The 68519-nt window shown below is 35.6% G+C and overlaps 2 protein-coding genes across 2 annotated transcripts; both read left to right on the forward strand.

Moving 5' to 3' along the window:
- Positions 1-11483: 11483 nt before the first annotated feature.
- aspr (asperous) lies at positions 11484-52843 on the forward strand. The gene is made up of 10 exons (XM_085950229.1): positions 11484-11615; positions 23606-23672; positions 40332-40520; positions 43561-43652; positions 44522-44603; positions 45196-45287; positions 47776-47940; positions 49337-49559; positions 50443-50576; positions 51931-52843. Exons 2-10 carry the CDS (start codon positions 23606-23608, stop codon positions 52153-52155), a joined length of 1269 nt encoding a protein of 422 aa, XP_085806355.1. The 5' UTR covers positions 11484-11615; the 3' UTR covers positions 52156-52843.
- A 4712-nt stretch (positions 52844-57555) lies between these two features.
- On the forward strand, positions 57556-59826 carry LOC147069345 (uncharacterized). Its single transcript, XM_085950413.1, has 2 exons — positions 57556-58027; positions 58909-59826. Exons 1-2 carry the CDS (start codon positions 57691-57693, stop codon positions 59019-59021), a joined length of 450 nt encoding a protein of 149 aa, XP_085806539.1. The 5' UTR covers positions 57556-57690; the 3' UTR covers positions 59022-59826.
- The last annotated feature ends 8693 nt before the right edge of the window (positions 59827-68519 follow it).

A 68519-nucleotide genomic window follows, 5' to 3' on the forward strand; every position in this document is an offset into this window, starting at 1 on the left:
ATAGTCAAACAATACTCTTCTATCTATAAAATATCCAAAATTATGCAATTTAATTATACATAACTTTGAACATTTTATAGATAGAATAATATGTTTTATCTATTATAGTTAAGTTTAGGCAGGCCTTGATGAATTAAAAAAAATGAGCCAACAATATGTGTACTATGAATTCTTAATCCAACGAAAACAAATAAGTTTGAATAAAAAAGTGTGCACAATTTGATCGCATCGCCCAAAATATACCAAAAGTATTATGGTTTGGTTCAGGCAGGGTTTAATTGATTTTTAAAAACTAACCGATACCATCTGTAAATTTTAGTCTAAGTTCAATAAAAACAAATACGTATGACTAATAAAGTTTAATGTGCACTTTTTATGGCGAACCTTAACAGCCTACCTCCACCCTTCGCTACTGAAGTGAAGTAAGTATCGCGATTATCCATTAAAATAATTATTATCTACATTAGGTATGTCCTGCAGAACAGATTAATAAATAGAATTCAGATAGGCTATACCCCCCAACACACTAAATTTTGAAGCAGGGTTTTGAATGTGTGAGTGTCCTACGAAAATGAACTACAAATTATAGGGTTACATGTAAATTGTACGTATTACATTTCACCGTAGCACAGTTCGCCGTAAGCTTTCTCATCGGAATGAGATGATCGTATACTCTATCTATAGCACCGAGATGAAAAAAATATGCGTTGTTCGTGAAGCACTGCAGACAACAATGTTCCAATTTTACCTAACCTAACCTAACAAATAACCTAGTATATCGGCTATTTTCAAAATTTAATTTTATATATTTACTATACTTTAATATACGACCATATATTTCCGATACAACATTCCACCGTGAAGTGTGATACGACGAACTGCATACATACACGACATTATATACCTGCAATAGTGTGTTGCAAACTTCAAATGCACTAATATTGAATGAGCGTCAGTGCATAAACCGAAAGCAGTTGTCAGAACGAAGGACAAGCATAGAATGACATATTATTGACACGTGTTTAAGCTTATCCCATATTCTTCCACACTCAAGATCGGTTGCCTGTTACTCCACACCCGTTAGGTATTGCAGTTCCCATTAATTCTGTCTTCCCTGGTCTGTCCAACTTCAAGTATCAAAACTGGAAGTGACCTACCACAGTATACCGTTGTCATTCAGGGGCGCGCCAACCTACGGTGTTAGGGTTGCGAGCATTGATATACTACTGGATGAATCATATGCTTATTAAAATGACGCCCGATTTTCAGCGACTCGGCCAGTGTTAAAACTTACTGTTTTAATATCAGCGGACTTAACTCGATATAAGCTCACTTAATATTTGTCTCGAAAATGACCTGACAATAATTATGAGTAACCCCGATCTAGCTTGCATCTTACTCTAACGAATAGTCAGCGCATGACGACTTGCTCTGTCCGCTCAGACATGAATTTTTGGTAGCTTGCAAGCTTTGGGTTGCAGACACCCTTAGGGTCACTATTCCAAGAACGCACATTTAGTTTTACAGCCAGGGCAATACGGGTGAAATTCGGGAATCCATGTTAACGGTCTTAACGCATTATACCTACAAGGAAATATTATAAGACGATATTCGTAATATCTTCTTTTGTGGTACATTTTTAAAATGACATTTGTATGGGCACTCCTCATCTAGTAGTATATCAATGGTTGCGAGACACCCGGGCGACAGGATTTAAATGGCGGCAAAAGTCCTAAGAACCAGTCACCAGAAAATGAACTGAATAATAAAGGTACAATATTTCAGGAAAAAAACAATTTGTCTCATGAGCTTGTTTCACGGACAATAAAAAAGTCGCATGCAGCGCAATTTTCTTCAATATAATTAAAGATTAATTTCTTTTATTGTGCTAACTGTCAATTCATGGTGCGATCTGTCGCATTCACAAGTGGTTATCTAACGGTCATAATTATTAGGATCGTTAGTATCCGTTTGGTCGTCAGCGCTGTCTTGTGTTTAAAACAGAATATTAAAGCAAACATTGCATACCAAAGCTAAAATTGCACCAATTTACAGACAGCCAAATCATCCGGATCATGATGCTCAGTCATGAGTAGGGATTCCAATCCCGGGATCCCGAGCTATTTTCGATACCTATGAATCCCGGGATTGATAAACATAATCCCGAAACTTTCGGGATTGAGTTTTTTACCAATTTTTATGGAAAATAAAATAAAAACAATAATATAACAAAAAAAATACTTTTAATAACAAATAACTACATTATAAATAAACTGAGTTGGAATGAAGTTTGATTTATACCTATGTGTAAGATGCCGATTCATTTTATTTTTTCACATAAATTAATAAAAATGAGAAAGATTGGAAAAACAATGCTTCGCACTATTAACAGAGTAATTCCATCATGATGTCATACGTTTTACGGCAGTTTCATATTTGGCTGACTAATTACATTTATGAAGCGGAAAGGCCATGAGTACACCATGATTTGCTTTACTATTTTAAATCTCGCTGACCCATTCATTAAATCTTTACTATCAGAAACAGCAATCTCATATTAAATTCACATTACTATTTATATTACAATATTATTTACTCCATAAACTTATCTATTTCCAAGATTGAACGTATACAATATTAACAAAAAATATCTTAAATAGTATAAATTATACTAGATTTATTTTTGACCGATGTTATCAATGTTATTTGTAAATATAAAATTTTTATATCAATAATGAAAAAAATACCAATCCCGGGATTGTCAAATTGTAATCCCGAAATCCCGGGATCAGAATTTTGGCTCGGGATTGGATTCCCTAGTCATGAGGTCCTGACAAATAAAAATACGATGCCAATAGTTATACGGGTTCAAATCCCGCCGCGTTTCGTATTTTCTTTTCAAATAATATGATCTGAGGTGTTTTCAGGTTACAATCTGTTATTCCATTGTTCAATATATTGAATGTCACATTCTCAAAATCTTGTGAATTCTTCTTCCAAGGCGCTACATCCCGGGGTGGGATTTGGCCTCCTCCACAACCGCTCTCCACTCACTACGGTCTCTCGCCACACTTCTCCAGTTACCGGATCTTCCTATATGAAGCCAGTCCACTTCTACGGCGTCAGCTCATCTCCTTCTTGGACGGCCTCTGGGTCTCTTCCGTTGGGGTAGCCACTTTGCCATGATCCTTGGAGCTCTAACTTCAGGCATTCTCTCCACATGTCCAGCCCATCGTAGTCTTTGGGACTTACAGTATCTTAATAAGATTGTTTGCTGTTCAATCAGCTCTTCACACTCGTGGTTCATTTTTATTCTGTAGTTCCCATTTTCCAACGTGGGTCCAAAGATTTATTTAGCGCTCGAAGACAGCTAATTTGTTTTCCTCGTTTTGAGTTAAGCACCATGTCTCAAGGCCATAAGTGACCACTGGCCTTATAATTGTTTTATAAATTAGAAGTTTACTTCTTCGGCCTAGAATTTTCGACCCCACCAGTCGCTTGCAGGCATGCCAGCATTTATTCCCGGAGATAAGGCGGATTTTTATCTCCGCTGCTGTCTTATTTTGGGTATTTAGGCTGGATCCGAGATACGTGAACTTGTCCACGCCTTCATATGCATGCTGTCCTATGTCTATATTCTGCAGCGGTACCTGATCGCGTGTGCTGACCATATACTTAGTTTTTGACTGGTTTATATGCAGCCCAGCGTTTTCTGTTTTTATTTTCATATTGCCACCATGGTCGATCATCCTCTGTTTGGATCTGCTAATCTTGTGAATTATTCATTGAATAAATAAAATGGTTTATTTAAAGCAGTATTCCATTTACCTACCTACATAATTTGTATTTTTTCCGTTTCTGTGGACATCCCGTGGGGGTAGGCAGATTGAGCGTCGCTTGGGGGCGGCAGTTACTCGAAGGGCGGCAAATCGAGGAGAATCATTTGGAATATAATATAGAAATAGCCGCAATAACGGAAACACCTTTCCATTAAAAAAAATTAACTCACTGGTTTTGTCGGGTCTGCGATATCTAGTCTACTTCCGTTGCCCTTCGACGTCCTTAGTGACTAGAAACGACACGTGCAGGTTTGCGAATAATTACAGTCTGATATTTTGTTAGTAATGTATCCATACAAGTACAACACATTTCTTAGACATTGGACGCATTTTGGCGCTGCCTACGGGCGGCATTTTATCTAGGAACGCCACTGTCTGTGAGGGATCCGGATCCGAATCCCAACTTGTGTGTTGGACACTGCTGGTATGGTATCAATATTTTATGTTAATAACGTAGTGAAAGTAGAATTTATGTTAATTTGACAGATACACCAATTGTTGAAAAAATAGGACACTATATAGGTATATAAAATAAATATACATATATTATATCGTGGAAAATCACCATTGACATGGTAAGACGTTAAACTACATTATAAATTATACAAGTGAATGAACTTAATATTATGTAGAATCTTCGATTTCCGTGAGTAGGTAGAAACACCGTGAAATCATTTAATTAACATATTATAAGTTTGTTTTTCCAGAATTTGAACTTTTCATTATGTTAAATTGATCACTCCAAAAATAATATGTATGGGGAGACATGGGCAGTGATGTCCCTAGACAAAATGGGAATGGGACGACTGGCCTCCGGACAATTGGACGCCGCACTGTCATAGACACGTGTAGACGAGGTATTTTAATCAGTTTCTATCTACTAATTAGTAGTTTAAATTCATTTTACTCTTAACATAAGGTATTCTTTATCGCGGATTGAGAATTACCATGCTTAAGGCTTTATATAAAATAAAAAACTCTTTTTTCGTTGGAACTTAAACATATGCACGATTAAATCATTGTTTACGTCTACACATTTACATTCTCACCAACTATTAAATCATATTATAATCGTTGAAATATAAATAATAATATTGAATATTTTTGTTAAAGTACCTATATAAGTACCTAACGTCTATTTATTTTCGAATTCCGTGGCGTCCAGTTGTCCGGTGCCAAATCGTCCTAGACCCGACAAAATGCCACCACTGGGCAGCGTCAAAATGCCGCCCCAGTGTACAGTATTTTTATCATCCGTGCACGTGTCGTTTCTGGTCACCACGTATGTCGAAGGGTAACGGAAGTAAACTAAACATCTCGAACCTGACAACGGTCCTGGTAAACCGTTTATGTTAATTAATACATTTTGTTTCAAACCAGTGAGAAGGATATTTCCGTTACAAGAAATGAAAATATAATTAATATTAAATTCTACAGGTTTTTAAAAAGGTTTTGTCGATAGCCATTTCGATTAATTTTGATATCCATTTTAAAAACCCCACTCAGGGTTTTCAAAGTATTAATAATATTACAATTAATAATAAGTGTACAAATTCATAATATTGTTGGAACGAATAAGAAAATGTATTCTGTTTCTTTCTATCTATACGTATAGTATTTAAGCAAAAGCAAACGGCCTATCTGAATAGTCTTGATAATGGTGTTACAACCGAAATAGCTATCGACAAAACCTTTTTAAAAACCGGTAAAATTTAATATTAATTATATTTTCATTTCTTGTATAATGGAATTCTACCAAGTAAATGCTAACTCAATTAATTAAGATATTTCCGTTATTACTAAATTTAGGTAAGCAGCTATTTCTTCCGCCCTTCGAGTAACTGCCACCACAAGCGACGCTCAATATGCCTATCCACACGGGACGTCGCTGGACATGGGGACTTGGCAGCTAGGTTATGTGAAAAGAACAAGAAAAAAAACACTCGAGTGTTATACATATAAATCTTCTTCAGCCATGTCCGACCCTTGGAGCATATGGACACCACTCAGCGCCTTCAAGAATCTATGTCGCTAGCCAGTTTTCTTGCATTCTTGCATGGTGGTTTTACCTTAAAACTATCGTATTTATTGCGTTTTTTCTTCGGTTTTTCTAATGAATATGTGTGTATAACTGATCAAAACGTCTGCTTGTATAGGAACAAACATCGCATAATATTATCTTCTTCTTCTTCGGCCATATCCGCTCTTTAGTTGGAGCATATGGACACCACGCGGCGCCTAAAAGAATCTTTGTCGCTCGCCAGTCTTCTTGCATCATTCCAAGTCATACCAGCATCCCATAGCTCCGGCGTATACACTCTATACATAGTATTTTGCAGTCATCCAGGACGCCGGAATCAGGTTGGCCTAAAGAATAGGCAAGAAGATTGAGATTCTCTTCTGGCATCCTTAACACGTGACCGTGATGAGAGGCTGCTTGGTGCGTTCTCTTATCTCCTCGTTACTCCTAAAGTCATACCACCACCGCATACCCATTATCCGCCGCAAACATCTGTTTTTCGAAGCTTAGTATACGGTTGCTCTGAGCCTTCGTAAGGTGCCATGATTCACTACCGTAAAGCAGCACCGTCAGAATGCGTCGAATAGACGGCATTTGGTTTTGACCTAGTAAAATCATGAGTCCCAGACACTCCGCATCGTGTTGAATGTTGCTCCAGCTATTCCCATTCGGAAAGCGAGCTTTCTCTGCAAGATGCCAATGAAAGAACATTATCTAAACAAGAATAATTCTAGAAAAAACAATTTTAAAACCAAATACATAGCGTTGCTATGCGAAGGGCATTGATTAACTGCAAAGCCCTTGCTATTGGTGCCTGATAAGCCTGTCACGAGGTAATAGTTTTCAGTTGCGTAGAAATTCTAATTTTCCAGAATATCAGGATTGGAAACTATATTACCACGTGAGAGCAGGAGAAAATGCTTTGAGCAGAAGTGACATACGAGCTTCAAGAGAGTGAGAGGCGAGTATGGCTTGAAGAATGATAGCCGGAGAAATTATCAATAGGAAAATATTGAATAAGTTAAATAAAGATGTCGGTTTTAGAGGACATTGTACATGTAGCACTACAGTGTCCTAAATATGAACTTCACAGAGTACAGCTGCGAATTGCGGATATCTATGAGAATGTCGCCGAATTGAAGGGTGTCCTGGCGGTGGGTAAGACGGAAGAGCTAGGCAAAATTGTAAAGTTATTTAACAGAATAGGAGTGAGGACCTGATCGACGGATCCCCTTCTAGAAGAGAAGAGGCGATATGACAGCGAGTCGCACTCAAAGCCTCGGTAAAATCACAAAAAAAGAAGATATTTCGTGTGGATATGCTCTAAAACAAGCTTATAGGAGACCTCATACGGATTCCAGATAATGGACCCATATTCAAGAATACTCCGTACTAACGACATTCGTTGGTGACCTAAATTAGCCCAGTTTACCTTTCATATAACGACATAAAAATACTCTAATTTAGTATTATGTATGCATAATAATATGAAAATATTTATAATGCCCATGGCAATAAAATTGCGTGGATTTTTTATTTATCTACTGGCACATCCAAAAAATAAAAATACAAAGCCAGTGGCGGATCATTACGCATATGCGAGATGCGTCTATGTTTGTATACGACAACCACTTGTGGATGTGATAGGTCGCAAAGGATTAAGGTCAGGGCTACGACAAGGGTGGTTGCCGCTCGAGAAATCCTTTCTGTATCTATCAGTGTAGCCACCACGTCGATAACCGATAGTCAATAATAATAACGCAATTTGATAAGAATTTCATATATGACATACTCGTTTAAATTGTCGCAATTATATAGGAGGCTCGTAGCATAATTGGTTCATGCACAGTTGGCGCGATACCAGTGGTTATACGGGCTCAAATCCCGTCGAGCATCGTGTTTTTTCGATCGATAAACGATCAAAAAGATTTGTACTTGACATGTCATATTGATTTCCATAGTAACGCACGTATATATTAATAATTTAGTTGCTCCCTTAGCAACCAATAATGGTGTCGAAATAACTTTTCATACAAAACAGAATTAACTGAAAATGAATTCAATTCTACTTAAAGATGGCTAAAAGTATTAAAAAATGCATTGGCATCGTGTTCTGACATATTCTAAAAGTTTCAAATGTCTAGCTAGTCGGGAAGTTACTTAAAAATCGATTGCAAGATTTGTACCGGATAAAGAACCACCGGACAAATAAGAATACAAGTTAATAAAAACGTTGTAAAAATATAGCGCCACAAAAACGAAACTATAATATATATATAACAAGTCGTAGGAAACAAAATGTATTAATTAACATACAAGTTTTAACAGGACTGTATTTTTTGTCGGTTTTGAGATGTCTAGTTTACTTTCGTTGTCCTTGGTGGTTGCGATGTATTTGATAACCAGCAATGATACGTGCATATTTTTGAATTATAGGTAGGTACATACTAGCCAAATTAAAAAAAATATCCAAATATTTTTGCCAGTCACTCACGAGTTTTGAAAGTTTAAATGTAGGTAGGTATCTGAAACCGTGGATTCCCAATATTTCTATTAAAGCAGAGTTATCATTTAAATTAGATTGAGTAGTAGGTATAATATATTTTTTCGGTAATGTATTAAGTATATACAACTCATTTCTTAAATATTTTAATCATGAAACAATAATGAAAAATACTGTATAACAAAATGAGGCGGCATTTTGTCTAGGGATGTCACTGATCGTTTTATCTTGTTATTTCCCGTAAATATATCTGACAAGTGTGCTATTTTTCTCTGATCTCCACAGCCTTCTTCTTCGGCCATATCCGCCCCTTAATTGGAGCATATGGACACCACGCGGCGCCTCCAAGAATCCCTGTCGCTCGCCAGTCTTCTTGCTTCATTCCAGGTCAAACCAGCATCCCGTAGCTCCGCCGTATACACTCTATAGATAGTATTTAGCGGCCTTCCAGGATGCCGGAATCCAGTCGGCTTGAAGAACAGGCAAACCAGGTTGAGTTGGTACCTCTTCTGGCATCCGCAGCAGATGGCCGAGCCAGGTCCAACGTCGCCGCTTCACTATTAGCGTGATTAGAGGCTGCTTAGTGCGTTCGGTTATTTCGTCGTTTTTCATATAAGTCATACCGCACACCCAGTATCCGTCGTAAACTTCTGTTTCCACAGCCTACCTCTCCAAAAGTCACCATTCGCCACTGCCTCCAACCATCTGGATCTGTCATGGATTACAGCAACGCACGTCCTTCGTGTCAAGTCCAGAATGAATGATGTTTAGCAAATAGTTTATCAGTGCTCTCGAAAATGTCAATTAATTTGAATAAATACTAAAAAACCGAAGGATAACCTTTTAGTGATTTATTCTCCTCGAATACATTGTCATTAACTGTCAGAGAATTCAGCTCGTAAGTAGGTACTTAAGTTATGTGGTATTATGTAAAACTAATATAGCCTTACGCCGAATACGGAGATTCTTATGAATTAATAAAATTTATAGGTATTCGCAGTGGGAGAAAACGTACAAGAGGTTGTCAAATGATTTATTTTATAAGACAATATTATTTTAAATAAGTATTTATATATTTTTTTGTTTCTTTACTTTCAAATCCCTGCTTTTAAATCACCTCCACAAGGATCGACGATAAGTGCGGTGCAACTACTGATTAGTGACGTCCTTATGATAGCGTACCTGTAGAGCAGGGGTAGTCAACCTGGTCCCTACCGCCCACTAGTGGGCGTTCCAGCTTTCATGGTGGCGGTAGGGGTTTTAAAAACATTTTCATTATGTTACATAAAATTTCTTCATGTTTCTACGTATGCAAAGTATAAATAAAAAGATAGATTTAACTACAGTAAATTGCTTTATAAAAAAATCTCTGCAAAACTTAGCGAAAGTCTGACATTGGTAAGTATTATTATATGCTTTAACTTGCTATAACTCTGCTTTATAAATTTTATAAAGTAAAGTTACTTCCCTACTTTATAAATCACCATTACTGTGGAACCGGTGGGCGGTTAGAAAATTTCACTACTAACAGAGATACAAAATTGGGCGGTAGGTATAAAAAGGTTGACTATCCCTGCTGTAGAGAATATCTACTGTATTTTGCACTACCTATATGCAATAAAAATATTTAAACTTCTCTCTTACGTTTATACTGTCCGACAACAAGAAATCGGCGGCGATAAGTCGCTGTAGTCGCATTTAGAAGACTTCTCAGTGACGTACCTGTCATGGCGATAACGCGTGCTAGAGGTTTGTTTAAATAATGTATCGCCTTTTAGATGCGACTTTTTTTCTTCTTTGCAATAAACCAAAAGTTTACTAATAATAATTCTAACATCACTCCTAACCGATTTAGACATATTTTATTATAAAAAGTTTCAAATTGGGTAAATTGATAGATCCGTGCACCACGAGAGTGTAAAATGAAATCATAAATTTGGGGGCGTCCCTCATTTAAAAAACGGAAGTGCGATTAGCTGTACTGGAGTGGATTGCTAGTTCACAGTTTTAATACGTGTAATACGAAAAACAGATAATATCCTTCCCACGAATTCTTGTCTCAAAATTTGTATTATTCTCTTTTCTACCTTTATTTAATAAACAATTCATTTTATTCAATGAATAATTCACAAGATTTAAAAATGTAACATTCTATATTATATTGAACATACATATTTTGAAAACATCTCATGCATATAATATTATCTACTAGAACATTTCACGTAAGAACTACTAGTTAAAATTATCGTAATTAAGTAGGATGCCCGTAGCTTAATTGGAAAAGCAAACCAGCGGTTATACAGGTTATGTACATTATGTATATAATAATAATATGTTCAATATATCGTCGCTATAGGATTGGTTTGCCGAATATCCGTTTTTGTCGAAATCGACCTTTTAATGCAGAATGTTTTTTTTGTATCTAAATGAACCAGAACCATCCTTTTATATAAATTACTTAGTAATGGTAATGAAAACATCATTCATATGCTGTAAAAACAACAATTTAAATATCTCCATGTATTTAAATATAGGATTATGAAATTTGTTTTTCGTCTCCTAAACATTTGGTCTATTCGGGAAACCAATCAGCGACGATATATTAACACTATGAAAGAAGTGAAACAATACGTAATTATTAAATATCAATAAACAGCATGATAAAAAAATTATATTAGATAATATAATATATTATTATGTAAGAGTAAGTACACTTCTAAATTCATCCTCAGGCAAGTGAAATATTATAATATAATAGGTATCAATAATCGAAACCATTTGGTTGAAACTATTGCCCTCTCAATTAGCATGACAAATATAAGGTTAGGTTAGGTTAGGTTAGTTCTGCACTTCAATGATAAATCAAAAGATAAGAAGACACTTCGTCATCGTTAACAAGTTCGTAGGTACATTCAGATCGGATTTTTTTCTCAAAAATGTCAACCAGTTCAGGTGTTTTCACATTTAAGAGTCCATGACTCGCGTCCATATACGGAAATAGGCCATATCTACCATAATTACAATATGATCTTGAAACACGACCGAATAGCCACATTTGAGAAGCAGTGGTCTCCAACACGCTGCGGGTACATAATGTAAATACGGAACCAAAGCCTCGTTCAGTGGTCAAAGTGATACTGTAACGTGTGGACACTTCTCTTAACTGCTTCTCGAAAAATAATTATTTTTCCTTTGTGCTGTGATTCCATTATTTTATTTTATTTCTAAGTATCGAAACTTCGAAGACACCAAGGTAAATAACACTAACTATATTTTTATGAATAACATTTTTTTGTACTTACCAATATTTAATAAAACAGCATTATTTAAAATCAATTGAATTATCTATATAATAATATTAATAATTAATAAATTCGTATATCACCTGACAGTGGCGAAGGGTGGATGTAGGCTATTGATCTGACATAAATAGTACACACTACACTTTGTCAGTCATACATTTTTCGTCAGCTGAATGCAGAACTATTTTACAGAAGTGTTCTTTGAAACAACCAACTTAAGTTATTTATTACTTATATAAACAAATGTATACATTATTTTTTTCATCAATAGTTCTACTAAAATATGATGTATATATATATTTGTATAAATAATAAATAATTGAAATAGGTTGTTTTAAAGAACTCCCCTTTGAAATATTTTCAAATGTGAATTTCAACAGACGATTTGTTTGAAAAGTATGACTAGAGTTGGGTTTCGGTAATTTCCCGACGGGAATTCTCGAGAAATATTCCAGATTTTCCATTCCGAATCTCGAGAATTGAAATTTTTAACATTTCGGGAAATCCCGAATCGCGAGAATCTTTTCGAATATTAATTGAAAAAACGATTTTCTATATGAAAAAAATGGACAGAAAACACAATCAAGCCAACGTCGACTCAAAATAAGCGCAATTTTTGCAACATCAGGGAATTTTGTGTCTCAAAAGCGTACGCGATTGTCAGACTGTGTTTTTTGAAATTCCATTTTAATAAGTAATGTTTTGAATTATTTTTGTTTTCCTACTTCTAGTTTATCTGTCTTCTCACATAAATTAAAAAAAACATATTTTTTTAATTTGTCTGTTTTTACACTGGTTTTAGGGTTTTTACAGGTTTTTTTAAAATTTCCCGATATCTCGGGAATTCTCGAGAATTCTTTTCTAGAAATCCCGAATCTCGAAAATTCAAAATTTCATCATTTCGGGAAATCCTGAGAGATTGAGATTTTCTCGGGAAATACCCAACTCTAAGTATGACTGACAAAAATTTAGTATGCACTAATGATGTAAAATCTCAACTACCTCTAAGCTATTTGATCCATATTATTTAAATCTGATAATGTTAAACGAACACTGATGAACAATATTTATATGTTCATCTACATAACTACTATACAAGTATGAATATGTACAAGTTTTATATTACGTATGAGGCGCATTTTTTTGGTATTATCCCAGGCGCCAAAACACATTGCTACGACCCTGATATTATGAAATGGTCTCAACATACATTTATTATTTTATTATTTTACATGACAACGTTTTTATTAGCTCGTATTCTTGTTTGTGCAGTACAAAATCGATTTTTAACTAGCTTTCCGACTAGATAGACATTAAAATTCGAATCTTTTAGAATATATCAGAACACGATGCCAATGCATTCTTTTAATACTTTTCATTTTTAGTTAATTCTGTTTTGTATGGAAAGTTAAAAAACTGAAGTATAGCCTTAACTCCAAAATATTAAAATAAAATAATGGTAATGAGCTGAACAGATACTTGTTATAAAAAATAGTTTATTAATGGGAAAAAATATTATTATAAAAACCCTCAGGTGGAGTTACAGTAATTTACCACGTATTTATTAGCTCGTATTCTTGTTTGTCCAGTACAGATTTTTTCTCGTTTGTCCAAGATTTGTATTGAATTTGTATTGATCTTCAGAAATATTAATTATTCTAATATTTAATCAATTTAATATTTCTCTACGGCACTGGGCATCTATATACATTCGGTTACATGTAACTTGTACGTAAAACATTCAACCGTAGCACAGTTCGCCGTGAGCTTTCTATCGGAAAGAGATGAGCGTATACTATACGGTCCTCAATTTCATTGGATTCAATATGAACATTAATTCAATTTTCATAGCCGATTTTGGCTACATTCATGAATTCAAGAACGAAAACTTAACCTAACCTAACAAATGATCCAGTATATCGGCTATTTTCAAAATTTGTTTGCCGCTGGCTTCCTGTTATATGAGGTTTTTATACATCCTACATGTAATATTCTAAAGTATTTAATTTGATTAATGTAAAGTGTACGTAAAGCTTTTTATCAGAAACTATACGGTCTCCAATTTTAATAAATTCAATATGAACATAAATACAATTTTCATAGCTGATTTTGGCAAAATTCATGAATTCGAGAAAGAAAACATAACCTAACCTAACCTAACAAATAATCCAGTAAGTATATCGGTTATTTTCAATTTTTTTTGCTGCTGATTTCCTGTAAAGTGTAAACCGACAAGAACCGTGTTTTATTCAGAGATGCATTTTATGTCAGTACTATACGACCCAAAGAGGTTGGACGGTCTTTAATATACGACCATATATCGCACCGTCGCAACTAAACCGCCACAAGTCCAAATTTACGTGTTTTGAGTTAATTACTACATTTCATTGTATATTGTCCATAGTATATGTACCGAAAATTTCATATCTCTACAGTGATGCCAACCGTACTATAATTATAGTACAATACTATGATTTTAATTCCGCGAAAAATGAAAAATAGTATAATTTTACGCCAAATATACCAAAATACTTTAATTTTAAAGCATTCAAGACGAAAAATTTTCGTGTACTATATATTTTTTAGAAATACTATAATTTTTACGCCTTTGTATTATAATCAGCATAGAAAAAGATGGCAACACTGTATCTCTAAGTCATCAAATTCAAGTCAAAACTTCATTCAATATATTTCAAAAACACAGTACAAAAATGCGAAAGGTAAAAACTTCAAAGCTGATTTTCTCTGTTTGACATTTTTTGGATTGTGGCAGTTTAGTTGCGAGGTGCGATATTTCCGATACAACATTTCACGGTGACGTGTGATACGGTGAACTGCATACGTACATGTTTCCGGACACGGATAACGCCACGCCGTTCAGTAGTATGTTGGAATTGGTCGTATGTAGGTACATTCATATGTATTGCACTAGTTCAGGGGTTCATAAAAGGGGACATAATGGGCCCGCGTGACTTTTTTGATGTGTCCCGCGAGATATATGTTAAATCTGTATTGTTTTTTATTCTTCATATCGAATATTAAAAATTAAATTTTAAATTAAATAAATATCCTCTGAATCATCAAATGAATTTTAATATTTTTCAAGATCCCTTTTCACGTAACCCGGACGCTGTTTCCGTAAATATTCAGTTTGATTTAATAGATTTGCAAGAGAACGTGGAAGCAAAAGCTATCGTGATAATAATTTAATTGAATTCTACACAGGACTCTCACTTGAGGTATATCCAAATATAGTTAAACATGCTCATCAAATGGCTTCTTTATTTGGAATTACCTATATTTGTGAAAAACATTTTCTACAGTGAGCATTAATAAATCAAACTTAAGATCAGTGACGTCCCGTGGGGGTGGGCAGATTGAGCGTCACTTGGGGGCGGCAATTACTCGAAAGGCGGCAAATCGAGAAAAACCATAAAGTATATATAGAAATAGGTACATAACTTAGTAATAACGGAAATATATTTCCATTAAAAAATTCAGCTCACCGGTTTGAAACAAAATGTATTAATACACAACATAAAAAGTGTAACAGGACTGTATTTTTTGTCGGGTTTGTGATGTCTAGTTTACTTCCGTTGGCCTTGGACGTCACATCCAGCAATGGCACATGCAGATTTGCGAATTATATTTGAATTATAGGTAGGTACCTACTTACCTACCTAATTAATTTATCCAAATATTTTTGCAGGTCACTCGCGAGTTTTGAAAGTTGCCAGGTGTATTTTTAAACGTATCTAAAACCGTGGACTTGCAATATTGTCTATTGAAGTAGAGATGGCATTTAAATATACTATATATACTGTATAAAAAATGGGGTGGCATTTTGGTGCTGCCTAGGGGCGGCATCCTGTCTAGGGACGTCACTGCTTAAGATCAAAATTAACAGACAACCATATCGCATCTGTTTTGCGTATTCACACCACAAAATTTGACCGAAGATTGCAGGATTCTGTTTTAAACAAACAATTGCATAAATCACGTGGTGAAAAAATTAAATGCTATATTTTAGTTTATTTATAAGGGTAATAATAATGTATACTAAGTTAAAAACATAACGCACATGTATTAGACAAGAGACCTAACTCAAAATTTGTCGATTTTCAGTTATCATCACCACTGGAACCTCGCTAGCGCCATCTAAATGTGCATATATGCGAAAGTAATTTAAGTATTTTATTTTTTTATCCCTAGATTTCACAAGTGTCACTTTTCCACTGGGCCATATTATTTGACGTTGTGTGAATTTGAACAGTGACATTTTTTTATTTGCGTCGCTTTTCCAGTACGCATATGTGAGAAATATCTTCAGAACTGTTTTTATTTTATTTTTGTCTCATTGTTTTGATCGAATCAAAGTTAAAATGTCTCTCCTGAATAATTGCAAATTTTGAGTTAAGTCTCTTTTCTAATACATGTGCGATAAGTTTACAGAATGAAATATATTTTTTTATTTTGTTGCCTTACGTTTTTTAAAAACAGAAAATATTGGTACAGTTCGGTTATGAGGAAATACAGCGGAAAACACATTTTGAAAATACCCGATATATTGGATTATTTCTTAGTTTGGGTTAGTTAAGGTTAGGTTAGGTTTGGTTTGGTTAGGTTAATCTAACAAATAATCCAGTATTTCGGGTGTTTGTATTTGGGGAAAAATGTGTTTTCCGCTGTATTCCTCATAACTGAACTGTACCAAAATATTTACAAAAGAAGGCCAACCAAATATTTTTGATTTGTCGATTTTAGTTTTTGAGCCTCTGCACTAGTTCATAAGTGGTAAGTATTGCATTATTAAGAAAACTTTGTTAAATTAAAATCATTTATGTTATTATACTACTGAACACTGTGGGCGGTTTGCAGAAAATCACATTTATCGATATCAGTCATTATTAATTACTAATGTATTGCAGTTTTCTTGAGTCTATAATACAATATTAATTTTATTGTGGGTGTCATTATAATGTCATATTCAAGAAAATCAATGCTCCATAATTATGTAGGTATATATCATTAGTTTTAACTATTGTAATAAATTGTATTCTTGGAAACTTCGACTTATGGAAACGGAAATCAGAAGACCAATCAATATAAGTAGCCAAAACCAACAGGCGTTTTTTTTGAATCCGTAAACATTTGAAATCGAAAGTGCTATTTTAGTAATGCGCAGAAGTTACCCGATCAGTGGGTCCGGCGAAAATCGAAAGTCGGGGTACAACTTTGCATATAGACTCTAGAGGTGAGTTGGAAATACTGTCACCAGTTTGTGTACTCAAGTTTCGGATGAAACTACCCATACTCAGTATGTGTGGCCCAATAAACTTATTCCAAAAAACTTGTGATGATATCATCGCGAGTCGCTGTTCTGTGCACTCGCCAGTTGGTAGACTTTCAACACTATTGACATTAAATGCCCACGAACGAAATAGCACTTGAATATAGGTATATTTTAATTTATTAGTCTATTGCGTTCGAATGTATGAATAATAGGTGATAAATTTTGTATCGCAGCACAGTGGTGAGATGACGCACAGGCTTAGGCTTGTTATATGATCGATCAAAAAATCACTGTTATTCATTTTTGTTAACAATAATATTATTGTAACCTAGCAGAAAAACAACTCATAAATTTAAAATGTGTTTAAAATTTTATAATAAATGAGACTTTTCGACAAGCGGAGCTCAGCGTATTTTTAGCGATTCTATTGAAGCCGATACACAGTCTGAGTTCCCTGAGCCGACACGTATTTCAAATACTAATAATGGAGTTGGTTTTAGTTTCAGTTGAGTATGAAACTTTTGTCGCATACGTACGCCAAACGCTCTTTATAGTACTCCAAATACTAGTAAATATTTTGGAACAAGTATTTTTCTATACTAAGTATTTTTTATACTGGTAGTAAGTATACTTAATCTTCAAAATCGACCAGTTTTCCCATCTCTAATAGACTCTATCGACGATCATAATATGGGCCTCCACAAGGTGGAGGTTGTATTAACAGATTTTGTTTTTACGAGAAATGTATGTTAGCTACTTGCTCAACCTATTAGGTCCATACTCTGACTCCGAACACAAATTGAAAAACAACAGGTATGTATACTTGCCAGACCCAGGATTCCAACGTGGGACCCACGAGTAGGGAATCCAATAAAATCCAATCGGTCAAAAATAAATCTAGTATAATTAAATTTATATTATTAAAGACATTTATTGCTAATATTGTGTACGTGGAAATACATAGGTTTAATGGAGTGAATAATATTGTAATATAAATAATAATGTGAGAGTAAAACAGTTGTATTTATTTATGAAAAGATAACAAATACAAATACAAGTTCAATTAGAAAAAATTGAAGATGTAAGTAATTAAAACATTATTCTGAATAATATGCCCGAAGTAATACCAAAGCATGAAGTGTTATTTTTTTTAGTTTTTTCTTATGTTGTTACGATTGCGTAAGGCAGCAAAAAATGGTTATTTATTATTCGATGATTCCCCCTGTGACCAGTGGGTTTCCAGAATAACATTTTTTGGTAGAAACGTCTAACTAAATGTTTCTTGATTAATTTATTCTATTTCTCAAATTCATAGCACGGATCGTAAATATTATATGGAATTTTTAATTTATGTTAAACTATTTACAAATCTAAATAATTTAATTTATAAAATTTCGTAGAATCAATATTATTGTGTTTAGTGTTTACATTTATTATATGAGATTGCTGTTTCTGATAGTAAAAACTTAATGAATGGGTAAGCGAGATTAAAAATAGTGAAGTAAATCATGGTTTTTGACCTTTTCGCTTCATAAATCTAGTCAGCCAAATATGAAACTGTCGTAAAACGTATGAAATCGTGGTGGACTCACTTTCTTAAAAGTGCGAAGCATTTTTTTTTCCAATCTTTCTCATTTTTATTAATTTATGTGAAAAAATAAAATGAATTGGCAACACATGGGTAATTAATCAAACTTCGTTCAAACTCAGTTTATTTCTAATGTAGTTATTAAAAGTATTTTTTATATTATATATTTTATATATTTTCGTTATTATTTTATTTTCCATAAAAATTGATAAAAAAAAATCAATCCCGAAAGTTTCGGGATTATGTTTACCACTCCCGGGTTTTATAGGTATCGAAAATAGTACGGGATCCCGGGATTGGAATCCCTACCCACGAGTGTATTATATCACACTAACAACACTCAATTAGATACTCAAGAGCTGTAGTAATACTAATGTTCACAAGTCAGTGGCGAAGGGTGGATGTAGGCTGTTAAAATCCGCAATAAATACTGCACACTAAACTTTGTTAGTCATACGTAGGTATTCATTTTCATTGAAATAAGACAACAATTTACAGAACATGGTATTGGTTAGTTTTTAAAATTCAATTAAACCCTGCGAAAGCAAAAAAATACTCGTTTATCTGCAATATCTAAAATTATGCGATTAAATCATACATAACATTGGATATTTTATAGATAGAATAATATTTTTTATCTATTATAGTTTGGTTAGGCGGGGCATAATGAATTTTAAAAAAATGGACCAACGATATGACATGTGTTATATGTATTTTTAATCCAACGAAAACAAATAAGTATGAATGAAAAAGTTTGCACAATTTTGCCGTATGACCGAAAATATACCAAAGCTATTATGGTTTGGTTTAGGCAGGGTTCAATTGATTTTTAAAAACTAACCAATACCATCTGAAAATTGTAGTCTTAGTTAAATAAAAACAAATACGTGTGACTAACAAAGATTATGTGCACTATTTATGGCGCTTAACTTAACTTAGCACTTAACAGCCTACCTCCACCCTTCGCTACTGTCATAAGTTCCCTTTGTTGAGAACTCTTTGTTGTAATTAATTTACATTAAAATCTTAATAATATATTCAATATTTGAAGTCATAATATTATCAATGTAATATTTAAATATAAATTATCCAGTCATTCACGTGGGAGTATTAGAATATCGATTATTGTTCATTTGTAAGTGTTAGATACATAATTAATATACATATTATTATGTACACAGGAAGATCACAATATTACGAATAATCAGATTTGGTATGAGATAACGCGATCAGTGGCGTAGCAAAGGGTGCAGCACTGGTAGGGGCGCAGATGTTGAACGTGCGAAAATTAAAAAAAAATGACAATTTTAATACAACGATAACTATTGTTAATTTAATATATAGTCAGAACTGTGTTGGTCAATGATCTCGGGCATTGTCATCTAATTTCAACATTGTAATAATTAGCAAATCATTTAAACTATCGCCACAATAGTCGCATCTACAGTCAGAATATACTACACGCGTGACATCGAAGTGCAATAGAGGCCAGCACATTTCTTAATAGCAAACTTCATCAACAATGATTCGCAATTTACCGAATATTCATGCATATAATTAGCAGGTCGTAGTTGATTAGTTGCTCAGTCTAAATGCCTATTAGTATCAATCATAATCTCCGTCTGATCAGTAAACTTCGTGTAAGTTGCTCCTGTCCCACGAGTTCGGACCTCGGGACAATATCATAACAAAGTATTGTAACATAACGATCTTGTAACATACTCTTGTACCTACTGTTTACACTGTAAATAAAACTCGCTCCTCCATCCATCAGAGCAACCACCACCAAATATTCACTTCTCATCTCTCCTCCTGGCCACTCTCCATCAACACCTCCTGGTCATCCCCAAACATAGCGGGCTCGCCCCTCCAACAACGAGACTCGCAAAAGAACTAAGCTACATATATTATCATGTTTTCCTTCTTGTGCGCGACGTAAATGGAAACTCTGCCTTTCTTGGTAGTATTGAAAATAAATATAGTATAGTAAATTTTTAGTATAGAAACCTAAGCAAACATTTATAAGGTTTTATATCTTAGTTTCATATGATACTATCTCTTCTCTGATGCATACTTACTTACACGCTGTAGTTTTTACAAGGTGCAGAACTAACCTGCCATTATTAATGCCAATTGGGAAGGCAATAACTATGTTCAATCAAATTGCTTCGTATCGATATATTCCACTAATGTGAGAGCGAGGGTTTAAGTGGACCATGTTTTATAAGTTTTTAAGATAGGAATTATCAACCTTGTTCACTCGATGTGCTTTCGTGATCGCTTTCAATTTATAATTTGTCGTGTTCATTATAATAATATGTAAAATAAATAAATTTGAATTTGAATGTTCATAAATGCTATCAAATTAAATCGTGCCAAACTTGTACGTATGCAGTTCGCCTATCACACTTCACCGTGAAATGCTGTATCGGTAATATATGGCCGTATGTTAAAGACCGTCCAACCTCTTTGGGTTGTATAGTACTGACATAAAATTCATGTCTAAATAAAACACGATTCTTGTCGCTTTCCACTTTACAGGAAGTCAGCAGCAAAAAAATAGCCGATATACTGGATTATTTGTTAGGCTATGTTTTCATTCTTGAATTTATGAATTTTGCCAAAATCAGCTATGAAAATTGTATTTGAATCTAATAAAATTGGAGACCGTATAGTTTATGATAAAAAGCTCACGGCAAACTGTGCCACGCTGAAATGTTTTACGTACACTTTACATTAACCAAATTAAATACTTTAGAATATTAAATGTAGGATGTATCAAAACCTCATATAATAATAGTAGTGCTTGTTGTATGAACTCACCAGTCCGTGAATGTTATTGAAAATGAATATTTTTATAGTCAGAAAAGGCAAACAAAAAGTTGGGCGAGTTCCCCATCACTGTCTGGCATTCTTTATAAGGCATTGCGAATGTTAAATAATAATAATTATTAGATTAGCGACGACCTCTACTATTGTATAATTTTGTCCTGCGGCAACCCACACGAAAAATATGTATTATATCATAATTTTATTATTTTAATATAAGCCTTATATTATAAGACGTGCAGTGGTGGACTGGGGCAAGAGTCGGCAGTTTGTCAAGCGAGAAGAGCAAAATTGTCAAGGAAACATGATAACAAAGGTACCACAGAGCCGCATATATAATATACATATCGACCGTGTTTATGAAAAAGGGCGAAACCCACACAGAACAAATTTTACAGGAGAGGCAAAAAACGTTTTTTGAATGACATTGGGTGCATGATGATTAATGATTTGGTGTAATATCTTTTCGATCTACTAATAATTAAAGAAGTTATTACAGAAAATCATTAAAATTGAGGGTAAATGCTTTTTTCCTTAAATTAAAACTTAATTAAAGCTCAATTAAAACCTGAATTTAGATAATAAACCGGCATTTGTGGCTTACTTCCTTTTTACAGAACATGTATTTAGTTGTATACATTGTTAATATCTAATAAAAGCACTTTTCGAAAAATCGAGGGTTACGCCCTTTTTCCTAAACACAGTCGATATTTATATGGATGAATATGGAGAATGGTCGCATATATATGTAGAGCCAAAGACCAAAAGATAGTTTTTTTCAATACGTCATATGTTTCAGGCATTTATTCCATGTATCAAATATTATTGTTTCTATTTTAGGCAGTTGTTTTATAGCTGTCCACTTGTGTTGAGAAATCAAATTTGATTTCTCTCTTTCAATTTCTTCCAAGCGGCTGGTCAGATCTGTGGATTTGTTGCTCCATAGTTCCTTGCTTTTAAAATCTATTAACTACTTCTGGTGTGAACCAGCATTTGTGTCGAAATTGGAATTTATGTCTGAAGAACCGCAAACGTCTATGCAAAGAGCCGCTTCTGCCGACCCTGGACTAGGGGAATTGACCACATAGGGAGAAACATAATCGGCTGTAGCCTTTGTTATGGAGCCAAACATATGTTTGAACTCAGAATACGTCCTGGGGTTAGGGGCCTAGAAATTAGGGGAATGGGACAACTGGACGCCAGGACAATTGGACGCCGCACCTATACAGAACGTAGACGAGGAGTAATCAGTTTCTATCTACTACTTAGTAGTTTTAATTCATTTTACTCTTAAAATAATGTTTTTTTGAGAATTACCATGCCTAAGGCTTTATATAAAATAAAAAAACTCTTTTTTCGTTGGAACTATATATTTTTTTAAGTGCCTATAAGTACCTAACGTCTATTTAATTTCGAATTGCGTGGCGTCCAGTTGTCCCAGCGCCAAATCGTCCTAGACCCGAAATGAAACGGTTGTTACATATTATAAATTACATAGTCTGCAAAATGAATTCGTCACCATAGTTACAAAGTTATTTTTAATATCAACACTATCGACCGAAGGTACCTACTTGATGGAATTTGAATTTAAATTCTAATGGATTTAAGTTTTGTACTATTTCATTTGAGTCATTTTTTGCGACCCGGGTTTCGCCTTTCGGCATCTTCAGGCGCTGTGTGCACTCACCAAAAGGCAATCATACACTGACAAATCCAACAATACAATCCAACGAAAACAAATAAGTATGAATGAAAAAGTGTGCACAATTTTGTCGTGTCGCTCAAAATATACCCAAAAATTATGGTTTGGTTTAGGCAGGGTTTAATTGATTTTTAAAAACTAACCGATACCATAATATGTAAACTGTAGTCTTAGTTCAATAAACACAAATACGTATGACTAACAAAGTTTAATGTGCACTATTTATATCGGATCTTAACAGCCTACCTTCACCCTTCGCTACTGATAGTAGTAGACTTTACCATAATCAAGATAATAGGGATGCGTCCTTACTTCCTCATACATGAAACACTTAAGAATTTATTTTGTTGCTCTTTTTAATTGAAGCCCGGCACCTACATGACACCATTGACTAGGGCGACTAGGCCTTAGTCCGCCACTGATTAGACCTGCATAACTAAATGTCACCGAGAACAACAGATAGAAAATTAGCAAATACTACCTATAATATATTAATGTACTTAATGAGTTTTTCTTGTTTTAATTCCAGATGACCATGGCGAGAGCAGTGTTGTGGGCGATTCCACTTTTGGTCTTGTGGCAACCCACGGCGGAAGGTAATTTTATTAATATGAGCCTTATTTTTAATAGGATGGCAATACCAGCCGTTGGTAACAATTATTATTAGATAAAATCGTTTATCTACGCTTCCGGGATGTCAGACACCACGCATTAATTGTTAAATGCTAAATAAACGTTTCGCGGATAAGGAAATCTAAGAGACGCCCCACACGAAACAAAATTGAGATGTTATCCGGGTGAGACATTAAGTCCACCACAAAAAATCAGGGATTTGTGATGAAGAATAAGAATTAGAAATCTTGTACAAATGGTAGAGATTTTCAATCTATATATTTGGCGGAACGCTAGAAGGATTTTTTTTTAAATTAAAATAAACATTCAAAATAATATATACCTGCCTACTTCATAAATTAAAAACAGCTATAGTCTTGGCCCCCACAAAGGGGGAGCTGACAGGGTTCTAGCCTGGGGGCCCGGGCTCAGGAAAGGCCTGGCGTGGTGAGTCGACCAGATAAGTGATATAAATAAGTACACATCACAAATTCTCTCTAATATCTAGTAAAAAAAAAAGTCGCCTGCGCGCGCTATTTTTCTTCAATAATATTATTTAAAATTAAGTGTTTGTACCACACAATTTTTATTTGTGTATCGATATTCGACAACTCCTTAATTCAAATGGATGTATTGAAATATTAAAAAAAAAAAAAAACACTAAATATACACATTAATTTTAACGCGTACTCCATTTGGAAAACGCTACTGTGGAGCATCACACTGCCTTTATCCTTAGCGTTAGGTAGGGGGGCCTGCCAAAGATCCTAGCCTGGGGGCCCGCTTCAGGATGTGGGGGGCATGGCTACAGTTAACCCTTTTTTGCTCTATGTATTACCTAATCTAAGTCTTACAAGTACTTTTTCGCAATTGATAATGAATTCTCGTAATATTATTTGATTAATTATTTGTTTAATTAAATAAAACACAGTTTTTATAGTACTTATTCCACTTTGTTAATTAAATTTTGGACCGGTTTCGTCCTCCTCAAAGGGACATTATCAATGCAATTCCACCATGAATTGACCGTTAACACTATAAAAGAAATTCTCGTAATATTGTATTAATCGATATGAGGCTAAAAATATTACTTAAACTTCAATTAAACCCTGCCTTACCAAACCATAATAGTTTGGGTATGCTATTGGCGATCCGACAAAAATGGTACACACCTTTTCAGTCATACTTACTTGTTTTCATTGAATAAAAGATACATAATATTACAGTGATGATGTTGATTAGTTTTTTCAAATTCACTATGCCCTGCCCAAACCAAGCCATAATAAATAAATAAATAGTATTCAATACCTACCTATATTATAAAATATCTAAAATAAAAATATTTTTGACTATCATCTATTAAGCCTCAATTACATTGAGCTTCTTTACGAGCTGTTTATTGGCGAATTTACAATCTGCCTGTAAAGTCGCCCAGTGTAATCATCAAATAAGCTAATAAGCAGGTTGTAAACACTCTTGACTCTACCGATAAAAGTTGAAAGCCGGTCAACTTTACACGCTACTCGCCGGCATGTGGGCCTACTGCGTCTGCGCAGTAGAGCGCAGTACCAACCTACCGGTAAAAAAAACGAACTACGTTCCGTCAAAATAGTCACTGGCTTGTGGCTTCTCAGCGAATGGAAAGTTTTGTGTGTAATCATCAAATCGCAGTAGCTGAATCGCCCGCTTTTAAATTCGCCAATAAACAGCTCGTAAAGAAGCTCAACGTAATTGAGGCTTTATGGTTTATAGATAGAATAATATTTTAATCTATTATAGTATGGTTTAGGCAGGGTTTAATGAATTTTAAAAAAATTAACCAACATTGAAGTTAAGCGCCCACCACCGAAACCCGCCCCGCACCACACTCAGTCTTAATCAAGTGTAGTGCGGGACCCTACAATTGGTGATGTGAAGCATCTGAAACAATTGGACTGGGAGTGTCCTGGGAGAAGATGCCAAAGACGTAGGTTGCTACGCTCAAAGTGAGCTCTGACTGAGTTTATTTTAATGCAAAGTGCCAGCAAATTAACAAAGAATACCTATGTGTAATACGTATTCTTAATCCAACGAAAACAAATAAGTAGTATGAATAAAAAAGTATGCACAATTTTGTTGTATCGGCCAAAGTATATCAAAACTCCTATGGGTTGGTTTAGGCAGGGCTTAATTGAATTTAAAAAAAATAACCAACACTATCTACAATTTGTAGTCTTCAATGCAAACAAACACATATGATTGTCGAAATTTTGTGTACACTATTTATGTCGTATCTTAACAGTCTACCTCCACCCTTCGCCACTGGCTGGTCAACTCATTAAGTTAGCTACAAATGATTGCAGATAAATATTTAATTGCAAAATTCTTTAAAACCGTTTATAACAGCACTCGAATAAGTAAACACAAGGAACGTAAACAATAACAGCCATTTTGCATAATATAATCGAAATGACAACTGAACAATGTTAATATTTGTGCAGTTTACCAACTTAACTTACTTAACTATACTTTATACGATTGCTAAATAATTTAATTTGTCATAATTATTATAAACAGACATTACGTATGTATAAGGCTCTATTTATAATCCAATTTTCTTTGTGTGTGTGAATCCTACGCAAAAATAGGTTTAATGAAAGTGAAAAAAGTATTCTTCAATGTGTTGTCAAAGTTTTATAAATTATTGAACATTATGCCTTTTCTTAATAATTCCACATTTGGATGTGTGATACTAATCTACTGAAAAATTTGTCTATGAATAATGTTCTAATATTATTTAATTCATTGTGGTATTGACATAAGCTTATGTAAATTAATAATTTAAAAAAAAACATGGCTAGTTATAATTCTATCTTGGTACGAATGGACATAAACGTCTGCAATAAAATATTTCTGAGATTTTCGCTTTTCTGTGAAAACTGAAAAAAAAACCCAACATGACATTTGATGATTTTTTTTTAAATTTATTACGCTATGCAAATTTGATCAGTATAATAAAATAAATAAAACTTGTGTATTTTAACCATAGTCATTTTTTAGTAAATAATAATAGAGGATTAACAACTTTCATACTTATATATATTTTTTTAAACTGCGTTGACCTTGTATGCCATTACATTAATTATTTGTTGGAAATTGATCACGGACATTGATGCGCGATGACGCTTGGCAACTAGGCAGTGACGTTCTGTGGGGATAGGCGTATTGAGCGTCGTTTGCGGTGGCAGTTACTCGAAGGGCGGCAAATCGAGGAGAATCATTTGGTCTTTATAGAAATAAATACCTAAACTTAGTAATAACGAAAATATCTTTCCATAAAAAAATCAGTTCAATAATTGGAAATAAAATGTATAAATTAATCACACGATGGCCGCACGGCTTAAGCGTCGGCATATAGTGTCGTGGGTTCCATGTTCTAATCCTGGGTCTGGCAAGTATACATATTGTTTTTCAATGTGTGCACGAGTCAGAGTATAGACCTAATAGGTTGAGCAAGTGGCTGACATCCATTTCTCGTAAAAACAAAATCTGTTAAAACAAACCTCCACCCTGTAGAGGTATTAGGATCGGACATGGTCGGGATTGACATAAAAGGTTTAACAGGACTGTATTTTTTTTGTCGGATTCGCGATGTCTAGTTTACTTCCGTTGCCCTTGATGACCAGAAATGACACGTGCTCGCATGATAGAAAATAGGTCGCCATTTTCTCTAGGGATATCATTGCAACTAGGGACTGCAATTCGGGACAAAGTGTTCAATTTCGATTTCGAGATTAGTATTCTCGATCCTGATGTTCATCATAAGCTGGGGTTAATCCATGCAGTGACGTCCCATGGGGGTAGGCATATTGAGCGTCGCTTGGAGGCGGCAGTTACTCGAAGGGCGGCAAATCGACGAGAATCATTTCGTATATATATATATAGAAATAACTACCTAAACTTATTAATAACGAAAATATCTTTCCATAAAAAAATCAGTTCAATAATTGGAAATAAATGTATTAATTAATCACACGATGGCCGCACGCCTTAAGCGTCGGTATATAGTGTCGTGGGTTCCAGGTTCTAATCCTGGGTCTGGCAAGTATACATATTGTTTTTCAATGTGTGCACGAGTCAGAGTATGGACCTAATAGGTTGAGCAAGTGGCTGACATCCATTTCTCGTAAAAACAAAATCTGTTAAAACAAACCTCCACCCTGTAGAGGTATTAGGATCGGACATGGTCGGGATTGACATAAAAAGTTTAACAGGACTGTATTTTTTTTTTCGGATTCGCGATGTCTAGTTTACTTCCGTTGCCCTTGATGACCAGAAATGACACGTGCTCGCATGATAGAAAATAGGTCGCCATTTTCTCTAGGGATATCATTGCAACTAGGGACTGCAATTCGGGACAAAGTGTTCAATTTCGATTTCGAGATTAGTATTCTCGATCCTGATGTTCATCATAAGCTGGGGTTAATCCATGCAGTGACGTCCCATGGGGGTAGGCATATTGAGCGTCGCTTGGAGGCGGCAGTTACTCGAAGGGCGGCAAATCGACGAGAATCATTTCGTATATATATATATAGAAATAACTACCTAAACTTATTAATAACGAAAATATCTTTCCATAAAAAAATCAGTTCAATAATTGGAAATAAATGTATTAATTAATCACACGATGGCCGCACGCCTTAAGCGTCGGTATATAGTGTCGTGGGTTCCAGGTTCTAATCCTGGGTCTGGCAAGTATACATATTGTTTTTCAATGTGTGCACGAGTCAGAGTATGGACCTAATAGGTTGAGCAAGTGGCTGACATCCATTTCTCGTAAAAACAAAATCTGTTAAAACAAACCTCCACCCTGTAGAGGTATTAGGATCGGACATGGTCGGGATTGACATAAAAAGTTTAACAGGACTGTATTTTTTTTTTCGGATTCGCGATGTCTAGTTTACTTCCGTTGCCCTTGATGACCAGAAATGACACGTGCTCGCATGATAGAAAATAGGTCGCCATTTTCTCTAGGGATATCATTGCAACTAGGGACTGCAATTCGGGACAAAGTGTTCAATTTCGATTTCGAGATTAGTATTCTCGATCCTGATGTTCATCATAAGCTGGGGTTAATCCATGCAGTGACGTCCCATGGGGGTAGGCAGATTGAGCGTCGCTTGGGGGCGGCAATTACTCGAAGGGTGGCAAATCGAAGAGAATTATTTGGTATATATAGACATACCTAAAATTATTTTGTTTACATGCCTACAATAATAGCATAGTAAAAATGATGTGGAAATAATAAATCTGTGTATTGCTAAATTTAATGGTTCAAACCAAATGTATGTAAAATATGAACCACATATAATCTCAGACTCTGATGATTTGGGCATTATTTATTCGCTTTTTATATCTAAATTTAATTTTGTATGTATTAGTGGTACCTATATATTTTGTTAGTGTTGTATCCATACAAGAGATTTATTAGATATTAGAGTTATGAAAGGATGATAAAAAATACTGTATAAAAATGGGACGGCATTTTGGCGCTGCCTAGGGGCGGCATTTTATCTAGGGACGTCACTGAATCCATGGATAGATTATGGTCTCACTAGCCCTAGCTGCATACGTGAATACTGGTGACATAATATGTGCAATCTACATTAGTTATAATTACGGGTCATTTTTGAAGATGTGAAAACATATGAATTTTAGTAGGTACCTATTGCTAATACATTTTTTTACACAAGAATGAATAAATGTATTGTGTGCCTAAGAATGACTATCATATTTAATTTCATCCCCTCAATACTACAACTAGATAACTCTGATTTGGTCATTGTTGGGAAAATGAAATTTAAATTTTACTTGATTATCATAATTAAATCTAGGCAAAAAAACTTTTTTTTAAATTACAAGATAAAAAGAACTTTTTATATACTTACGACGTTTTTAAATTTTCTGTTGAATCATATAAACTTGACTTGACTAGCTTAAACGATCAAAAAAATTGTATTTGATAGAAATAATACTAAAATGTCATTTTGACACTCATATTGATTTCCATAGTAACGCTCGTATATATTAATAATTTAGTTGCTAGGACCACCCCCTTAGCAACCAATAATAGTGGATTGGATTACGGATTTCTTCCGAAATAACTTTTCGTACAAAACAGAATTAACTGAAAATGAATTTAATTCTACTTAAAAATGGCTAAAAGTATTAAAAAATGCATTGGCATCGTGTTCTGATATATTCTAAAAGTTTCAAATGTCTAGCTAGTCGGGAAGTTAGTTGAAAATCGATTGCAAGATTTGTACCGGACAAACAACCAGCGGACATATAAGAATACGACATAATAAAAACGTTGTAAAATAAAAATGGCAAATCGTGCTTGTCTAATTGGGAATAATTATTAAATAATGTTCAATTGTATGAAAAAATATTGAAGATATATTATTTTATTTTTTGTTTAATGCATTTATGGTTTTAAAGTTGTCTAATATTTTCAAACACAAAATTAATATAGTTCCCATTAACTTCTGACTTACCTAGTTTTATCATTTTTTTAGTGATGGAAAAAAATGTAGAATCATATTCAATAGCTAACTCAGAAATTGTGAAAATCAATTAGTTATTTAGTTATAGTATTGAGGTGACGATATAATCGTGACAGTGTAATCCCTAGAAAACAAATTACGTAGATAACTAGGTATATACTATGGCTTTAAGCCTTTTTTCGGAAAATCTTAAATCATCACGATACAATATCATTCGCAATGTCAAAAAGGATTATTTGAAAGGTGCTATAGCGATTGGATTGATTGGGCCCAATCGAGTAATGCGCATTCATGACTGCATGAGTCGTAATAAAAAGAAAACAAAAGGGAAGATTTTTTTATGATTCTACCGTGGATTTGACTGCGTTCCGCTGTCATATCGCCTCTTCTCATATTATAGAAGAGGATCCGCTGGATCAGGTCCTTACTCCAATAATTCTGTTAAAGAACTTTACAATTTTGCCAAGCTCTTCCGTCTTACCCACCGCCAGGGCACTTTTCAATTCGTCGAAATTTTCAAAGATATCCGCAATTTGAAGCTGTACTCTGTGTCGTTCATATTTAGGGAATTGTACTGCTATATGTACAATGTCTTCCAAAACATCACATTCATCGCAGAGCTGCGAACCGTTTCTTCCCATGAGGACATCAAATCTTTTACCTATTGTGTGACCTGTTCTTAGCTTCAGTATCAGATTAAGCTCATTTCTCTTGAAAGGATACTCTAGAAATCAGAGCATCAACTGTGGAGATGGTAGAATGGACTTTAGCCTCATTCCAGTCCAGAATTTCTGGTATCCACTGATATGGCATCCCTGAATGTCCAGCTTCCTTTGCCAGATCATCCGCCCTTTCATTGCCCTCAATACTCATGTGCGATGGGATCCATTGAAGGCATAATATGTCTCCCCTCTATTTTTCTTGGCCTCGATGTGATCAAGGATGTAGTATGCTATGCTTTTACTGTTATGTGAGCGAGTAACAGTGACGTCCCGTGGGGGTAGGCAGATTGAGCGTCGCTTGGGGGAGGCAGTTACCCAAAGAGCGGCAAATCGAGGAGAATCACTTGGTATATATAGAAATAGCTACATAAACTTGGTAATAACGGAAATATCTTTCCATTAAAAAAATCAGCTCACTGGTTGGAAACAAAATGTATTAATTAGGTACTATTAAAGTTTTAACAGGATTTTTTTGTCGGGTTTGCGATGTCTAGTTTACTTCCGTTGTCCTTGGACGCCACGTTCTTGGTGAACAGCAATGACACGTGTATACCTAGTTTAAAATTTATCCAAATATGTTTGTCAGCCACTCGCGAGTTTTGAAAGTTGTCAAGTGAATTTTTAAATGTACCTACCTATCTGAATCCGTAAACTAGCAATATTGTCTATTGAAGCAGAGATGGCGTTTAAATTAGATTTTGTTGTATATAGGTATAGTAGTAATGTATCCATACAACACATTTCTTAGATATTGGAGTCATGAAAGGATGATATAAAGTACAGTATACAAAAAATGTGGCGGCATTTTGTGTAGGGACGTCACTGGCGAGTAGCTGCAGCAAGGTATTGTAAAGCGCTTGATGTAGTTAATTGTTTACGTTAATATTTTTAGTTGATTCAGAATCGCAATTACATATATTATTAATAGCTGTTGCAAGTAAATATGTAAGTAATGCATTTTGTTGATTATTGCATTAGTTGCGTGGTAGACAAAAATAGACAATACTTATTTATTAAACAGATTGATAAAGAAAACAAAATAGACTGCCAAAAATATATCCGTATGTTTACACATGAGTTTCTGGGAACTAAACTATTATCAATAATAATTATTGTCTATTATTATGAATACAGAGTAATAAGCAGTTTTTTGTAATATATTTATTATTAATATACCCACTATTTTTATTCTTTAATCTAAGATCGGTGGCGAGGTAGATTGCGCCAGACTCCGCAGTGCATTCTATCATTCACAATTTATTGATATACCTAGGTGGTACTTTGAAATCGTGTCCGGAAATTTGTACGTATCCAGTTCGCCGTTTCACACTTCACCGTGAAATGTTGTATCGGAAATATAGTCATGAAGCTGATAAGTCTATGAAGCCGACAATGCGGTGGCTTTATTCTAAAGTATCGACATTTTAGTTTTATAATAATTACAAGATAAAAAGGACTTTTTATATACTTACCACGTTTTTAAATTTTCTGTTGAATCATATAAACTTGACAATCCTATTTATTAACAATTTAGGACAAATAGGGCAATTGTCAACAAATCATTTTTTTGCTATTTTGCAACAAACAAACAATAATATAGAATACTGAAATGTCATTTTGATATCCATAGTAACGCACCAGACCAGAGTCGCCCGGTGTGGCTCGACTCTTAGAAACCAATACCAGTTGATTGGATTACGGATTTCTTCCGAAATAACTTTTCATACAAAACAGAATTAACTGAAAATGAATTCAATTCTACTTAAAGATGGCTAAAAGTATTAAAAGAATGCATTGGCATCGTGTTCAGATATATTCTAAAAGTTTCAAATGTCTAGCTAGTCGGGAAGTTAGTTAAAAATCGATTGCAAGATTTGTATTGCACAATCGACCACCGGACAAACAAGAATACGAGATAATAAAAACGTTGTAAAAATAGTCACAGCAGTCATAATTATAAGGATTGTCAGTGTCCGTTTGTGTTGTCCGCGCTGGCTTGACTTTCAGACACGACGCGATATATTAAAGCAGACATCGTATGCCCCAGATAATTGTACATGAGTACCACTCCAGTGGCCATATACCTTACACGTCGTAGAATACCGAGATGAGTGGAGCCAGTCTATTGAGAAGGTTGTTCGACAGTAAATCATCCAGTCCCAATCCTCACTCATGATGTCCTGACGAAAAAATATATGAATTAAGTACCTAATATTCCATGTACCTAAGTCATTTGTATTTTTTCCGTTTCTGGGGAGGTCAGGACCCGAAAAAACCCCTCTTGTGTGCGAGTCCGGTCGAGATCAATAAATACATTGCAAACAAATCCAAGATAATCTTATTTAATTATGTTCAATAGTTCTCCTCTAAAATTGTTTTATATAATATTCCCTCATTTTATTTGTACACTTACATGCAGTATGCAGTGACGTCCCGTGGGGGTAGGCAGATTGAGCGTCGCTTTGGGACGGCAGTTACTCGAAGGGCGGCAAATCGAGGAGAATCAATAAATATACCCATATAGGAATAGGTACCTAAACTTAGTAATAGCGGAAATAAATCTTTCCATTAAAAAATTCAGCTCACTGGTTGGGAATAAAATGTACCTATTAATTATTAGCATACACGGTTTAACAGGACTGTATTTTTTTCTTCGGGTTCGCGATGTGCAGTTTACTTCCGTCGTCTTTGGACATCGCTTCTTGATGACCAGCAATGACACGTGCAGATTTGCGAATTATATTAGAATTATAGTAGGTACCTAGTACCTACTTACTTATGTACCTAATTTATCCAAATATTTTTGAAAGTCATTCGCGAGTTTTGAAAGTTGTCAGGTGTATTTTTAAATGTATCTGAAACCGTGGACTCGCAATATTGTCTATTGAAGTAGAGATGACATTTTAATTAAATTTTGTGGTAAGTATATAATACTTAATATATTTCTTAGATATTATTGAAGTCATGAAAAGATAATAATAATAAATACTGCATAATCAGGTGGCATTTTGACGCTGCCTAGGGGCGGTATTTTGTCTAGGGACGTCACTGGCAGTATGTACGTATGCAGTATCACAGTTCACCGTGAGTTGTTGTACATCGGACCCGAAACCCCTCTTCCATCCAGTGCGCTCCTGAGTAAGACCGTTTTCAGCTCAACTTTCATAATATTATATGGTTCTCTTCAATGCACTTTATTCTAAAGTATCGCCTATCCCTGATATTAAAAACAAATTAAGCCGAATGCCAAAATTTCAATTTATTTTCAAGGTGCGTGATTTATCAACACGCCCACGTGTCTTTTACTTCCTCGTATTTTATATTATTATATTTTGGTAAGGCAAAAAAAATAACATATTACAATACCTACATACTATATTCAATATTGTCTTTGGACATTTTCTCGGTAGACAAAGGCAGTGCCGTCCCGTGGGGGTAGGCAGATCGAGCATCGCTTGGGGGCGGCAGTTACTCGAAGGGCGGCAAATTGAAGAGAATCATTAGACATAATAAATTATAGAAATAGGTACCTAAACCTAGTAATAACGGAAATATCTTTCCATTAAAAAATTCAGCTCACTGGTTGGAAACAAAATGTACCTACTAATCAGTGTTGTCATCATTTTCTATGCTGATTATAGTACAAAGGCGTAAAAACTATAGTATTTCTAAAAAATATATAGTACATAAACAGTTTTCGTCTTCGATCCATTAAAATTATAGTATTTTGGTATATTCGGCGTACAATTATAGTATTTTACATTTTTCGCGTAATTAGAATTATAGTATTGTAAGTACTATAATTATAGTACGGTTGGCATCTCTGCTACTAATTAACATAAAAGGTTTAACAGGACTGTAATTTTTCCCAGGGTTTCGCGGTGTCTAGTTTACTTCCGTTGTTCTTGGACGCCACGTCCTTGATGACCAGTAATGATATGTGCAGATTTGCGAATTATAGGTATTTGAATTATGGATTCGTACATACTTACCTAATTAATTTATCCAAATATTTTTGACAGTCATTCGCGGGTTTTAAAAGTTTTCAGGTGTATTTTTAAATAATATGAAACCGTGGACTCGCAATATTATCTATTGAAGTAGAGATGGCATTTAAATTAGATTTAGTGGTATATATTTTGTTAGTTAGTAATGTATTCTCATACAACACATTTCTTAGCCCTTTACTGCATAGTGTCGCAAATTTGCGACATTTCAAACTATTTTGATATAGCCAATCCCATCTGTGTAAATTATCAAATAATATCCTTTTTCGATGCCTAGAAAACTGTTTTACCATAAACATCCTACTTTACCGATTTTGTTTGGACATTTCAAGAAATAAAGCATTTCTGCATTATAGTCTCTGAATTTCTGCTTTGACAGTTGACGAATTCGTATGTACGCGAAAATCCGCATTTGTAAATAAATAAAAAAAAATATACAGAAGATTGAAATTGGTTGAATAAAAATATCTACACATCAAATAAGGTGTGTACATTAGTTTTTTATAATTGTTTTCATTTGGTTTTGTATTTTGTCATACTAAAATGTATGATTTCCAAATGTCGTAAATCTGCGACACCACGCAGTAACATACAAAATTTAATGATATTTTCAAAAAATAATTTTTTCATTATTTTTCCATCATTTACAAGGCATTTTGACACCAAGAAAAAATAAAATTTTTCAAAAAAAAAAAATCATGCAGTAAAGGGTTAGATATTGGAGTGAGGAAAGAATCTAATGATGTATAAAAATGGGGCGGCATTTCCTCTAGAGACGTCACTGGATAAAGGCATTTAAAAAAATATAATATTGGCAATTAGTTTTGTTCGCGTGAAATATCAGTGTGTGTCATAAAATTTGAGATGCTCGTTTGTTTTTAAAATTATCGAGAAAATATGCAAATGATGGGTTTTTTATATTTGTAAAAAAAATCAAAGAAAAATATCGATATATTGGACAAGGTCATAATATTATAAATTAATCATTTTGTATTGAATGAATGGCCGTTGATTAATAATGGCTATATTATGAATGACTGCCCATCCACCTACATAATATCTATTATCGAATGCAGTGCTTTCCAACCTTTTCCTTGTCGCTATTTAAATTATAAAAAAAAATAATTACGTAGATATTACTTTTCAAACTTTATATTTTCGGTATTTCCATATACTTACCTATATAGTAAATTAACAGAATTAGTGTTTATTTACACTACTGTGAAAAAGTTGGGAAATAATTTAAGCTAATCTGCTGATCATGGCCCCCACAAGAGGGGGGCTGACAGGACTATAGCCTGGGGGCCCGGTCTCATTGGGGGCCCGGCGTGGCGAGTCAACCAAATAAGTAAGATAAACAGACACGACAAATTTGCTCTAATAGTAAAAAAGTCGCCTGCGGCGCTATTTTCCTTTCATAAAGTTATATTTTAGAATATGTGCTTGTGTGGTGTAATTTTTAATTGTGTCAGTAGTTGGTAACTCCATAATTCAAGTGGATGTAAGTATGAAAAATACACTAAACACCCTTAATTTTACCGCGAACGACATTTGGAAAACGCTACTATAGAGCGTCACATTGCCTTTAACCTTTGCGATAGGTAGGGGGGCGACAAAAATCCTAGCCTTGGGGCCCGCTTCAGGATGTGGGGGCCATGCTGCTGATATAATCGCTGAGAATGTTGGAACCAGAGTTTCGAACCGGAACTGAACCGAAAACCGGAGTTCCATGTCTATGTCAACGACTGTATAATATATCAGTGGTGAAGGGTGACTTTTGGAAATTGGTAGACTATGAAGATCAGAGAAAAAGCCCACACTTGTCAGGTGTACTTACGGGAAATAAGAAGATAATATGATATTAGAATAGTTATACGTTTTATAAATTTGCACTTTTTTTCCACTCTTTACTAATACTAATAGTCCTCTTTGCCTGATTACCACGCATACAACTAGATCAACTGATATTCATTTCCTAAACATTTAAACACACCAAAAATTATTTCTTATTTTTAAAAACTATATTTTTTATTTATTATTTTATTACAACGTTTTTCTTAGCTCGTATTCTTATTTGTCTGGTGGTTCTTTGTCCGGTACAAATCTTGCAATCGATTTTTAACTAACTTCCCGACTAGCTAGACATTTGAAACTTTTAGAATATATCAGAACACGATGCCAATGCATTTTTTTTAAATACTTTTAGCCATCTTTAAGTAGAATTGAATTCATTTTCAGTTAATTCTGTTTTGTATGAAAAGTTATTTCGACACCATTATTGGTTGCTAGGGGTCTGGCGTCCTAGCAACTAATTTATTAATATATACGTGCGTTACTATGGAAATCAATATGAAATGTCAAAATGACATTTCAGTATTATTTCTATCAAGTATAATTTTTTTTGATCGTTTAAGCTAGTCATGTCAAGTTTATATGATTCAACAGAAAATTTAAAAACGTTGTACATAAAAAGTTCTTTTTTTCTTGTAATTATATATGATTAAGTGCCATAGTTTCCGTGCCATAGACCGTTTCCCTATCCAACGCGGAGGATATAACGAATATTATTCCACAATGTGCAGAAAAAACAGGCGTAAAAAGCTCAGAAGTTACACCTTCCACCAAGCTTTCGAAGGCAACATTGAATCTTATGGAGCAGAGAAGGAAAACCAAGAGCGATAGATAGGCACAAAACGATATGGAGTTTTCATCGCTTTGCAAAACCCTCCGAAGGAAGATTAGAGAAGACCTTCGTAAATTCAATGTAAACCTCATACAAGCAATTGTGAAAGCAGGCAGAAGTCTAAACAAAAACAAGCAATGCTTGTCGATAGGAAAACGTCAAATCACAGCACTAAAAGCAAAAGATGGTTCTATCGTCAGAAATTGGGAACACTTGTTAAGCCGAGTTGAAGAGTTCTACAGCGATCTCTACAGTGATGACACTGACAATACGACTATAGACTTAGATCTTCAGAGAAATGGAAATTCGGAAGACCATACTCCCGAAATTACATCCTGGGAAGTAACCCATGCCTTAAATTACATGAAATGTGGGAAAGCCCCCGGGGAAGACGGTTTAACGATAGATATCCTCAAAAAAGCAGGAAAGGATGCAAATGAAGTACTTGCACAATTGTTCACAGCCTGCATATGCAAAGAGGATGTCCCAGAGGTATGGAAAAATGCCAGCATTGTCATTCATCACAAAAAAGGTGACAGAGAAGACCTAGCAAATTATCGTCCAATAAGTTTACTCCCTATTCTCTACAAGACGTTCACAAAAATTCTCTCAAACCGTCTGCAAAATGTACTAGACGAGAACCAACCGAGAGAACAAGCCGGATTTAGAGGAGGATACAGCACTATGGACCATATCCAAGTCGTCAGAGAAATCATAGAGCGGTACCAGGAATACAAACTGCCACTATGCATGGGTTTTATAGACTATGAGAAGGCGTTTGATTCGATAAAGAAATGTTCAATACTCGACGCACTCAGAAAACAAGGAATCCCTGGACGCTATATAAATATTTTCAATAATATATACAGTAGCGCAACAGCATCTGTAAATCTCCATAAACCATCGCGCAGATTTCCTATCAGCAAAGGAGTCCGACAAGGTGATACAATCTCACCTAAACTATTTACAGCTACCCTTGAAGACTTATTCAGGCAACTTGACTGGAATGACAAAGGGATCCCCATAAATGGAGAATACCTGAGTCATCTGCGCTTTGCCGATGACATAGTAATTTTCTCGCAAGACTCAGAAGACCTCCAAAGCAGAATGCAGGAACTCGCTGAAGTAAGCAACAAAGTAGGTTTGAAAATAAATGTAACAAAGACGAAAGTCATGTTCAACTGCTTTGCAGGACAAAAAGAGATCCTCATCAATGGCACTCAGCTCGAACAGGTGAAAAGCTACAACTATCTGAGACAACAAGTATCTATAGATGGATGTATATTTGATGAAATTGTTCGCAGAGTAAAGCTAGGCTGGAGTGCTTTTGGCCGCCTGAATAATGTCTTCAAAAGTGACCTTCCACTGTGCCTAAAGCGCAAAGTGTTCAACCAGTGTGTGCTTCCCGTGATGACATATGCGTGTGAAACATGGACCCTAAGTAAAAGAGAGATCCAGAAACTTAGAGTAGCACAACGTGGTATGGAGAGGTGCATGCTGGGCATAACGCGAAAGGACAAAAAGAGGAATGAGTGGATAAGGAAGCAGACAAGGGTTTGCGATGTAATAGAGTTTATTAAAAGCCTTAAATGGAGATGGGCTGGACACATAGCTCGAAGAAGAGACAATCGTTGGACAAATCTAGTCATCCAGTGGTATCCAAGAAGTACAAAACGTCCACAAGGTAGACCTAGAGGCCGCTGGATCGATGAAATGATAAAGTTCTGCGGAAGTACGTGGCAACGCAATGCACAGGACCGAGAGAAGTGGAAGCAACTTGAAGAGGCCTTCATCCAGCAGTGGATAGATTCAGGCTGATGATGATGATGAAGTGCCATAGAAACTATTTTTTTTAAATTATCTAATAACTTATTAATTATTTTACAATATAATATTATGCGTAAAGGTTTTAGGTTTGGCGATCGTAGCCTACCATATTGCATACAATGCGATAGACAGACTGAGGTCACGTGACGTAAAATCCATACACAAAAAAAAATATCAGCATTCCTAGATGAATAATTCGACAAATACGCTAAAGACAGATGGCGCGCTGTGGTATATTTTTTTAAACCTTTGACAGATTGTTCTATAATCTGTATGTATTTATAATACTTTGAACATATACGTAGTTGGAAAATTAAATTATTTTTATTGAATATAAAATAATTAACTGATTATACAAAGAGGCCAATATGCTTGGTAGGCTTTAAATAATCGCGTAGTATGGAGTCTTCGCCACAGGTACATATAAGCCGGTTCTCACATCTAAATTCGCCTTGTCTACCGCACAGCCATAAAACAAACCTTCCATGAACGTCGATCCGGTGTTGCATATGATGACCGCGCACATCTACCTATCTACAGTCATACGTAACCTTCGAAACGGATAGATATTTGGATGCTGCGATGTGCGAGCAAGTATATGAATGACCAATTCGTAGGTGTTTGTATGCGTCCTGGCGTCTTCGACTCCCATCCCGAGAAGCATGCAATTTGTCGATTGCAATAGTAGATGTTTTTTTCAAACTAAAAAGTCGCATTCAACTAATCTGAGGAGCTTCATTTGGCAACGTGTGTTTTGTAAATAACGATGACGTCACGTCGACGTATTCGCTAACTCACATATGCGGTGTTTACACAAAACTATGAGAGTACTAATTGAACTCATTATTTTTTCCAACAGGATATGCATCCTACTACAACAATTATTATAACGCACGTTCCGCCACTGGATACAGTGTTAGTTGCCAGGCCAACACCTGCGGAGTGAACGCGCACTGCACTATGGGGCTTGAAGGAAGACCAGTCTGCTCGTGTCTTGCTCTGCACTCTGGAGACCCTCTGTCAGTTTGCAAGAAGGAAGAATGCATTGGTAAGATCCCAATAATACTATTTTAATGATAAATAATTGACCATTTAATTGAATCTATCTAGGTTGTACCTGTAGGTTGTTGGAAAGGGCGGATGTGAAGCGGAAATAAGAAGGCGCACACAGATTGCAAAAAATGCGATGACACGTTGATACCGGCGTTTCTCCGTCGAGGAGAATGGTGAAGGCCGTATCACTAGCAGGCCAGAAGCGGGGTGGAATGAGAGAAACGCACATGTATGCTGTTGATGCTGGTGTTTATTATATTGTCGCAGTTAGTTATTTGCAGGGTTCAGGGTATTGTCGTTGGCGGTTGTAGACGCGGTTTTTGCTGGCTATTGGCTTCACTGCTGAAGGCTGCTTTTCTCGGCTGAAGGCTGAAGATGCTTATGCTTGGGGTCCGAGGCAAGAGAGTCAGGGCTTGCGGTTTGCCGATGCCGTCTTTTGGCTGGGCTGGAGGTGCTTGTCGTCGGCCGGGGGTTGGGGGGGCGAGAACCGCGAAGAGTGGACGTAGGCTGTGGTGTTTTGGGAAAGATGATGGTTCGGTCCGCCCTTTGAGGTGGTCCCCTGTGGGAGACCTTCATCCGGTATCAACGTCTTACTACTATATGGAAGGATCGGGGAATTTTAATTGCCACAAAAAGATGTGCAAGCATTAGTGTTCTCTATATTTTTATATGGAGTCGAGTCATGGACCCTGAAGACATGGGAACGGAAGGCAATTGATGCCTTTGAGATGTGGTGTTGGTGCCGAATGCTTCGTATTTCTTGGACGGAGCACAGGACGAACCAGTCAATCATCCAGAGACTGCAGATAAAGGAACGGCTCTCGACAATATGTCTGAGACGAATTCTGCAGTTTTTTGAACATATTGTTCGGTGCGGACCGGGCAACCTGGTGGTTTTGGGTGACCTCTAGGGAAGGCGAAGTAGAGGAAGAGCGTCTGCGCGCTGGATCGACCAAGTGAAAGAGCTGACTGGGGGACACCGTTCATTCTGCCCTTCGAGAAGCGGAAGATCGAGAAGGATGGAAAGTCTTGGTCACTCAAAGGTTGACAAAATTTTAAAGTGGTCACGATCCTCAGCCATGAGTGTACGACCAAGAAGAAGGAGGTTGTACCTATCAATATGGCGACACGTCTGGGTACAAAAATCTAGCATGTGTCACTTACTTCCGTATTTACCTCGCTTACTATGCACCTTTCAGTATATTCACCATACCCAGAGACTTTCAATCAAGCAATGAACACTTGGTCTGCAGCTATAGCCACGGGTGCTCATCTACGAATTATTATAACCTGTCACATCCACGAGTGGTTATCGAATGTGCGTGGCCATAATTATTAGGATGGTTAGTGTCCGTTTGTGTTGTCCGCTTTTATCTCGTCTTTTAGACATGCTAGGACAGAATATGAAAGCAAACATTGGATGCCTTAGATACGAGGGTGGGTCAATAATTCCTTAGAAAAAAGCATTAAAACAGTTTTAATTTTTTTTTTTTTTTTTTTTATTTCTCAACATAATCTCCTTGGAGCTCAATACACTTGGTTAGATGTTTCTCAATTTTTTTTAAACCGTCAGAAAAATAAGTTTTCGGAAGGTCCTCAAAATAAGCATTTGTCCGATCGATGACTTCTTCATTTGAAAAAAAACGTTGTCCACTTAGCCATTTTTTTAAGTTTGGGAAAAGGAAAAAGTCACTGGGGGCTAAATCTGGCGAATACGGTGGGTGGTCGACCAATTCGAACTTCAATTCTTCAATTTTAGCCATTGATCGTAAACATGTGTGAACACGGGCATTGTCCTGATGAAAGAGGATTTTTTTCCTGTTTAAATGATGCCGTTTTTCTTCAATTTTGTTTTTTAGCTGGTCCAATAAAGATGCATAATAATCCCCTGTTATTGTTTTTCCTTTTTCCAAATAGTCAACGAAAATAATTCCACGTGCATCCTTTCGTCTCGGGAGTATAGTGGTGTATCCATGTTTCATCTACAGTCACAAAGCGATGAAAAAATTCATCCGGATTGCGTTGCATGAGCGACAACAGGGCTTTAGAGGCCACCACCCTATTGCGTTTATTGTCGACTGTGAGCAAACGCGGCACCCATCTTGCAGAATTTTTTTTCATGCCCAATTTGTCATGTAAAATAGAAATGACGCTACCTTTTGAGATCCCTGTAACCTCAATTATCTCACTCAACTTTAATCTTCGGTCACTTAACACCATATCGTGGATTTTATTGATCATTTCTGGTGTAGTCACCTCTACAGGACGTCCTGAGCGTGGTTCATCCTTTGTTGATGTACGACCACGTTTAAATTCATTTAACCAGTTATAAATAGTTGCAAGTGAAGGAGCAGATGTGCCGTGAACTAAATCCAACTCATTTTTTATTTCTTTTGCTGTTAACCCTTTTATATTAAAATGTTTAATAACAGCTCTAAACTCAATTTTCTCCATTTTTGTAAACAAGCAATTTTTTTTTTTTAAATGTACGAGAAACACACAACAACCCGACCAATCTGATTGAAACTTCGCAGCATACTGAATCGGTAGTGCCGCTGCATGAAAACAAACCGCTTACAGTACTAGTCGCGCCACCTGTCGGCTTTTCTAAGGACTTATTGACCCACCCTCGTAGTTGCACCATTTCATGAGTTCTGCTGACAACGGCTTTGAGAATGCCGAAAGGAGAGGGGCCAATCCATTGAGGACGCTGTTTGACAGATAAATTATCCGGGCTCATGTTCCTCAATCATGAGATCCTAACAAAAAAGTGATATTCCATTCTTCTAAATAATTTCAGACCCAAAGACTCTTCTCCTATCTGGCATATTTCTATGAAGGACACTTGGCAACACTAGTCACAATGCCAATGTGAATTATTTCAAAAATGTAAATTATCAGTAATTGTATCAAATTTCAGTTTTTGTATTCTGTTGCTAGAGGCACTACACACATCCTTCATTATTTAAGTTCATAAGGCTTTTTTAAATAATTATATTATATTATGTACCTACATAAATATGTTATTTTTATAGAACATGGGGACTGCCGTAGTCATCAGGCATGCGAAAACTACAAATGCATAAATCCATGCGACGGAGCATGTGGCCATAACGCCAACTGTGATGTACGTACAAAAAAAATGTCTACCAATCAAATTAATTTTATCTAACTATGTAGGTATGTATTTTGTTTAAGTTTAAATCAAAATTAAAGATACAGTACTCTCTCAGTAATCCGCCACCCCAAAAACCAGACAAGTGTCCAATTAGTGAAAGTGGCAGATTATAGTGCATAGGTATTTACTAAAACAGGTATTTCGTGTTTTTTTTTTTTGAGAAATTTGTACTAGCGAATTACGGTTTTATTTATAATCAAAATCAAGTATTTACTAAATTATACATATTTATAAACTAAGTTATATTGAAACTAATATTGAACAGTAAATCACTTGACACAACCAGTTGTTCAGTGAGACAGATATTCTTGAATGGCTTAGGATTCCTGGCTTTCCCTATGACCAAAAGCTTCATTTTGTGTGTCCCGGTTGCATTGGAGCACGGCATAATTGTGATGCGGTCCTTGGGCACTTTCCTCCCTGCTACATTACATTCTTCGCGATGAACGTACGCTTTACGAATGAGAAGTTTACACAATAAACCCGTCTTATCTGCGTTGTATACTTGTACGCGGCGGACTACTGAATTTGACAATCGAATACCGGAGAATTATAGAGCTTGATTTTGTGCTTTCAACTAGTGAAAATAATGGCGGATTATAGTAGTTGTCGGATAATCGAGCAGTGGATTACTGAGAGTGTACTGTACTTAGGTACTTACAAATGATCATTTTTTACTTGTTGTTTTCATTAAACTATTTTAATGAAATACTTGCTATGTTTTTATTAAGATAGATCCTGTTATAGCCTAATATATAATATATATACTTACCGAAAGAATACTCTTCTTCTTTTATAGCTAAATAATTTTTTTTCAGGCTAGAAACCATGTTCCTGTCTGTACCTGTCCCGCTCGTTACACTGGAAACCCTCTCACCGGCTGTCGTCAAAGGGATCCAAGTATTAAGTCAAAATATATAGATAATAAACACTTTCCGGCACAAAGAAGTAAAAAAATTGTTTGTAGAAAAATGTCTACCCATACCTGAACAAAAATGAACTGAACCGTAAGTGCGAGTGATTAAGCATTTGGCACGCTTATATCTCCGCACTATGTGTTAGAATAAGATAGAATTTCTACGGCTGAATTAAATATTTTTGAAAACGTTGCCGGTAAATATGGATTTGACTGATTACATTCTACGTCATTACGTGTTGCTGAAATTTATTGTTTTTGTGTTAAATAAAAAATTAGTGGTAATTATTTTTGGTTATGTTGTGCTTAAATTTGGTAGCCGTAGTGAGAAGTAATGGTATAACGTTTCATAGTTAAGTTGGTAGTAATAAAATCGAGGTTCTACTGTGTGTTATACGCAAGAAACACGGCTTCATTTTGCCGAAAAATAGGTGCTCTTTATTTATCTTTACTCTGAGGTCTACACTCATTGCAGAGATAAAACTACTTTAATATGGGAATTTATATATTATTTTATTACCTCCTTGAATGGAGTTTCCATCCGGATGAATATAGTTTTACTGTTTTCTTTTTCAGATGAAGCATGCCACCCGAGCCCGTGCGGTCAAAACACCAAATGTGACGTCATCAATGATGTAGCGACATGCAGTTGCCTTCCAGGCTACTTCGTAAGAAAAATACCTAATAATAATAATATGTACCAAGCACAGATAAAGTTAAATAAACAGATATAGCGAGGTTATACATTGAAACAGGCAGTGGCGACGGGTGGAGGTAGGCTGTTAAGATCCGACATAAATATTGCACACTAAAATTATGTCATTAAACCATACATAATTTAAAATATTTTATAGATAGAAGAATATTTTTTATCGATTATGGTTTGCTTTAGACAGGGCTTGAAAAATTTAAAAAAAATAACCTACACCATCTGTAATAAAAATACAAACCTCTACTCTGTGGAGACCCATATGATCTTATTAGGATCGGACATAGTCGGAAAAAAAGATCTGTAATATCGTCTCTGTTCTGGCAGAACACACTAACTGGAGAATACTAGTTTTGAGTAATTTGACTTTGAAGTTGTTAAAATGTTTGAAATGGTCTATCATGTGAGTTTATTAAGTAATCGTAAAAAGGATGACTTTAAAATAAAGATTGTTTATTTATTAAGAAGGTTTCCAGACGATAAAGTTTGAAATAAGGAACATTTTGGTATAACTAACTCAATATGTTATTTTTTCGAATTAGTGTCTTCTGCCAGAACAGTGACGATATTATGTATTCTTAATTCAACAAAAACAAATAAGTGTGACTAAAAAAATGTGCACTATTTCTGTCGGATCGCCCATGGCATACCTAAACTATTATGATTTGGTTTAATTGAATTTTAAAAACTAAGCAGCACCATCTGCAAATTGTATTCAAAGTTTAGTGTGCACTATTTATATCGAATCTTAGCAGTCTACCGCCACCCTTCACCACTGGATACAGGAAATAACACTCCGCTGTGTCAGTTTTTTCACTTTCTATCCCACTGCCTAGAACAGGGGTTCTTAACCCTATTGCGGTCGCAGGCACGTTTGGATAGTATAATATTTAGGATAATAGTAGCGGGACGACGCCGAATTTCTAAAAAAAAACAAGATTTAGAGATTCTTATATTTGTATGTAAAATAAGAAATTGTCTTTTACTACAATGCCTTTAAACATTCTGTGTGATAAAGGATTTGTTCGAATATTGTTGACTATTTTCGGAACTGTCTATATAATAATAGATAATAATAATAGATAATTTTCCATCACGGTCACGGAGACTTGAAGCTTTCGAGATGTGGCTGTATAGATGCATCCTCGAAATTCCTTGGACTGACCGGGTGACAAATGCTGAAGTTCTCAATCTAATGAGGAAAGACCGAGAAGTTCTACGTAGTATCAAAACCAGGAAACTACAATACCTCGGCCACATTGTGAGAGGACAAAATACAGCATTCCCCAACTTGTCATTCAAGGAAAGATAAATGGGAAGCGTAGCAGAGGACGGCACCGCATTTCGTGGTTTAAGAACCTCCGTGATTGGTACGAGTGCAGCTCCACCGAACTTTTCCGGGTTGCAGACGACAAAGATAAGACGCCTTGATAGTGGCCGACCTCCGCTAGGGGATGGCACAATAAGAAGAAGATTTTCAGAACAATCCAGTTAATGGAGTCATATACTAAAATTATTTGAGAAGACTATAGCGTCCTATGCTGACGATAGCTGAGCAGTAATGCATCGGCTTATAAAGTCTTGGGTTCGAATCCTTTGTCTGGAAAACTTTTTCAATGTGTGTGGTCATAACATGTATTTCTCATAAAACAAAAATCTGTTATGAAACCTTTTCGTGAGGCGGCCAAGATCCACGTCGGATTGTAGTCAATTAAAAAAAATACACTAGCAAGATATTATACAGAGTGTATGAAAGTCATTTGGATTCTTAAATAGCGTAGCCTGTTTTATGTCGAATCGTTGTGTGGTAGAAATGATGTTCGAGTGAAAAGAAAATGTAGAACTGTATTCACTATACACACATCATCATCATCATCATCATCATCGACCCGGTGTGGGTCTTGGCCTCCTTTAACAGCTCCCTCCACCTGTCCCTATCCAGTGTGGCCGCTTTCCAATTCGGTACACCCAGAATACAGCAGTCACTGGCAGCTCCATCCAACCAACGAATCTTTGGCCTGCCTCTTCTTCTATGCCCTATTGGATTGCTGGATATCACTCTCTTTGCCGGTTTATTGTCATTCATACGGTGCACATGACCTAGCCATTGCAGTCTCCCATTCTTGATTGATTGAACTGTGCTGCAATCTTCGTACAGCCCCTAGACCTCAGCATTATATCTTCTCCTCCAATTGGTGCCGTCCCTGATCGGTCCATATATACGTCGGAGAATTTTTCTTTCAAAAATGTTCAGGGCTCGTTCATTTCGCAGAGTTAATGTCCAGGTTTCCGATGCGTAGGTGAGCACTGACTTGCAAAGAGTGCTTTTCAAATCTTTGCGAGTCACTATACACACACCCGATTTTAAATTTTTACATCACCGATAATGTTAAAATACTGATTGTATGTATGAATGTCCTCGTAATATCTATCGTTTATCTATTCAGGGAAGCCCCTTGAGTGGATGCAGACACGAGTGCGAGTCGGACGGAGAATGCGGTCACCAGCAGCACTGTCTGCAGAACAAGTGCGTCAACCCGTGCGCTCAATGCGGTATCAACGCCGAATGTGAGAACATTAGGAGTCATGCAGTAGTTTGCAAATGTCCCAAGGTCAGTTCATAAGATTATTTACCCATTTTTAATCTGGAACAATATTAACTCAAATGAAACACAATATTATGTAGTACTTAGTCCACTTACAAAAGGACCGTGTCCGGAAACTTGTACGTATGCAGTTCACCGTGAAATGTTGTATCGGAAATATATGGCCGTATATTAAAGACTTTCCAAACTCTTTGGGTCGTATCTTACTGACATAAAATTTATGTCTAACTAAAACACGGTTCTTGTCGGTTTACACTTTACAGGAAGCCGGCAGCAAACAATTTTTGAAAATCACCGATATACTAGATTATTTGTTAGGTTAGGTTTTCATTCTTGAATTCATGAATTTTGCCAAAATCAGCTATCAAAATTGAATTAATATTCATATTGAATCTAATAAAATTGGATATAGTATATGGTCATCTCTTTTTACGATAAGAAAGGTCACGGCGAACGGTGCCACGGTGAAATGTTTCATAGCTGAATTTGCCAAAATTCATGAATTCAAGAATGAAAACCTAACCTAACCAGTAATCCAGTATATCGGCTATTTTCAAAATTTGTTTGCTGCTGGCTTCTCATAAAGTGTAAACCGACAAGAACCGTGTTTTATTTAGACACGAATTTTATATCAGAACTATACGACCTAAAGAGGTTGGATGGTCTTTAATATATGGCCATATATTTCTGTCACAACATTTCACGTTGAAGTGTGATAAGGTGAACTGCATACGTACAAGTTTCCGGACACGACCTAGTATTCGTTTTGTGAGTTCCACTTTTGGCGGAATTGACTTTTTAATGCAGTTCATTTTCTTTTATATATACTCCAATTTTATATAATTTCCAAGAAACCACGGTACCAAACAATCATTTGGTATTGGTTTGTCCAATGTGTGGACCAAACGGCACCGAGGGTTGTTATGCGGATACCGCCCCCTCTACTACGTGATTGGTCAACGGATCGCTTATCCTTTTCTAATATTAGCGTTGTCTAGCTTTACTGACTACGTCCCCATTACACATTTTTTGAATACATTATAATTTTTATATTACTTTTGTGAGAATTTGAAGCGATCGCTGCTAAAGTGCAGTATCTGTTGTTAAGTAAATATATATTCTTGTTAATCAAATGAGTATTATTGCTGGATTACCATTTTAATATATTCTAATATAATGTATCTCTCATTATGTAAAATAAATAAATATGAAAGATCTTCAAGCATTGAAATAAAAATAATGAACTTTGTTTTTCGTCTCCTGAACATTTCATATATTGTCGCTTTGGACAAACCAATACTAGGACGACGATATGTAAACTGGCTATCACAAAAGAGGATCACGGCTCATGGGTGTACTCTCCATTATAATCACATTAACCTGAGTGTCGATTCTTTTGCAGGGCTACTTTGGAGATCCGTACAAATCCTGCCAGGCCGAATGCACCTCCAACGCTGACTGCCCATCATTCAAGCCGGCGTGCCTGTACAATGAGTGCGTGGATCCGTGCAAAGGAGCTTGCGGTCACCAGGCCAATTGCCAACTTCGCGGTGCCACTCCCATCTGCTCTTGCCCCAAGGATATGACCGGAGATCCCTTCAAGAGTTGCAGGCCATTCGAGAAACGTAAGCAAACATTTACAAGGTTTTATATCTTGGTTTCATATTATGATACTATCTCTTCTCTTATGTATACTTACATACTGTAGTTTTTACATATTTGAAACTCTGCAATTCTTAGTAGTATCAACCTGTGTGTTGCTGATGACTATCTTTGAAATCGAGGGCATCCATTATTTGTTCTCCCAGAACTAACCTGCCATTGGTGATACCAATTGAGAGGGCAATAACTCTGTTCAACCAAATCGCTTCGGATTTTGATATATTTCAGTGAGATCAGTTTAGGTGGATGCTGTTTTATGAATTCTTAAAATAGAGTCTACTTACCTCATTAATTTATGTATTAAAGCGTCGATGACATTGAGGTACTTTACAAGCTACAAGCCGGCGAATTTACAATCTGCTTGTAAACTCGCCCAGTGTCATCGTCGAACTAGCTAACAAGCAGATTGTAAACAATCTTCCGAGAAAAGTTGAACGCCAGGCTACTTTACTCGCTACTAGCTGGTGTGTGGGCCGATCTGCGTCTCCGCAGTAGAGTGATAGTGCACTACAATCGCACTAGCTGACTCGCCCGCTTTTAAACTCAAGGACTAGCAGCTTGTAAAGTAGCTCAATGTCACCGACGTTTCATTCTTTGTTTTTTTGTCATTTTGTAAATGTCGTGAATTTGTAATTTGTAAATAAATAAATTTGAATTGCGACTTCAACTTATGATACATTTGTGATTCCTAGACTATGTCTCCGATCTAAAGTCAAATACCTTCGTCAAAAAAAAACAAAGTCCTAATACGTGTTAATACCAGTGAGCACTTCTAATTCTGAACTGTCCGCGGATGTACCTACCAACAGAAAATACAAAAACTAATCATTCTCCATTTCATTACAGGCGATCTCTGCGATCCCAACCCATGCGGTACTAACGCCCTCTGCCAACCAGGCCACGACAATACCAATAACGAAAGGCCCGTCTGCACTTGCCCCCCTGGATATTTTGGAAATGCCCTCACCAGCTGTATCAGGGTAAGTGAATTCTAACAATTCATTTCAATACTTCTTTCTCCGCCAATAAAAGTCTTTCTGGATGGCAGGAGAGAGATTGGTAAGAATTATGAGCTTGGATAAGTCTGGTATAGAAAATATCTAAGGTAAGGAACTCCCATATGGATGATAGACTAAATGGTAGAACTCCCAGGCCTCAGAAGTCATACATAATAGTCCTAAAACACATATGCTGCAGACATATCCGAAGTGGGTAGTGTACAAACGTTTAATTTAAATACCTCTCCTTTGTGAGTGCGGAGAAATAAAAACCACTGATCTTTTCAGTTTTAATTGTGGTTTACATAAATGTTTGCGAGACGAATATTATTTGACTATTATCTATTATTTTTAATAAACTAATTAACACTATCTGCAAATTGTAGCTTAGTTCAATGTGAACAAATACGTGTTGTAAATATATTAATTATCGTCGAATGCAATACGGTAACCTGTTCGCAACAGTGACGAAGGGTGGAGGTAGGCTGTTAAAATACACCATAAATAGTGCACATTAAACTTTGTTAATGATACGTATTTGTTTTTATTGAACTAAGACTGCAATTTACAGATGGTATTGGTTAGTTTTTAAAAATCAATCAAACCCTGCCTAAACCAATCCATAATAGTTTTGGTGTACTTTGGGCGATACAACAAAATTGTGTACACATTTTCATTCATAGATATTTGTTTTCGTTGGATTAAAAATACATATTATACATACATATTATTGGTTCATTTTTTTTAAATTCATTAGGCACTGCCTAAACCAAATAATTATTCGATCTATAAAATATTCAAAGTTGTGTATGTTTTAATTGCATAATTTTAGATATTTTATAGATGGATGATTATTTTTTGACTATTATCTATTATCGCTTGGTTTTCGCAGGGTTTAATTGAATTTTAAAAACAAACCAACACCATGTGGAAATTGTAGTCTCATTTCAATGAAAACAAATACGTGTGACTTGCAAAGCTTAGTATGAAATATTTATGGCGGATTTTTACAGCCTACCTCCACCCTTCGCCACTGATTCACAATACATGAAGATTTTCGAATGCATATTTTATTTGCAATCATCATTTTCTACAAACAGTTAACCATACTACATTCGAAGTATGAGCAATAACTAGCACTACCATCGAAATTTACGGTTGCGTCTCATGGCCTGACTATAGTGGGCCTTACCCAAGACTCGCAACTTCGTAAGTAGATACATTATACCACTCATTCATCGCTACTAGGTTAAAGCATACTATGTACATTCGTAAAAATCTTATCTATGGATGTTCAGCCTTTAATAAAATAATTAAATATTAATTGTCATTTCAGGGAGAATGCCAAACCGATGATGACTGCCCTCAGAACAAAGCTTGCACCGGATACTCATGCGTGAACCCTTGCCTCAACCAATGCGGAGCGGGCGCAGAATGCAATGCACGTCTCCACATCGCCGTATGCACGTGCCCGGCAGGAACAAAAGGAGATGCTCTGATTTCCTGCAACGCCGCCGGCAGGTCTTACTACCCCACATCCCGTTACTTCCGATACTATTAATTCGACGCCATCTTCGATGTTCATTAATTCATAAGAGGTGCTGAGGATTAAACGTGTACAAGTGAAATAATTTAAACATAAGCACATACATATTAATGCATTAAAGTAAATTACCATATTCGTATGAACCTCCTCAAGGTTGAATTAACAGATTTTTTTGAAGAAATAGTTATAAACTATTTGCCAAAAAGGATTTAAATACATATGTAACTACTTTGTATGTAAAGTAAGTATACATTGAATTATATCCCATAGATGTGTTGTATAAAATGTTATTATTTCCATAGCGACATAATATATAATTGAAATGTTTTGACCTGACTCGTCCTCCTTTAAACACTAAAAACATTATTAATAATAAAGAAAGTTTTTCTCTTGAAATAGTGGGAATTGATTACTTGAAGACAAGCCCTCAGTTACAGAATGTTGGATAGTATCATAGAATTTAACTTTGAAATTTATTTACGTAACTTGTTCACTTATATTTGTTCAATCCTTAGAACGTCAATTAATTTAGTTTAAGACATCTTTTATGTAACCAGGCAATACCTAATTAATAATATAATATATATACATGAAAAGTATTAATTTTAACAATGTCAAATGATATCTATATACTTAATTATTTTTTAACAATATTCCATTGTGCATAAATACAGAATAAACGCAGAAAATCTTTAATACAAAATTGATATGACCTTTTTATTGACATTGATGTAAATTGTAATTATTACATTTCACCATAGCACAGTAACAGAGAGGTTGGATGGTCTTTAATATACGATCATATATTTAGAAGGTTAGAACCATAGAGGTATTAAATAAAAAGAGAGGCAAGTAATCGGCTGTCTCATACAACTGAATGAAGCAGGTCAACAATAGCCGACAACTTACAAGAAATAGCGACGCGATAAAAAAAAATGCTGGGCATCACAGAGGATTTACTTTGGCCTTTTGACTGTCATTATAACGTACCCATATACGTGGAAGTTTTGCCGCAACTTGATTACCAGCCTGCCTCACCATACTTTTAAAGGAACATCCCTGCTTCACCATACTTTCATATAACCTGCCGCCATTAGGTTAAAACGTTCAGAAAAAAAGGAGGGGTACAAGTCGGTTATGGAGAAGCCAGAGGCAAACACATTTTGAAAATAGCCGATATACTGGATTATTTATTAGGTTGCGTTAGGTTAGGTTAGGTTTTCATTCTTGAATTATGAATTTTACCAAAATCGGCTATGACAATTAGCACGGTTCCCGCCTGGCATAACCAACTTGTACCGAAGGAGGAAGTACATACATAGAAAGGCAGGCGCGGATGGATGACAGCTGTATTTGGATATCGGTGAGTTCAGTAAATAGGAGTCAGTATCATATGGAGAATGTTTATTGAGAAAAGAGCGATACAATCAGTGTAAGATTACAGTATAAGAGATATGTAAGTAGATTCGGGATAAATTGAAATTGATCTCAAGCGGTCTTGAGCGCAGATATCTATACCATCTTGAAATACTCTGACAAGGGGCATTCATGATATGGTTATCCCGAGAAGCACACCACGTTGCTAAGGTGTAAGTGAAAAGCCGTCTACATTTGGGCATCTTTCCATTCGCTAGACGAACGCATCGCAGCGCATGCGCATTGTGTGCCTCAAACTGGTTTGAAAATGGCTGTTGTTTGTGACGAAAGTCCTAGCGCACGTAGTTCCGTCACCAATGCACTTCTGTTCAAGATCACGTCAATGTTGTCAGCTGAACGATTTCGCGAGAAATGTATTATAGTATAGTATACTATAATTTTACGACAAATAACCAAAAATATTATAATTTTGAAGAATTCAAAACGAGATAGGTAATGATGTTCTGTGGTATAATTTTTATATCTTTGAATTAAAATCAGCATTATAAAAATACGAAAACTATTTGACGTACTACAAGTGTAGAGAGTTGAAGCGGTGTGCAAAACTACTGTTAAAACCAGAATAAAAGTTAAAAAGTTGAAGTGAAGAAGATGAAATGATCAAATCGATACCATAGTTCAATAGGGGAACAACTCATAAAAACTTGTTCCAAGATAATGGCGTTTGAATTTCTTGCAGAAGTTCTCATTTTAATTGTAAAGCCTCGATTTAGATGAAAGTGTATATTTTTTATATTTAATTTAGTGAAATTCATCAATGCACAATGAACTTGTACAGTTTAATAAGGAATTAACCAATAAATTTGATTATATAACGGAATTACTGATTAATCTCAGAAAGGGTTATTTGACTTTACGACACATTGAAGAAATTTTTGGCTATTTTTTTTGCTGAATTATAAAGAGAATACCTTTCTACATCGAATGGCATTCTTAACTCAAAACCTGTAAATTTTGAGTTGTTCCCCTATTGAACTATGGTATCGAAATGTAGACATAGATAAAAATACAATAAGTGTGCAAGAGCTCCGGACATGAACGAGAGGCACTTGTGTAAGCGAAATGGATGCAGTTAACTGACTCAGGAATATAATAGGTAAAGAATTTATGCAATACAAATATATTGACTTATAAAGTCGATTTACTTAATGCAGCCACGGGTGGAATTATATTAATTAAATCCTCAATTCCTCAATTACAACATTATTAATTCACAGCGTACGACTCACTAATGTGAATTAAAATGTTATCAAATGTGTCAACCATGGATTTTCCATACATCTTTCTCCATAAAAACTCATCTAAATGTGATTCCAGAGGTGCGCTATGCATATCAGACATTCTTTTAAATTGCCTCTGAAGCCTTTTCCAATATACCTCCGCTTTCTTTGTTTCATTCCGATTCCCTATCAGATGTTTATAAGGAGGGGAAACTGGAATGTCAATAATCTCTTTGAATTCCACCGATTTATCGGAGCAAATTGTCGTCCCCGGAAGAACGAATTTAGATATTTGTTCCAAAAGAGTTTCAGGGTTACGATCGGGAACCGTGACAAAAAATCCTAACGTACTGGAGCGACAGAAGCCAACAAATAGCCATCTTTCCTGCGCTTCGCGTCCACTGTGATATTTGGATTTGGCGACAACTTCCACAACCTCATCTACACCACCGATTTTGTTCTGATGTAGACGGTAAGAGCACACATCTCTGAAGCAGGAAAACCACCGTATAATTTCTTCTTCAGAAATATCCACAAAAGTACTAGACATATCAACGGAAAAATTTAATGACCAGCAGTAGCATATACTAATTAGTGTTCTCCAGGAGAGATCTGATTTTTCCCAGAATGTATTCATCCTTGGGGACATTGTAAATTCTTCGTGATTTGGACATTTCCATGACGATGAGTCGCAGGATGTCTGCACCCAGATTGTTGTTTTCTCGCATGAAGGACATATGGGTGCAGTCGATCTTGCACAATTCCTTTGCTGAAAAAAACTCAAAGCAGTATCTTCAGATTTGATCCATAGAAATAGTTGTGTAAGTGACATACTATACTTCTTTCGAACCATACTTCTAACCAGCCTTTCTGAATCGTCCCCGATTCGTCTGTCAGCGTAGACTAATGCACTACAACCTGATGAAAGCTATATTCCCAACTTTCGTTAACAAAAATATCCCAAATAGAAACTATTCAGCAAGAAAAGGTTAAATTTTCTAAAAAAAATAGTAAGTACCTCTAGTACTTCTAGCTCTCACTTGTTGTCAATGAAAATTATGAGTCGTTTTTCAGGACTGCCGGAGGATAATAAGTAAAATAAGAGGAGTTTTTGTTGTTAGGAAAATACAAAAGGATCACTATAAATAATGTTTTAACGATTTATGCTGACGTCAAAAATTAGAGGTTGATTCTGATGGCAAGGTAAGTCGTCAAGTTGTCAAGTCGCCGTTAAGTGTTGTAAGTATTTAGGTACCTAATAAAAACAATAATTCACAAGATCAGATAGTTATAGTCCAATTTATTCATGCATTCACAATAAATATGCTTTTATAAAATTGTCTACACAATAGTTTTAGTCTTGGACATAGGTCTTCGATTAGATTTTCACATTCACTGGCCGAGCAAAGAGCGTTATTAACACAGCACTGGGGTTTGAGCCAACAAAGCGGCTCCAAACAGCAACTTCACTAGAGGTGGAGATCGTGATGACAAGGGGCATCTGTCATTCTTAGTATTGGGCAGTAGCTGGGTGTGTAACAGTTTGAAGTGTTGACTTGCCAATTACCTATCCTGATTTCATTTGAAGTGTTGTTATTTCTTGCTTCGGTTAACCATGCACAAACAAAATGCATAATATACCGGATTTCAAAAAGGTTGTTTCTTATGGCCCGGGAACAAGCAAGTACACGTGTGCCCAAATATCACGTAAATAATATAAGTAGGGACGTCTCGATAGCTATCACGGTAGTGATATAGATATCTATAATAATTATAGACTTATAAAATTAATCTATAATTCAACATTCAACGAGGTATCTGGTATGTTTATATTTCTTATTCTTGGCTACCTATCACTCATGTTATGATAACAATGTCTTTCCGTTAATTTTCAAATTAACTTTTGACATATTGCGTTCCATAATATACACCTTGTGCACGGATTTTGTGAGTGAATATAATTCTAATGGCTAGTCTACAGTTTCCAACCAAAAAATCTAATTCTCCAATAATAGTCTACACTCGCTACCTATATTAATTTTTTAAATTAAAATAACGGTAGCTTAACCTTATGTAGGTACGACGTAATTTTTTTTTTTAATCTGAGTAAAATTGCCGTAACGTGAATTTGTTTGGAATATTATTTAAAAAGTTGTTTTTTCTATAATTATCATAGGTAACGATTTCTAAAAAAACCAAAGAGATCTAATCTCTGAGAAAAACATATTTTATTTTATGGTTCGTATATATTTTATAAATAAATTTTAATTGAATAATACGATATAGCGTCTATAATTTTCCAAAAACACGTATCTCAATTTTTGAGTTATTTCATGCAATGAATTCAGAATTTGAATACTCACATATTCCACTAACACATATCTCAAAACATACTTTATAACATAATAGATTTAAGCAATGACAAAAAACTCGAATCACAATAAAAGACTTTTATAAATATTATAAACTTGTATCTTAAGTTACGTGTACAGTAGAGGTGGGAAAACTGGTCGATTTTGAAGACTAAGTATACTTACTACCAGTATAAAAAAATACTTGGTATCTAAACTTGTTCCAAAATACTTACTAGTATTTGAAATATCAGCTTTGCCGGCGCTCCATTGGCACGCAAGTCAGACGATTTACAGTCTTCGGACTTTTTTTTCGCGTGGAGCACTCCAGGTCTGCGGACTTTTTAATCCGCAGACCAGGCTCGTTGGATTTCAAACATGTTTGATATTTTACTCGCCGAGCCGCTGAAATTCGTACGTTCACCACGCTTTACCGTCACATTATTTATATCTATGCCGACGGACGACAGCGCCATATATTAGTCTATGAGCGCCATCATTATTTTACTGTCATTCAAAGTGTTCGGACATCGAAAACAACAATGGTAGATCTACGAGTGCATTCGAAAAGTTTCTTGGAAGATTTTATTAGTTGTTTTAAAGACAACCCGTCGTTGTGGAAGACGACCAGCCCACTATACAAGAATCGTGATGCCAAGTCCTTGGCGTATGCGGAACTTTTGGAAATATTAATCAAAGTGGAGCCGCAGGCAACGGTCAACGATGTCAAAAAGAAAATACAGACATTGAGGTCGGGTTACAGAAAGGAGAGAAATAAAGTAAGGACATCATATCGAAGCGGAGCCGGCACAGACGCAGTATATCTACCCAAACTGTGGTACTATAAAAATTTGGAGTTCTTGAACGACCAAATGGAAGGTACGTGGGAATGCTTTAAAGCTATTTATTATACACGTGCAGATTATGAAATTGCCGTAGCTCTGAAAGTGACATCGCATTAGATTAGCTACTATTAAGCAATTAAAACATACAGCTATGAATCATTTCTAGTCACAATAAAATTACTTATTCTTTGCGGAGGTAGGTAATAAATAATAATAATATATAGGTACGAGGGAATGCTTTAAAGCTATTTATTATACACGTGCAGACTATGACATTGTCGTAGCTCTGAAAGTGACATCGCATTAGATTAGCAACTATTAAGCAATTAAAACATACAGCTATGAATCATTTCTAGTCACAATAAAATTACTTATTCTTTGCTGAGGTAGGTAAGAAATAATAATATATAGGTACGATCATGGCGGTGGAAGCGCGGCTTATTGAGTCGTGGTCGGGTCCCAGGTTCAAATCCTGGGTCTGACAAGTACACATTGAATTTCAATTTGTGTATGAGTCAGAGTATGGACCTAATATGTTGAGCAAGTGGCTGACATCCATTTCTCGTAAAAACAAAATCTGTCAATACAAACCTCCACTCCGTGGAGGTCCATATTATGATCGGACATGGTCGAAAGAAGAAGAAAAGAAATGATCATAAAATCAAAAATCGCTCGAGTTAGGTTCCTTCAGAGACAATCAATAAATCGTCAATCATCTATCAAAATTAATGGTACAGTTTGGTTATGAGGAATACAGCGGAAAACACATTTTGAAAATACCCGATATACTGGATTACACCAATTATACCAATATCAATATTAACCGTATGAAGGAATGGGTACTTAGGGGAGAGATAATAAAAAACAAGTTTGAGTATTATGTTGTATTTTAACAATTTACATTTTGTTTTACAGAATCGAGCTCAATATCCAGCATGGTGGACGATTTGGAAAACATGTCTCCTGATGAGAGTTACTCCAACTCGTTAAACAACGAAGATTGTATTGAGGTAAAACATTTTAACTAAATTGTTACATTGGTTTAATTTATCTATTGCTTATCATACTTTCTTGCCATGTGACAGCCCCGGTAGTATTAAAATATTTTTTTGGTGCAGGTATTTTTAATCTGCCTTCGTCTAAACGTTTGAAAAAATCAGATTTTCTCAGTACGCCTCCATCAGAAATACGTCCATTTGTTCCAACATCAACATAAATAAATTCATAATTAGCATTTGCAATCGCCATCAAAACAATGCTGTGGAAATGTTTGTAATTATAAAAGTGGGAGCCGGCGCCTGCAGGTGGCACGATTGCAATGTGTTTCCCATCAACTGCGCCCAGGCAATTTGGAAATTGCCATTTACTATTAAATTCTTCTGCAATCGTCTCCATTTCTTCGTGCGTATCAGGGAACTGCAACAAAAAATAATCAACATTTTATTTACAGATAGAATATTCGCCTTCAACATCCACGTTGTCGACTACTCCAAGGTCGAATCTCAATAGAGCACCAGAACCCCCATCGTTCAAACGAAAAAAATCGAATGATAGCGCCAACAAAGTGTTAGAATTAATCACCGACAAACTAAGCAAGACTGAAGATGAATTTGATGTTTTTGGCAAAATGATGGCCATGAAACTACGATCGATGTCACAGGGACAAAGATTGCTGGCCGAGAAGCTGATGCATGAAGTTGCCTTTATGGGACAAAGTGACAAAATAATGCCAGCAACTACTGTTCATACTCAACCAGTTTATCGTATATTAAGCAAAAATGTACAAAAGCCGGTATAATAAATTAATGTTTTTTGTATGAATAAATATCTTGTAAAAATATTTGTTTTTTTGTTTGTTTTTATGCCTATAAACCTTAGCTTAAGCGATACAACAAATGGTAAGTATTTGAGCTATGTTAGCAAACCTATATTATTATGTGGCCTCATTTAGAAATCAAATTCCATGCTTGCTTTTCGAAGAATATGACTAGTATTACAATACATTCAACAGGAATAATTAAGCAGCTTGCTTACAGCCTATATGGAGAGTCCTGGCTAGGTACATCATTCTAATGGTCTATTGAATATTTAGCATGTCAACGATGGCCTTATTTGTGACTATATATATACCTATCTCAAATGCATCTTGTCTGCCATTCTTATGATGTTGCCGTCTATGATTTATATAGGTAAAACAATCCACTAAACGTTCACTTTATAAGACCAACCAATGTCTACTTGTTAATGATATATTTGTAAATTTGCCCAACTTTATTAGATGACGTATAATATAATACACACCTTGAAATATTCTCCTTTCAAAACGTCAATGATGACTTGGCAAGTTTCGGGAATTATCTTGCCCAGAGTTTGTCTTCCAATCGCAGTTCTATAATGCAAGTCAGTGAATGTTCCGCCGGCAGCCAAAAATCGCAGGGTTGCACATAATCTATCATGAGGAGAAATAGCTTCCCTCATCATAGTATTTTTTTTTTTAATAAATGGGGAGACCAAATTATACAGTTCTGTGTATACATCCTCCGACATTCGCAAATAATTGCGGAAATCGCTCGGTTGCAAACGCAATTCTCGTATTAAATTTGTGTGGGATAATGTCGTTCGTTTCCTTATCCAATGTTTCACCCAGTATTTGTGTACCCTTTGCTTCGTTATTACATTATCTGCCACCCAATAACCCAAAAAACATAAAACGTCGGTATCATTTAACGCCATCACGATTAAACTGTCAGATATACGTATATTATCTATGCTGTCAAAGTCGACTGTTTTACTCGTCAAATTAATTATATACTCGTTTCGTTGAACGTCTGTTGGCCAGTAGCAGAACGTAGAAAAATCTGAAGACTTATTGTCGTCGGACTTTTGGCTCGCCAATGGAGCGCTGGCATTAATAGAATCGTTAAAAATACGTCGGCTTTTTGAAATGTCCCATTTTCGAGACAGGTACAGCTGGAACTGTGGCGCTAGTCACTCATGTTTCAGTAGTTATCCATTTATACAATCACGCATATAATTTGAATTCAGTTTATGTTTACAAATTACAATTATAACACTAAAAAATCGAGAAACTTGACGTGACGAAACCAGATAAACGCGTAGTCAGTTAACGTTATCAGAACTCCGTTATTCCGGCTTGCGACTGACGTCAATTCGATGTAAATGTCTTACTCAACTAAAACTAAAATTAAAACCCGTCGCATACTATACATACGCGAGTCGCGACGCCGAAGCGATGATTTCATACGTGGCAAGACTACGAACTAGCTAGCGGTCGGCGAGATCTCATACCATGTGTCGAACTCCTGGACTCGATAAAGTTTCATACTCAACTAAAACCAAAAACCTAAAACCCTAAGGCGAACTCAAAAGTATCCTATAAAACGAACACGTGACCATTTCTGTCCTTCACTATACCAACTTTACAACAGAGGAGAAAGGGAGAACAATGACAGTTGAGTATAATATCACGGCTAGACATACGTGTATCATGATATCTCGCTCGCGCGCATTTAATATCAATAGCGCTGAATAGCGAGTCACGGCGCATATATTATCGAATTCGAACAACTAATACGTTTCAAGTTTCTTGAAACAAGTTTATTGGGCAACAAATACTTAGTATGGGTAGTTTCATCCGAAACTTAAGTACACAAACTTGTGACAGTATTTCCAACTCACCTCTAGTGTACAGAATACTGAACTCCGACAGATGATTACACTGAAACATTTTCTCGTAAGTCAAGATACGTGTTTACTGCAGTAATATTGTGGAATGACTCACAGTAAAGTTGCAACGCATTCTCGTATCTCAGACAATACGACTGATCGGTTGAAAGTATAGTGCGATATGTTGACGAAACATAACATTGTTTTTATGAAAATATGTGTAACTATTCTGAACGGATATTTCATAGAAGAAAATTTATTTCTGAATTAAAAACTGAGAGAATTAAGTTATTTGCCTCTCCTGAAAAGTTGTTTTTTGAGATACGTGTTTGTAGAAAATCAACGACGAATTAGGTACATAGGTACCTACGATTACATTTTAAAATACTAACTTTCTTTCATCCAATAGGTAATTATTGCTTGAAGTGAAAAATGAAATATCTAGGGCTGTTATCGAAAGAAAAAGTATCAATACAATCGGCATCGAGAGAAAGTATTGATATTTTTTTGACGGCCCTAGCCGTACCTACAGTAAAGTTGATGATACTTTAAAAGAAATTCGTTGTAATTCATTCGATCAAATGAGTTGAACAGTGGGTGGAGAGTTTACAGATTAATATTTATTTATAAAAAGAGTATTACGGCATTACAGCTATTGGCCAATGCGCCATAATACATAATAAATACAAATGTATAAAAATATCTTAATTACAAATAACAATAAAAAGACAGCATGTGTAAATATTAATGAAATATGATAATTTATACAATTATAAATTTAAAATCAATAATAGTCTACACAACTCAATCCTATATATAAAGTATTTAGAGAGACGATTTCTCTATGAGACTATTACACCAAGTTATCTGAAGACACCAAGAATAAATTTTAATTACCTACCTACTTTTCTTCCAATATCTCTTACTCCCCGTCGACTGGTCTCCTTCATTACCATGGTTGCCAGTAACTAGGAACCATCCAGGAACATCCACTCAGTATGTGTGGCCCAATAAACTTGTGATGATATCATCGCGAGTCGCTGTTCTGTGCGCTCGCCAGTAGTTGGTAGACTTTCAACACTATTGACATCAAATGCGCGCGAACGAGTTAGCACTTGAATATAGGTATATTTTAATTTATTAGTCTATTGCATTCGAATGTATAAACAATAGGTCATAAATTTTGTGTCGCAGCACGGTGGTGAGATGACGCACAGGCTTAGGCTTGTTATAATTATGACCGCTCAAAACATATTTAAAATAAAAAAAAATATTTATTCATTTTTGTTAACAAAAATATTATAACCTAACAGAAAAACAACTCATAAATTTAAAATGTGTTTAAAATTTTATAATAGATGGGACATTTCGAAAAGCGGAGCTCAGCGTATTTTTAGCGATTCTATTGATGTCGATCGAGCACAGTCTGAGTTTCTTGAGCCGATACGTATTTCAAAAATACTGATATGAAGTTGGTTTTAGTTCCAGTTGAGTATGAAACTTTTGTCGCATACGCACGCCAAACGCTCTATATAGTATTCCAAATACTAGTAAGTATTTTGGAACAAGTTTCGATACTAAGTATTTTTTTATACTGGTAGTAAGTATACTTAGTCTTCAAAATCGACCAGTTTTCCCACCTCTATTTTACACACAGTCAATTATTACACTTGTTTTGAAACAAAGTGTTCTGTTAATTCTATGATATTCGAATTATTTTTATTGACAGCTGTTTCCTTCCGCAGAATGATCCGAGATAACTAATACCAAAATTACAGACTACTACAGTACTAATACAGACGCTCATGATCGGCAGTCATAATAATATGAAAGAGGGTGCGGTGCATTCAGTTAATTATTTCCACTTAAGTACCTACTTATTATTAATTTTATCTATGAGATTAAAAACAGCTTAACCGTCTACATCAGAGTTTCTAAACCTTTTTGATCTTCGACCCAACTTAGGGTAATAATAATGACCCAAGATAAAATAATTACAAGATAAAAAGAACTTTTTATATACCACGTTTTAAAATTTTCTGTTGAATCATAAATAAACTTGACAATTCTATGTATCAATAATTTAGGACAAATGAGGCAATTGGCAACAAATCATTTTTTTGCTATTTTGCAACAAACAAATATAGAATACTGAAATGTCATTTTGATTTCCATAGTAACGCACGTATATATTAATAATTTAGTTGCTAGGACCACCCCCTTAGAGCCAGGCCACACCGGGCGACTCTGGTCTCGAGACCAGCCGCGCGACTGGTCTCTTCGTGCGATTTACTCGGGCGACTTACCGGCGACCAGAGAGGCAGCCAATAATAATACTAGTAATGAATGTACACGCAAGTATGCAGTACGTTCTCTCCGCAGCGTGGATGCCGGCGACTGGTCACCTAGTGTGGCAGCGCTCAATACATAGCTATATGTTTTCATACATCGCTACCGATCGCCCTACCAGAGAGACCGGGAGACCAGACCGAGCGCACGAACGAGATTTTACTGATCGCCCGACTTTATTGCTTGCGCGACTACTGGGCGACCAGGTGTGGCATGGTCCGTATAACTGCATGCATCGGTCTGGTCTGGAGACCAGAGTCGCCCGGTGTGGCTCGGCTTTTAGCAACCAATAATAGTGGATTGGATTACGGATTTCTTCCGAAATAACTTTTCATACAAAACAGAATTAACTGAAAATGAATTCAATTCTACTTAAAGATGGCTAAAAGTATTAAAAGAATGCATTGGCATCGTGTTCTGATATATTCTAAAAGTTTCAAATGTCTAGCTAGTCGGGAAGTTAGTTAAAATCGATTGCAAGATTTGTACTGGATAAACAACCACCGGACAAAGAATATGAGCTAAGAAAAACATGGTAATAAATAAAATAGCATGTACTAACAAAATATTATTTTATTAATACAAAATACAGTTTTGGTAAACAACATTTCGTCACCGTTCAGGCAAAAGTCACCAACCCTAAAAACATAGTTTTGAGCTATCGCAATTTGAAAGTTTGAAAATGCAGGAAAAATCAGATTTTAATGTTTTTAAGGTTTTATCTACATTAAATTATTTTCTCATGTCTTCTTAATAATTTCTTTAAGGTAATTTTACTTTTTGATGCTAATTAAAACATCAGGAAGGTTTTGAAGGAGGCAAGGTAGCTCAATTATGGTTTGGTGACTTTTGCTTGTTAATAATCTGAACAATGTTAGCCAAAAGAATGATCATTAAAACTCACCATCCATAGTATAGTGACTTTTGCTTGTATATTTATAACGAAGGATTTTTTTTTTTTATATAGTCAATAATGTCTATTCACCTATAATGACTTTTGCTTGTTAAGATTTTATCGAAAGTCATTTAGTGAAAAACAAATAATTCGGATTTAAACAAAATTTTACTAACTAATGTACCGTGGTGATTTTTGCATCTTAAAGAACATAATTTTACGCTACGGGTGACATACTCAACTCAAAACTGCCATTTTCAGGGTTGGTGACTTTTGCCTGAACGGTGACGATTTGATCCCATTAAGGGGGATGACATCAAAAATTGTAATTTCATAGAGACATCTATTACCCGAATTACGAAGCATATACGAAAAATTATAATGGAAACTCATTCCAATTCAAATGAACCTTCGAGGCATCTTAACTAGATGTCTCCGTATTATAAATTGATGAAAAAAAAACCTGGGTTTTGGATAAGCTTTGAGAGATCATCAAATTTTGGTGTTATTTTACACAGGCTAGTATTTTAGGCTATTTGGTTTCAATGATACATTACTTAATACTGCACAACATAGTACACTGTCTGTGGCTTGTCCACTCCGCGATCAATAATGCAGGTGAAACCTATCTCTAAAAATGCTTCTTTGTATTCACGTTTTGCCATTTAAGGTAGAATAAATTTTAAGAACTTTAATATAATCAGAATATATTATAATGGTAACAGAGAAGAGAATGTCGTCTCGAAAGAAATTATTAGATTTCACCACTGCGATCATGTGAAACGTCAACGTTAACGTATTCAAATAATATATTACATTTTTTGTCACATACGTATTGTGATTCTGGCGATACGTCACGGTTGAGAATGTGGATGATTGGTGGGTCTAGTACTTTTTTAAACTAGAGTCGGTATCGTGCAGAGAATGTTTATACCCCGTTTACACGTGCATGGATGTACTGTGCACAGTAAGAAAATGATGAAAGAAGATGAAGAAAGTGATGATTTATTGCGTGCAAGTAAGATTATTTTCGATCTGCGCTTGCGCAGTAGAGCGAGATAGCGATAGAGAACATGCCGGTAAAAAAACGAACTACTCATTTTGAGCTCCGATTTTCAATACGACCTGTCAGATAGTAGTATAAAATGCATTGCATCTTGAAGTCCTTGAAGAATGAGATTGGAGAGACAGTCAGCACTTTTACGTGTAAACAGTTATCGTCACGACAGTTTAAAATAAGCACAATTGCTGACAGTAATTCCATGCATGTGTACAGGCACTATTATTGAGAAAAGTGCAATAGTCAGCATTACATTTTACAGCAGCTTACAGATTGATGAGAAGGATAGATAGGTAAATCCTAGACGATTCCGAGTGACCAGACGCAGCCTCGAAAGTACATAATAATATGTAGGTATACCGTCCTAAGATGCTTGAATAGTGGGCATTCATGAGATCATCATCCCTGCGTCCCTGGTGGAACGCGCAAGCGAGATCTCCGGACATAATAGGGATGGAAAAATGCACATAGAGAATTCATATATAATAAACAAGTACAAGATAATTAGATATTTAATATTTTATTACATGTTTACAATGGCATGTTTAACTTTGAAGTCAATTTAAGATGATCACCAACGTACTTGTATTAGTTCAATCCTCAGCATATCATTTATAACATATGATTAACTCACAACGTACCTCTCGCTAATGTGCAATAAAATGTTATCGAGCGCGTCTTTTTTGGATTTCCCATAAATCTCTCTCCACACAAACTCATCTAAATGTGACGCCAGCATTGTGCTATGCACGCCTTGCATTTTTTTCAAGTGCCTTTGAACATTTTTCCAATATGCCTCCGCTTGTTTTGTTTCATTCTGCACCAGATGTTTGTAAGCAGGGGTAACAGGAATGTTTACAATTCCTTTGTATCCCATCCATTTATCGGAGTGAATTGTCGTCCCCGGAAGAATGAATCGAGCTATTTGTGCCAAAAGAGTTTCGGGGTAACGATCAGGAACTACGACTAAAAATCCTAATTTACTGGAGAAACAGACGCCGATAAAGACCCAACTTTCCGGCGCTTTAGACCTACTTAGTTTTGCTACAATTTCCACAACTTCGCCATCACCACCAATTTTATACTGACAAAGACGGTAAGAACACACATCTCTGAAGCAGGAAAACCAACGAACAATTCCTCTTTGTGAAGTTTTCGCAATAGCAGCAGCTGCGGAAATAGGAAACCTGTTCGACCAAGAAAAGCATATTTTAATTAATGTGCACCAGGGAAGCTGCGAATTCTCCCAAAATGTATTTTTCTTCAGGGACACTAGATACCCTTTGTGCTTTGGACATCTCCACGAGTATATCTTGCGAGATGCCAGCACCCAAGTTGTCGTTCTTCCACATGTAGGACAGAGAGGAGCAGCTGACCTTGCACAATTTCTTTCCTGTAGAAAACTCAATGCAGCTTCTTCAGATTTGGTCCATAGGTTAAGTAGTGAAAGCGACATTATTATTATCGTTATTTCGGTACATATACTTCTATCCTTTCTGTATCCTCCCCGATTCGCCTGTCAGCATAGACTAATACACTATAACATGCTAAAAGCTATATTCCCAACACTCACACATTCGCGGACACAACGTATATAGACGTCGTATTTCGTGAAATAACAACGGAATACGACACGACGTTTATAGAAGTCGAATTTTGGATTAAAACAATATGTTCCTGCTACTTGTGTCACGGTGAAAACATATTTCCATTCGATCTTAAGACTTAACTCATTTCTATATAAGTATCTAAATCGAAAATTTAAAAAATTTAAATTTTAATATGTGTCATATCACCAACATGTATTAGCTAACACTTGTCCGCAAATGTGTTGATCAAAATATCTTAGATAAAATACTTAATAGTATCTTTTCCTAACTCGGAAGTTTGTTTTTGGGAGAATTGACCAAATACTTTATAACTATTCGTTATATGAAAAACACTACATTTAATGGCACACGCCAGGTGCGATATTTGCAAGCTTAGGTCGGGTAAGAAAAATGTTAAATTATAACGATGACTGGAAAAACGCTGTCTCGATTTTTTAGCACTTTCGATTGTTTCCAATGTACAGAAATTCGTAAATTTAGGTAACTTATGTTGACTACATTAAAGACTTGTGTATATTATTTAGATAACTATGCCGCAGATGCTCGCATGAGCTTTTATAATTTTTTTACGAAAACAGTTTATTCCATGTAGACAAATTATATTAAATACCTTTTCTGTCGGCGCAGATGCTTTTCGATCCAATAATTGCTAATTTAAAATTTGAAATTTTCATACATTTCGATGCATCATTATCACACACGAAGATTATATTAGGTTGGGGTAGGTTAGGTTAGGTTGGGTTTGGTCTAAAAAGAAAGTTATAAAACCTCATGCGCACATCTGCGGCACATTTACCAAAATTGGATATATTATAAGAGTTTATTTCTGACACTATACTAAATTGTCCAATACAAAAAGTTCATAACGCCAGATATTCACAGTCGAAACCCTCTGATCATTCACAAATATGTTAACTGCACAAAT

This window comes from Rhyacophila brunnea, unplaced genomic scaffold, assembly GCF_057557595.1.
Source record: "Rhyacophila brunnea isolate RB1 unplaced genomic scaffold, BYU_Rbru_1.0 scaffold_23, whole genome shotgun sequence".
NCBI classification, from domain to species: Eukaryota; Metazoa; Arthropoda; class Insecta; order Trichoptera; family Rhyacophilidae; genus Rhyacophila; species Rhyacophila brunnea.

Coding starts and splice junctions, on each gene's coding strand:
- aspr (XM_085950229.1), top strand. CDS start 23,606: ATGACCATGGCGAGAGCAGTGTTGTGGGCGATTCCACTTTTGGTCTTG. Junction 23,673..40,331: donor GTGGCAACCCACGGCGGAAG/GTAATTTTATTA, acceptor TTTTTCCAACAG/GATATGCATCCTACTACAAC. Junction 43,653..44,521: donor GCCATAACGCCAACTGTGAT/GTACGTACAAAA, acceptor ATTTTTTTTCAG/GCTAGAAACCATGTTCCTGT.
- LOC147069345 (XM_085950413.1), top strand. CDS start 57,691: ATGGTAGATCTACGAGTGCATTCGAAAAGTTTCTTGGAAGATTTTATT. Junction 58,028..58,908: donor CTTGAACGACCAAATGGAAG/GTACGTGGGAAT, acceptor TTTGTTTTACAG/AATCGAGCTCAATATCCAGC.